This window comes from Dendropsophus ebraccatus, chromosome 1, assembly GCF_027789765.1.
Source record: "Dendropsophus ebraccatus isolate aDenEbr1 chromosome 1, aDenEbr1.pat, whole genome shotgun sequence".
Lineage (NCBI taxonomy): Eukaryota > Metazoa > Chordata > Amphibia > Anura > Hylidae > Dendropsophus > Dendropsophus ebraccatus.
The window spans coordinates 13,432,341-13,504,429 of NC_091454.1; the positions used below are offsets into that span (position 1 = coordinate 13,432,341).

General features: G+C 45.0%; 1 protein-coding gene across 1 annotated transcript; it reads left to right on the top strand.

Annotated features, from left to right (window-relative positions):
• The first annotated feature begins 39,101 nt into the window (after nt 1-39,101).
• Nucleotides 39,102-59,827, top strand: RESF1 (retroelement silencing factor 1). Its single transcript, XM_069967742.1, has 4 exons — nt 39,102-39,250; nt 52,664-57,687; nt 58,647-58,727; nt 59,201-59,827. Exons 2-4 carry the CDS (start codon nt 52,677-52,679, stop codon nt 59,347-59,349), a joined length of 5,241 nt encoding a protein of 1,746 aa, XP_069823843.1. The 5' UTR covers nt 39,102-39,250; nt 52,664-52,676; the 3' UTR covers nt 59,350-59,827.
• Nucleotides 59,828-72,089: the final 12,262 nt, after the last annotated feature.

A 72,089-nucleotide genomic window follows, 5' to 3' on the forward strand; every position in this document is an offset into this window, starting at 1 on the left:
ATCCTTTGTATATACTGTATATATACCTCTGTTATCTATATACTGACTCATACGTTGCACCGTGATCTTACTCCTGGTACCCCCACTGATCGTTTGTTTAAAAGGGTCTTGAGTGCCTGACCTGAAGAAGGGTTACTGCTGCTTGTATGTACATGGATATAGTTTAAAGGGAACCAATCAACATGATTGTGCCGATATGGTTCCCTGCTGCGCAGTATAGATCTACTGTGCAGCGCCCCGAGGCTACCAGCTTGGTTGTGGTGGTAGCTTTGCAGCGGGGAAAAAGTAGTTTTATTCTGAGTTTATTTGTGAGGGCCCTCAGGACTCCATTCCTCCCCCATCTTGGGCATGGTCATACCATTTTATTATTGCTATAGTGATTTTGTTTGACTTACATTGCACTTTGGATTGTATTGTATTGTTTTTTTTGTCCGGACAGCACCATGGTACTTTATATATTGGTATCTACCATGCTGCTATACTGACTTAAAGGGGTTGGCCACTTTATAGTAAAATTGCTCAGTGTACAGCATTAGTAAGTGTACTCACTGTATATACTGACAGCAGCTCCCTGTGTACTCACTGTATATACTGACAGCAGCTACCTGTGTACCTCATAGAGCTAATATCAGACTCCCCTCCTCTAGGCTGTGCTGACCTGCTCTGTGATAAATCTGTCCATGAGATGTCCGACATGGAGGAGCATGTAACCATGCCCCGCCCCACCAGTGTCAACCACTGAGCCTGCATATGCCTATGGAGGACTTGGGGGGGTGGGGCATGGTCACATGTTCCTCCATGTCGGCCATCTTATGGACAGACTCAGCACAGAGCACACAGCCTGAAGGAGGGGAGTCTGATTTTAGCTCTATGAGGTACACACGGAGCTGCTGTCAGTATATACTGTGAGTACACACGGAGCTGCTGTCAGTATATACAGTGAGTACACAGGGAGCTGCTGTCAGTATATACAGTGAGTACACAGGGAGCTGCTGTCAGTATATACAGTGAGTACACAGGGAGCTGCTGTCAGTATATACAGTGAGTACACACGGAGCTGCTGTCAGTATATACAGTGAGTACACACGGAGCTGCTGTCAGTATATACAGTGAGTACACAGGGAGCTGCTGTCAGTATATACAGTGATTACACAGGGAGCTGCTGTCAGTATATACAGTGAGTACACAGGAAGCTGCTGTCAGTATATACAGTGAGTACACAGGAAGCTGCTGTCAGTATATACAGTGAGTACAAAGGGAGCTGCTGTCAGTATATACAGTGAGTACACACGGAGCTGCTGTCAGTATATACAGTGAGTACACACGGAGCTGCTGTCAGTATATACAGTGAGTACACAGGGAGCTGCTGTCAGTATATACAGTGAGTACACAGGGAGCTGCTGTTAGTATATACAGTGAGTACACAGGGAGCTGCTGTCAGTATATACAGTGAGTACACAGGGAGCTGCTGTCAGTATATACAGTGAGTATACAGGGAGCTGCTGTCAGTATATACAGTGAGTACACAGGGAGCTGCTGTCAGTATATACAGTGAGTACACAGGGAGCTGCTGTCAGTATATACAGTGAGTACACAGGGAGCTGCTGTTAGTATATACAGTGAGTACATAGGGAGCTGCTGTCAGTATATACAGTGAGTACATGGGGAGCTGCTGTCAGTATATACAGTGAGTACACAGGGAGCTGCTGTCAGTATATACAGTGAGTACACAGGGAGCTGCTGTCAGTATATACAGTGAGTACACAGGGAGCTGCTGTCAGTATATACAATGAGTACACAGGGAGCTGCTGTCAGTATATACAGTGAGTACACAGGTAGCTGCTGTCAGTATATACTGTACACTGAGTACAGTTACTAATACTATACACTGAACTATTTTACTAGAAAGTGGGCAACCCCTTTAATATTTTCTTGTTCATTAAGGGGTTTTGCAGGGGTGAGTTTACATTGATGTTGTGGGTCTTAGGGTGTTATTACACGGGCCGAGCAGGGCCCGATAATACCTGTAAACGAGCGCCGATCTGCTAGATCGTTGCTCGTTTACTGGCTTTATTACACGGTCCGATAATCGTTTGACAAGAGCTGCAAGGACATCGTTACCGATGTCCTTGCAGCCCTTGCTAAACTGGCATACATTACCCATCCACGTTCCAGGGCTGCTCCTGCCGTCCGCTTCTCCCAGGGTCCCGTGCGTGCTCTAGCTTCACAGCGGCCTGTTAGCTGGTAGGCCGCTCAGCCAATCACAGGCCGGGACCGCTGCGGCCTGTGATTGGCTGAGCGGCCTATCAGCTGACAGGCCGCTGTGAAGCTAGAGCACGCACGGGACCCCGGGAGAAGCGGACGGCAGGAGAAGCCCTGGAACGTGGATGGGTAATGTATATCGTTAGTCGCCGGCCACGCACCGCTATTACACGTAGCGGTGCGCGGTCAGCGCCCGACAAAAATAGGGTCTAACCTATATCAACGATCAGCCGATGATCGCTGTCATCGGCTGATCGTTGCATTTATTACATGGAGCGATAATCGGCCGAATCGGGCCAATTCGGATGATTATCGTTCCGTGTAATAGTACCCTTAGCCCTAGGGCTGTGTATCAGCCGTATCCCTAAAATGGGAAGTTTAAAATGTTTTTAAAGGGGTTGTCCGGCGAAAAAAATTATTCACAGAATAACACACATTACAAAGTTATACAACTTTGTAATGTATGTTATGTCTGTGAATGGCCCCCTTCCCCGTGTCCCACCACCCCCACCCGTGTACCCGGAAGTGTGGTGCGCTATACATTACCTGTCACGTGCCGACCACGGTCTCCGATCCTCAGCAGTGACGTCTTCTTCGGGAGGCCAGCGGATCTTCCCGAGTGCTGGCCGCCCTCTGCAGCGTCATCCGAAGCTCAGACGCGATTGGATGAGCATAACTGTGCTCAGCCAATCGCGGCTGAGCAGCTGATGACGTGGCCGCGTCATCAGCCGCTCAGCCGCGATTGGCTGAGCACAGTTATGCTCAGCCAATCGCGGCTGAGCTTCGGATGACGCTGCAGAGGGCGGCCGGCACTCGGGAAGATCCGCCGAACTCACGAAGAAGACGTCACTGCTGACGATCGGAGACCGTGGACGACACGACATGCGGTGAGTATAATGCACCACACTTCCGGGTCTAGCGTGGGTGGGGGGAAACACGGGGAAGGGGGCCATTCACAGACATAACATACATTACAAAGTTGTATAACTTTGTAATGTGTGTTATTCTGTGAATAATTTTTTATCGCCGGACAACCCCTTTAATTGGTATGGGGATTTGTGCTCTTTTTATGTGTTTTTTCTTATGTTTAGTGCTTCTTTAGTGCTTTATAGTATCATGACATACCTCTGTTTTCTTTGTTGTGGCTGTGACTAATATTGGTATGTTATAGAGCACCCGTGTATTTACTTCTATAAAAAAAAATCTCAATCCTCCCAGCACTTATCAGCTGCTGTATGCCCTGCCGGAAGTCATTTGTTCTTTCTAGTCTGGAGAGCTGCAGAGGTTTTCTGTGGGGATTTCCTGCTGTTCTGGACAGTTCCTGACATGGACAGAGGTGGCAGCAGAGAGCACTGTCAGACGAAAGAATATACCACTTCCTGCAGGACATACAGCAGCTGATAAGTGATAGGGTTAACCTGCATAATTCTAATATGTCTTGGATATTTCTTTTAACATTGAATACATGGACACAACAAGTGTTTCCAAGTAACTGTTCCTCAGAGACTTGAGACTTCTTATCAGTGTTGTAGGTCTCTCTCAAATCAAGATAACTGTCTTGTACCGCATGTTATGAGAAATGTACAGAATGTATTTTTCTAACCTTTTGACCTATAAATGGTAAATAACGTTGTCCCAGCTTGACTGCGCAGGACAGGAAACTGATGACCATCTAAGGATTGACCTATCAGAGTGTGATATGTGTGTGTCTTGTGACTTTGAACCCCGCTTGTATTGAAAGTTTATGTATTTCATGTGAATACACTGCACATGAGTAGTACCACCCCATATTCTGTCTATAAAAGTTAACACAAAACAATAAAGGGGGCGCTTCCCAAACTTATGTTACTGATACGTACATCAGCTGTCTGTGTCTGTGATTTTAAGTTGTAAGCAGAACTGCAGCTGCTAACTCTAACCTGTCTCCATAGAGTCAGATCAACATAAAAATTTAACCTTAACATTAGTACTGGAAGACTTGAGATTTTTTAATAGAAGTAATTTACAAATCTATATAACTTTCTGGCACCAGTTGATTTGAAAGATCATTTTTTCTGAACTACCCCTTTTAATAGGGGGCCACTCTCACAAACTAGTGATTATTTCTATAGCCTCCCCCAGCCATTTTCTTCTAATTTCTAGAAAGCATATGTAACCTGAATGTGACCTGAAGAAAAGAATGCAGATGTAACCTAGATTTCACCTTCAGATAAGACACTCTTTGGAATTTATATCCTGTTCTACACATATAAAAGAAAGCAAACCTGATTCCAGAGCTCAATAGACTCAATAGAAAGTGATCCCTGGTAGAGTAGATCAGGCCGCTCTAAGGGCCCTATTACACAGAGCGTTAATAGTCCGATTTGGCCAATTATCGCTCTGTGTAATAGAAACAACGATTAGCCGATGAAACCATCATCAGCTTATCGTTGGTTTAGGTTTGGACCTAAAATCGTCAGGCGCCAGCTGCACATCGCTACGTGTAATAGCGGTGCGCGGCCGACGGCTGACGTTTGCCCAAACACCTGACACCTTAACTCACCCCTAGCAGATCGGTCCTCATTTTAAAAATGATCAGGCCATAGTCGACCCGTATGATAGGACCCTAACAAGCATAACAAAGCTAAGGTCACATTCTCACGTTCCGTAGATACTGTTTGCTATGGAGAACTCCTGACATCATCATTCAATAGGATGCCGTGAGCTCCGAAACTGCTAAATCTCTGTGCTACTGCACTGACACAGCATGCACAGACTGTATCTACGGCACGTGTGAATGTAGACTTGGGCTCAAGGGCCAATAAAAAGATATAGCGTTAACGGGTTAAAGAGAATTTTTAGGGTTGCAATATTGATGGCCTATTATAAAAGGGAAGCCGTCATCATGAAAATGCTACCTAAGCTATGGACATCATGTTATGGAGCAAAAGGAGCTGAGCGGATTGATATATATCTTTATGGGAAAAGATTCAGTGTAACTTGTAATTTATTGATTGAAATCTCTGATTGTTTCCATGCTAAAGAGTCCAGTCCATTGGGTGACTCCGCCCACTGGACTCCTTAACACAGAATGAGCAGGGATTTCAATCAGCAGGTTATATGTTATGCTTAATCTTTTCCCACAAAGATATACATCAATCCGCTCAGTTCTTCCTGCTCAATAACATGATCGTGATAGATGAGATAGCATTGTCCAAGGGAAAGGTCTCTTTAAGATAAGCCATGAATAACAGATCTGGGGAGATTTAACCCTTAGCACCCACTGGTAAACAAGGGACCATGTTGATCATGTGTTCATGGCATTCTTCATCAATTGAATAGGGCACAGCTGTGTCGAAAATTACCTTAAAGGAGAAACCCCCACAAAATAGAAAAAAAGGCAGTCAGACAGGGGGTGCGGGAAAATAATAAACAAAGTAAATGTACCCGTCCACGTGTCTCATAGCGCTGTTGCCGGGTCCTGTTGACAGCCGCTTGTGTCCTCAAGCTTTTACAGCTGTAACGCCACTTACCCAGCTGAATGATTGCCTGCTTAGCCAATCAGTGACTGGGAAGGGACACCACCCTAGTCACTGATTGGCTGAGCGGACAATTGCTCAGCTGGGTCATGACGTTGCAGCTGGAAAAGCTTCAGGACACCAGGACCCAGGAACGGTGCTACTGGGCACGAGCATGGGCTGCAGATCAGCTCTGGCTTTACCTCCATTAGATGTAATATAACCCGGAGGAATATACACACACAGACAGCTGAGATGTGAGGCCCCCTTCACACGTCCGGAAAAACCATCCGGATTTCCTATCAGGAAATTCGGACGGATTTCCGGACCCATGGACTTTAATTGGTCACGGACACCCTTCCGGATTTTTCCGGAAGGGTGTCCGTTCCGGAAAATATATCCGGAAAAAATAGGACATGTCCTATTTTTGTCCGGAATTCCGTCCCGGACGCCCCCATAGAAGGCTATGGGGGTGCCGGAATCACGGGCACTTTCCTGATGTACATCAGGAAAGTGCCCGTGATTCCGGATGATTGACAGCCCGCCGGCACCCCCGCTGCCCGAACGCCGCGCTGCCACCACCCAAGGGATCCCTGCACCCGGACATCAGCTGCCGCCGCCCGGTGACCCCGCAGCGCCGCATCGCATCACCCCGCCGCCGCCGCCCGATGACCCCGCCGCCGCATCGCATCACCCCGCCGATGACCCTGCCGCGCCGCATCGCATCACCCCGCCGCCCGCTGACCCCGCATCGCATCACCCCGCCGATGACCCCGCCGCGCCGCATCGCATCGCCCCGCCGCCGTATCGCATCACCCTGCCGCTGTATCGCATCACCCCGCCGCTGCCGCCCGATGACCCCGCCGCCACATCACATCACCCCGCCGATGACCCTGCCGCATCGCATCATCCCACCCGCCCGGGACTCCCACCAGCTGCCGCCGCTGTTCTTCTGCCGCCGACAGGTGAGATACACAGCCCTCTCCACCCCAATACTAAAACTCCCACCATGTCCTGCTGACAGGCCATGATGGGAGTTGTACTTCTGCAGCCTGTGGCCATCTAGGTTGCAGAAGTACAACTCTCATCATGCCCCTGTTGGAAACACTTTTTTTTTACTCATCAGGAAATCCTGAAGGTTTTTCCTGATGATTTCCTGATGGTAAAAACGGATTACTGTCAGGAAATCCTGATACTTTCCTGATGACTTTTGAGGTCTCCTGATCAGGATTTCCTGACAGTAAAAACTGACACGGACGTGTGAATGGGGCCTGAGACATCTCAATAAAGTGACAGCTACTTGGAAAATTATAACAGTTCAAATTATTCTTTATCCATTTACGAAAAACAAGGTAATAATTCAAATTGAATACAATTGCTAACATTTCCGCGGGTTTCCTTAGACGAGCCAAGGTCGCTGTGTTTTCCTGTGATCTTGACTGTACTATAAAGGGGAATAAAAGAGATCATAACCCTAAATATTTCATTCACAGCCGTAATACCGAGCACGGCTGCTCCTAGATATATGGGAAGGCGGTGTACTGAAAAAAAATGAAGATGAGACCAACACGACTGGAAATGAGTAAGAAATTTAGGTTTTGTTGTACTTGCTTTGTCTAGAATTTTATGAATTGGGCTGCAGGTTCATAGACGTGGTAAGATTCATATTTCCATAATATGGGGGGAATGTATCAAGACTGCCATGTTTACAAAGTGCTTCCAAGGGGAAGACAAATTTGCCTCTGTGAGATGTAGCTGATGTTTTTAATATAAACCCCATTTAATAAAGACCTCAGACACACCTCCATAATGAAATAAAGATCCCCAATTTTTATACAGACCCTCGATAAACACACCTATGTAATATAGACTTCAAACAGGCCGCCATGATGTAAAACAGACCCCCAAGATAAGAGCGACCTCAGATAGATAGATGATAGAGGCCTCAGACAAACCCCCATAGTGTAATACAGACCTCAGATATGGACCATTTATGTATTATAGACCACCATGATGTAATACAGAGCCCAGGCCAGTCCGACATAATATAATGTAGACCCCAGATAGACCACTTTAATGTAATACAGATCCTGATAATGTAACACAGACCATGAAAACCTATAATATAATACCGATGCCATAAAGACCCCCAAAATATAATATAGACCCCAAACAAACCCGTATCATGTAATGCTGTAGGATCAAACTTCTCCGTCTCCCATGGAATCAAGACAAGGTCGCTTTGTCTTTTGAAGGTTTATTGCATATTCTGTCCTCGATAGGTCAGAACTAAATTACCGCCATCACAGTATATGACAGGTACAGTATATATGCAAAATATTTACATAGTATCAGCCCTACAATATCCAATCAGTACAACACACTACAGTATTAATTACCAATCACAAGCTTAAAATGAATGTGCGTCAGAGAACTCACATCAGGCGATCAAGAGCAGTGAACTTCCATCAGGTGATCTGCGGCCTAAGCTAAGGCGGGGGTTCATGTCCTTATGGGTTAAGTTCACCTTACTCTTAGAATGTCAGCAAATAAGCAGAACAAACATATCTAGTCATATCTGGTATCTACAGTCATGGCCAAAAGTTTTGAGAATGACACAAATATATATTATATTTTGCCATGATCTGCTGCCCTCTGGTTTTTATGTGTGTTTGTCAGATGTTTTTATCACATACAGAAATATAATTGCAATCATATAATGAGTAACAAAAGCTTATATTCACAGTTAGATGAGTTAATGCAACAAGTCAATATTTGCAGTGTTGACCCTTCTTCTTCAGGACCTCTGCAATTCTCCCTGGCTGCTCTCAATCAACTTCTGGACCAAATCCTGACTGATAGCAGTCCATTCTTGCACAATCAATGCTTGCATGTTGTCAGAATTTGTTGGTTTTTGTTTGTCCACCCGTCTCTTGATGATTGACCACAAGTTCTCAATGGGATTAAGATCTGGGGAGTTTCCAGGCCATGGAGCCAAAATCTCTGTTTTGTTCCCTGAGCCATTTAGTTATCACCTTTGCTTTATGGCAAGGTGCTCCATCATGCTGGAAAAGGCATTGTTCATCGCCAAACTGCTCTTGGACGGTTGGGAGAAGTTGCTCTTGGGAGGACATTCTGGTACCATTCTTTATTCATGGCTCTTTGAGAGAGCCGATTCCCTTGGCTGAGAAGCAACCCCACACATGAATGGTTTCAGGATGCTTTACAGTTGGCATGAGACAAGACTGGTGGTAGCGCTCACCTCGTCTTCTCCGAATAAGCTGTTTTCCAGATGTCCCAAACAATCGGAAAGGGGATTCATCAGAGAAAATGACTTTCCCCCAGTCCTCAGCAGTCCACTCCCTGTACCTTTTGCAGAATATCCGTCTGTCCCTGATGTTTTTTCTGGAGAGAAGTGGCTTCTTTGCTGCCCTCCCTGAGACCAGGCCTTGCTCCAAGAGTCTCCGCCTCACAGTGCACAGTGCAGATGCACTCACACCTGCCTGCTGCCATTCCTGAGCAAGCTCTGAACTGCTGGTAGCCCGATCCCGCAGCTGAAACACTTTTAAGAGATGGTCCTGGCACTTGCTGGTCTTTCTTGGGTGCCCTGGAGCCTTTTTGGCAACAATGGAACCTCTATCCCTGAAGTTCTTGATGATGCAATAGATTGTTAACTGAGGTGCAATCTTTCTAGCTGCGATACTCTTCCCTGTTAGGCCATTTTTGTGCAGTGCAATGATGACTGCACGTGTTTCTTTAGACATAACCATGGTTAACAAAGAGAAACAATGATGCCAAGCACCAGCCTCCTTTTAAAGTGTCCAGTGGTGTCATTCTTACTTAATCATGACAGATCGATCTCCAGCCCTGTCCTCATCAACACCCACACCTGTGTTAATGGAGCAATTACTGAAACAATGTTAGCTGGTCCTTGTAAGGCAGGGCTGCAATGATGTTGAAATGTGTTTTGGGGGATAAAGTTCATTTTCTAGGCAAATATTGACTTTGCAAGTAATTGCTGTTAAGCTGATCACTCTTTATAACATTCTGGAGTATATGCAAATTGCCATTTTAAAAACGGAAGCAGTGGACTTTGTAAATATATTGCCCGTGTTCATGGATCCTAGTCTGACGTCACAGTCACTTACTCTGCTAGAGGTCCCCCCAACGTTATTTACCATATTTGGGAACCAGGGCAATGTGTAAATGGGGTGAACCAATGTATTTGATCTGTGTTTTACATCCCCAATGCAATGGCCGGTGATTGACTGAGCGGGCTATCACTTATGAGAAGAGTTAGTCTCGGAAATAGTGGGTCTGCAGTCTTCGGGGGACATCGGAGAAGTCACATCAGGACACCAGGGGCGTGCGGAGAGGTAAGAATAACATGTTTATTATGTTTACCAACAGTGCAGCAATTTAAAAAAATAATTAAATACTGTATAACCCCTTTAAGGGTATTTTGTAAGGAATGTGGCTTGTAAGGCAATTAAAACCATGGACCAGATCTCTATCAGGACAATAAAACTTTCACACTCCTTATCTAAGTTCTATTTAGGACCCCGCTGGTTAATCTTCTCAACATACTGATGTCTCTGCTTTCCATAACATTTCTATGGCTCTTACCTCTCTATAGCTCCTTCTCGTTTTGTGAATAGTTATTTTATTCTCCAGTTATTGTCTTACACAATGCCTGATGAAGAGGCCAGCGCTGTCGACCTCGAAAGCTCACATTTTATCGTCATGTTTTTCACTTGCCCAATAAAAGGATCAACTACTGTGAAATCTCTTTTTTTCACTTCTATCTACTGACTAAGGCCATGTTCACATGGCGTATTGGACCGGCCGTTCCGTGACCCGGTCTCTGAAAAGATCATCCTGGTCGGTACTGCAGTACCGTCCGGATGATCTTTATGGCCGTAGAGTTCGCGTGCCCGCATCAGAACTCCCCATAGCTCACTGTGAAGCAAGCAGACGCGGCCGCTCATTCCACAGTGTGCACTGACCTGGTTTTCTACAGCCTCAATTCAATGATTAGCGGCCGCAAAAAACTGACATGTCAGTTTTTTGCGGCGCCGCTTGGGATCCCGGACGGAGCGTATACTATGTGTATACGCTCCGGCCGGGATCCCATAGAAGAATATGCAGCGTGCCTAGGCATACAAAGTACGACCATTGTTTGCCGATGGCAACAACGGCCATACTTTTACGCCATGTGAACATAGCCTAACATTGTATGTAGTACTCAGCCAGTAGTTGAAATAGCCAGTGACGCCAATTCTGTGGTGTACGGCTAGTGATGGTAATGTCGTGACGCCAGTGCTAGAGCTAGTAGGTGTGCTGTTGTGTCTGTATAGGTGCCGATGCAGACCCGTCAGTATAAAAATATAACAGCTTTACTGTAAGGCTTTTCAGTATAACAGTACACGGTTTACAGACAGTAATCTTGACACACTGGAGTGGATTTCTACAGCCCGATCCTTTTGTTCTTGCAGGCATATCTCGGCTCTAGAGCAGTCTGGCTGTCCTACCCCTTTCCTCCCCATAGGAAAAATATGAATGTTAGGCTACTTTGAGCATTCATGTGAATGGGGAGTGCAGATGTATAGGCTCCTATACATGAAGAAGACCCCAGAAATATCTCATCTGTTATACATGTGAGGTCCTAAAGGTCTCTACGTCAATCAAATTAAAGTGTACTTGTCAATACGGACGCTGATCTGATCAATTGTGAATTCCTCTCAGCAGCCGGAAGATCGGGTATTCATGGCTACAACATGGCCGAAACCATCATGGTCTAGGTGTGTTCATAACCATAGAATTTTGGGCCACAGAGCGGAATTCACGACAAGCCGACTGTTACAATTTAACCTTAGAATTGATTAAAGGGCATACTGGCAAATAAAAATATTCTTCTTTTAAATTTACTTTCTAATGTAGGTTTATTTAATTTTTTTAAAATCTTGAGTGGCAGCAGTAAGGGGCGACACAGCCACTGCTACCACCAATGGCTGTGTCGGAAACTGCAGGGCCTGGCACATTTATATATCACAGTGTTAGCGATACTAAGCCTCCCCTGATGTGCATTCTGTTGCATATTAGCATTAAAATGGACATTACACTTAAGAAGCTGGCCGTGTCATTAGTGCTGCAGCCTCCCCTGATGTTTATATGATATATGTTAGCATTAGAATAGGCATTACACTGGGGGCTGAACTGTCTGTGCCACTAGTGCTGCAGCCTCCCCTGATGGCTATATAATACATTTTACTATTAGAATAGACATTACACTGGAGGAAGCTGTCTGTGTCACTAGTGCTGCAGCCTCCCCTGATGTCTGTCTGTCTGATGTCATCCCCTGATGGTTGTATTAGAATGGACATTAAACTGAAGAAGCTGTCCATGTCAACATGTTACATAAAAATCAGGGGTCAGTATCTACATGCAGCAGGGTTAGTGGTATGTAACTGTGTCAGGACCGCCAAAATGGCGGCTATTTTTTTGGTCAAAATAGCGGTTGTTATTTGCCATTAAACAACAGTCGTTCATTAAAAACGACAGTCATTTTGACATTGTGTGAACATAGCCTTAAAGTGATATTGTCACCCCCCCTCCCCCCTACTTTATATGCAGTTCTCCCCACCATTAACAAGCTTAGATGATGCACATTCAATACATACCTGTATATACCTGTGAAGCCCCGCCTAGATGCCACTTTCCATATAGGAGACAAGGCCCAACTGCTGTGAAGCCACGCCTAGATGCCACTGTCCATACAGGAGACAAGGCCCAACTGCTGTGAAGCCACACCTAGATGCCACTTTCCATATAGGAGACAAGGCCCAACTGCTGTGAAGCCACGCCTAGATGCCACTGTCCATACAGGAGACAAGGCCCAACTGCTGTGAAGCCACACCTAGATGCCACTTTCCATATAGGAGACAAGGCCCAACTGCTGTGAAGCCACACCTAGATGCCACTGTCCATTTAGTAAAGGGGGCTCAACTGCTGTAAAGCCCTGCCTAGATGCCACTGTCCATATAGGAGAGAGGACCCAACTGCCGTAAAGCCACGCCTAGGTGACACTGTTTATGTAGCAGAGGGGCCCAACTGTCATGAAGCCCCGCCTAAGTGACACTATCCATATAGGAGAGCGGACCCAACTGCCGTGAAGCCCCAACTAGGTGACACTCTCCATAAAGCAGAGGGGCCCAACTGCTGTAAGGCCCTGCCTAGGTGACACTGTCCATATAGGAAAGGGGGCCCAACTACCGTGAAGCCCCGCCTAGGTTACACTGGCTATATAGGAAAGGGGGCCAAACTGCTGTGAGGCCCTGCCTAGGTGACAGAGATGAAGCCCCGCCTAGGTGACACTCATGAAGCCCCGCCTAGGATTTTAGAGCAGAAAGAAGACAGACAAGTTTTATACAGGAATATATCGAATGTGCAGCATCTAAGCTTGTGGCTTCTTCCATGATTTCTTTCATGATGAAATAAAAATTTTATGTTTAGCTAAATGAGGAAGATGGTTGTACATTACTTTTGATGTGAGAACAAGAGGCTGACAACAGGAAAGAAAATGGCAGATGTCTGGCAAAAAAAAGGAACTTCGGGGTGAGGCATTGGAGCCGAGATCTAATGTGTCTAACCTTTGGTCTAGATTCTGAATTTCTTGTTTCTTGGATATAAATAATAAGCAGACCCAGCCAGCAAATCAGGAGGAGAACACATAGAAGTATGGTTTCTTAAATCAACAACCACAAACTTTGTTTCCATATTTTCCAATCTTAAATTAAAGGGGGTTTCCAATATATTATTACTTGTCTCCCAGAGCTCAGTGATTTCTGTGTTTAGTCAGTATGACACATGTCAGGAACTGTCCAGAGCATGAACAAATCCCCATAGAAAACCTCTCCTCCTCCTTACAGTTCCTAACTTGGACAGAGGTGGCAGCAGAGAGCACTGTGTCAGGCTGGAAAGAATAAACCACTTCCTGCAGGACATACAGCAGCTGATAAGTTTTTGCCAGAGTTCCTCTTTAAAAGACAAGGAGTAGAAAACGTGCAAAATTGAAAATGTTTCTTGTCCTCAAGGGGTTAAATTGACTCTGCTTTTCCTATTAACTAAGTGTCTTGTAGATTCTTGTCTATCAATGGGCCAAGAATGAATTATTGGACTGTTGTCTCGAGGGGATGCCGGCATGGTGCGATACAAGCGTAGGAATGGAGATATGTCATGGTGTTAGCTGTAGATCACATGTGCTGACGTTCTTTACAACTTTCATTTGGGAAGGAAAGAACCAGTTGTGAACCAGCAGTAAATAAGACTGGAGCCAATGTCGATATCCATTGATCGGCCCTGTGTTAAGAGGTTGTAAAACTAAAGAGGTGTGCTCCAGCTGTAAAGTAAAAATGAATATGCTGTTAGAGTGGTGGGAGGGATAGGTAGGGGGAAAAACAAACATCCGGTAAGGAGAAAAGAGGGCACTCGCCGTACTAATGTGCAAGCTTTATTTCATATGAATTTAAAAATTTCGGCCGGTCCATCTGTAGCGGGCTCAGACACCAACCACTAAGTCACACAAGCTGTTTCACGCGCATGCGCACTTCGTCAGGGAAAAGACATACTTACCTAGCCCCTAGTCCCCAACAGCCTCCATCTGACACCCAGTCTTCTCTCTTCCTTCTGCATTCGGGAAGAACACTCAGGACAGGACTCGCCACCTCTGTCGATCACCATCCAGGACTGCTGAGGTGGTAGGTTCCCCTACTGAGTGCTCGTCTCGAAAGCAGGAGAATCTGTTTCTATTTTGTGATTTCAAAAACAGACCCCAGAAATATCTCATCTGTTCCACGTAGCGCTGCGCGGTCGGTGGCTGATTATTTTAGGTTTGAACCTAAATAAACGATCAGCCGATGACACGATCATCGGCTGATCGTTGTCTCTATTCCACGGTTCAACTTAGGCTCAACCACGGTTCAACTTAGGGTCCTATTCCACGGAGCGATTATCGCTCCATGGAATAGGACCCTAGGTTGAACCGTGGTTACAGGTCCGCAATTACGGACAACTTTACGGGACGTGTGAATAAGGCCTTAAAATTATAAACCACCAATAGACTCTTCCCAATGAGTTCCCAAGTAATAAAATACTCAGCAGACAAATAAGATAAACATTAGACTAAGATAAGAAGACAACAAAGAGGACCTTGGAGATGTCTAGAAGGTAAGCTGGCGTAGTAAGGACACGGTTAACCCATCCGTAAACATTCCACCCGTGGTAACTATACCAGATAAGTTAACGGAATAAAACTATACGATTTTACTCATAGTCGAGCATGAGCTTGATTGACTATAGTGTTACATTGCATTAAGATCAGCAACGTTTCGACCAGCCTGTGGTCTTTATCAAGCTAACAGTAGCGTACAATGGCATGATATAATGTATATGAGAAGCAAACGCAATGGTTTACTTCCTGAAGTAGATGAAAGAAAAAAATCTTGGTTAAATACACACCTTAGGCAGAGGGAGATTATGATCACCTGAGACAGCAGAATATGTGATATTAGAGATGAGCAAACCTAGAGCATGCTCGAGTCCATCGAAACCCGATTGTTCGGCATTTGATTAGCGGGGGCTGCTGAAGTTGGATAAAGCCCTAAGGTTGTCTGGAAAACATGGATACAGCCAATGACTATATCCATGTTTTCCACATAGCCTTAGGGCTTTATCCAACTTCAGCAGCCACCGCTAATCAAATGCTGAACGTTCGGGTTCGGATGGACTCCAGCATGCTCCAGGTTTGCTCGTCTCTATGTGATATTATAAGTTACTGTACAGTAATGGAGATGATGGGAAACACAAGGGCTGACAGAGACTGCAGGGAGCATGATGGGATGAGCAGGGCAGATGTGGGCACAGTATAGCAGTACTCTCTGTCCGGGGAGCGAGGGGTTACAGCTATGGAGAGATTACCCCCACAGTCCTGTCCCCTGATGCAAGCCTCAGTCTGAAGTGGATCTGCTATTATTTGGAAGGTGAGGGAGACTTCCTGGGTCAGAGTACAGGGCTGTAGACCCCGCTATGCAGACCATGCCCCTCCCCCACTCCCCCTCCCACCCAGTACAGGGAGCTCTTAAACCAAAGCAATGCTCTTACACCAAGTTACAATTTTGAAAAACTGTGAGCTCTTCTGGAAAAACGCTCTTAATCCAAGTTACTCTTAAACCAAGGTACCACTATCCTAAGATAATAAGAAAGGAAGTGATATGGAGTTGGGTGGGCTTCTCTGCTTACTATCTTCTATGTTTCTATATAATGGCCCACTCATGTCTATTGTTACATGATGTCGTCCTCCCTGTCAGTGGCTCTGCACTAACATTATAGCTTTTTTCTCACAAACATGCTTCCATCCATTCATCCCTATGTGCCAGATGTGTGACGTTCCCTTCCCTGTCAGCGTTGCGGCATAATGCCTCTCTCTGTGCCAACACAATAGTGTCTGCTCCTATGGCGCCACCGTCCAATTATTCCTGTATTTGTTAGATGTGCATGATGATGATCAGCGGCATGCAGCGTCTGACAGTGTGCACACCTGCGCTGGTGATGCCTCACACACAGCTGTCACTTGCTGTCTACAAACATTGCTACGCTCAGGTACATGTAATGGATTCTCCGAAACGTATATGGAGTAGTTGTGTGAAGTATATGGTATATATTGAAAACATTGTAATCTTTAACATGGCCTCAGTCATACATTGGGGAGATTTATCAAACATGGTGTAAAGTGAAACAGGCCCAGTTGCCCCTAGCAACCAATCAGATTCCACCTTTCATTCCTCACAGACTCTTTGGAAAGTGAAAGGTGGAATCTGATTGGTTGCTAGGGGCAACTGGGCCTGTTTCACTTTACACCATATTTGATAAATCTTCCCCCGTGGAGTCTACATCCTGGGAGATAATCTGGTTACAAACTCCAGCTTTGACAGTTGCAGAATGATAACTTTACAGAACAGTTCTTTAAAGGTGCAATACGGCTTACAATTACAGTCCTTGTTCACAAGGTGCTTTTTCGCTTAAAGGGGTAGTTCAGCAAAAAAGAAAAATTATTTCTAATCAATTGGTGTCAGAAAGAGCCAAAGATTTGTAATTTACTTATATAAAAAAAACTCCAGTCTTTCAGTACTTATCAGCTGCTATATGTGCTGCAGGAAGTGGTGTATTATTACTGATAAAGGCCACAGGCTGGTCGAAACATTGCTGATCTCTATGTGCGATTTGCAATATATTGCTGTTTGGATGCTGTAGGACTTTCTCTGTATTATAAGTGCATATTGCCCACACTGGGGATTGCATCAGCTCCAGCGTGCATCCCTTACATCCGGTATACTATCGAGTGCTATTAAACTTTGTTTCATTTTATATAGTATTACACCAATCCATCAGGTTGGGACTCTCTTGCTACAGTCTAGCTATGACAGGCTGTAACTATAGATCAGTCATGGCAGCCATGGAGGCCTAATACGGGCCCTAGGCTGCCATGATGATCAGCTTCCCACAATAATGTCTCAAGGAACCTGATTCGGCCCACTATACCACCAATGAAGCACATTTATGGAAGAGACTCATATATAGGCCAAGGCTAAGGGGTCATTCATATGTTCCGTGCACAGTCCGTATATATGATGTGCTATAGTCCAGACTTCTGAATTTCCTGTATCATCATGATGCTGGGAGCTGCAAAATATTTAAAGGACAATTTTTTGTAAAAGTGCTGGAAAGGGAAAAAAAAAGTGCACTCCACTCCCCGGCTCCAGAGCTGATGCCACATACTGCCGCTTCGGTCCCCAAGGTCCTCAGCTGCTTCCTGGTTAGACGTGTCAGGGTTGATCAGCCAGTAACAGGGTCCCGGTCCCGACTGGCTCTGACACGTCACGACTAGAGATGAGCGAAGCGGGTTCGGCTTTGTGTCGATCCGAACCCGAACGTTCGGCATTTGAATAGCGGTGGCTGCTTAACTTGGATAAAGCTCTAAGGTTGTCTGGAAAACATGGATACAGCCAATGACTATATCCATGATTTCCACATAGCCTTAGGGCTTTATCCAAGTTCAGCAGCCACCGCTAATCAAATGGCGAAAGTTCGGGTTCGGATCGACTCGAGCATGCTCCAGGTTCGCTTATCTCTAGTCACGACCTGGGTCCTATCTCTAACCAGGAAGCAGCTGGGGACCTGGGGGACCGAAGTGGTGGTAGGCAGCATCAGCGCTGGTGACGGGGAGGTGAGAACACGTTATGTCTTTCAGCCTTCCCAGGACTTTTACAAAAAAATCGCCTTGCCTAGATTTGGCCTTTAAATCTTCACTCTACTGTACTGAAACAGCTGTGCGGCTTGCTCAGAGATCATAATGAATGATGAGTCCGGGAGTTGAGAAGTCTGTTCTGAAGGCGTTCTATGTATGGAATGCGGAATGACCCCTGAGTCAGCCATGTTGTCTCTTGCAGCCATATTAGCTTGAAAACAAAGTGTCTCTAAGAAAAGCATGAAGTAAATGTAATTAGATAGGAGCTAATGCACATGGGTCAGGGAGCTTTCATGATATGTTTTACGGCTTGATGTAGATTGTGACACCTATCTTAGACAACTGGACGCCTAGAAATGGCAAATCGGATTTATGACTCATAAACATGTCTACATAAAGCAATGAAGAATGTACTGTCCATTAGAAAATGTGTAGTGGACTAGCGTAATGATGTACAGTATGCATAATGGTAATGCATGAAGAAAAGTATAAAAGCTGGTCCTTAAGGACAGAGGCAATTTTCGTTTTTGCGCTGTTTGTCCTATGGAAAAACTGACATGTTATACATGTTCCTCAAGTCGGTACGATTAAAACGATATGCAACTTGCACAACTTTTATATTATTTGATGGCTTTTAAAAAAACTAAAACCTTCTACAAAAAAAAAAAAAGTTCCTTAAAATTGCTCTATTCCCAGCCTTATAACGCTTTTATTCTTTGGTCTATGGGGCAGTGTGAGATGTAAATTTTTGCGCCATGATGTGTTCTTTCTATCGGTACCTTGATTGCGTATATGCGACTTTTTGATCGCTTTTCATTACATTGTTTCTGGATTTGATATGACCAAAAATGCGCAATTTTTGCGCTTTGGCGGGTATTTGTGCTTACGCTGTTTACCATGCGAGATCAGGAATGTGATAAATTAATAGTTCACGCGATTACTCACGCGGCGATACCAAACATGTTTATTTATTTATTTTTATTAATAAAATGGGAAAAGGGGGGTGATTCAAACTTTTATTAGGGGAGGGGGCTTTTTATTAATGGAAACCCTTTTTTTTCTTTCACTTTCACTTTAATTTTTTATTCCCTCTGGGGTTAGGGTTATTCCCCCTGGGCTTAGGGTTATTCCCCCTGGGGTTAGGGTTATTCCCCCTGGGGTTAGGGTTATTCCCCCTGGGGTTAGGGTTATTCCCCCTGGGGTTAGGGTCACTCCCCCTGGGGGACTTCTAATAGAGATCAGTGTAGCTGTATAACACAGCACCGATCCATAAGATCGGTGCTTCATTTGCTGCAGGCCAATACAATAGAATATGGAGCCGGGATCAGCGTCATTACGTCGCTGAGGCCCGGCCCGGTAAGATGAAGAGATCCCCCCTCCGCGATCGCATCACGGGGGGGGGGCGGTTTCCGCCACTAAACACCAGGGATGGGCTGCATTTAACACTGTCCCTGGTGTCCTGCTCAGCCAATCAGAGCGCTGTCCCGCTGCAGACACTGGGAAGTCAAGATGCCGGGAGCCACAGAAGCAGACCAGCGCACGAATGGGTAATGTACTCACCGGGCAGCAGTAGGTTAAGGGGGATACTCGCAACGGGATGAAAATTCCTTACAAACTCGGATTGTGAAATCCACTGCGATTCCACTATGTGTGAGGGCCTGTCAACCCGTCTACATATGCTGTTACTCATGGGCATTCTCGTTCTGTTGCGCTGTCTTGAAATAAATTGTTCGAGAGAAGAACTCCAAGAGTCATCAATCTCCTTCAAACGTTATTTTTCCAAAAATTTTTAAACAAATAGGACAACACCACAAGGTACAAGTTAGTGGTACATCAAGAAATATACAATCCGTTATACATGGAAGTGCAACATCGCAGTAACTCGAGTCCAGACCCATAATAGCATTTTGGCAGGAGAAGAGTCCAGTCCTGCGATCCTAGCGTAGTAATAAAGGATGTACATACAGTATATTAGGTCATATAGCACCTTCAGGCTATGTTCACACTGCGTATGAGTCTGGCCATAGTTCGTACGCCGCCGTACATGTGCGGCTGAAACTACGGGTGTGGGAATAAGCGACATGCGGCCGGATGCGTACGAACCGCGAACATACGCCCGTAGTACAGTTCTGCTTCCCTAGCTTGTTTCGTAGCGATCTGAAACAGGTCATTTACTTGGAAATCTTCGCCCAGCCCAATAAAACTCACAGAACCTTTTTGATCGAAAAATCAAGTTCAATTTGGCTGAAATAAGTACTCCGTACGGGACCGCATGGAAATCCACGGCCGTGAGTTTCAACATTTCCGTCCTCAAACGATGGTCTTGTTCATTTTTCACGGCGCCGTATACGATCCGGCCGTAAGCTCATACGTAGTGTGCACTGTGCAGGCGTATATCGTATACTTCCCAGCGAACGCATCAACCCTTAAAACTACGTGCGTATATTCGCGGTTCACACTACGGACGGAAACATACGCAGTGTGAACGTAGCCTCAAGATTCATTAGAGGGCTGCAGAAGTCTCGGGACAATCACCATGATCATACGACTAACTACCAGATATCTTTTTCTACCATAGCAAATATAAACTAACACAAACTAAGAAAAAGAGGAACACCAGACAACGACGGACATACACAGAACAAAGAAAAGCACATGTGGGGGGCACCCATAGACCACATCCCACAGGTCCCAAATCTTTTGGAATTTCTCTTCTTCATTGTCTCTTAAAGGGGTTGTACACAAAAAAAAAAATTTCTTTCAAATCAACTGCTGCCGTTAAGTGCCAGAGATTTGTAATTTACTTCTATTAAAAAATCTCAAGCCTTCCAGTACTTATCAGATGCTGTATGCCCAGCAGGAAGTTGTATTATTTCCAGTCTGGAGAGCAGGAGAGGTTTTCTATGGGGATTTGCTGCTGCTCTGGACAGTTCCTGACATGGACAGAGGAGGCAACAGAGAGCAGTGTGTCAGACAGGAAAGAAAACACCACTTCCTGCAGGACACACAGCAGCTGATAAGTACTAGAAGACTTAAGATTTTTTAATAGAAGTGAATTACAAATCTCTGGCACTTTATGGCACCAGTTGATTTGAAAGAAAAAAAAATTGGTGTACAACCCCTTTAAGGCTGAGGAGTAATCCATCCTCCTAACATCTGCTAGCTAATTTATCATTGCATGATGGAGCTCTGCCAAGCAGCTGCAATAGGACACTTAGCCATTGTGGGAATATGTAACAGAAGTCTAGCAGCTGGTTTCCGAAAAGTTTTTGGAGGAAGATGTCCTGCACATCTATAGATGTGGGGCACAGTAGATGTCTTGAGTACGTGAGAGTGAATCTTAGCCAGGCGCGGAGGCAACCATCCAAGTCACTAGTAATCCAGAAGAGCCACGTCCGTAGGAATGAGGCCGGGAGGGAGAAGATATACGAGACTAACAAAGACAACAACAGAAAAGAAAAACATGAGTAACCATAAAAACAGTAATACCTGTGAAGACCATCACCAACAATAGGACAGTCCCTGTCAAGTACACACATTGAACATATTGAACCAAAGGCTACCCCAGGAGCGATAAGGACCTAGGCAGGATAGGATGTCTTGGGTACCAGATACCAAAATCTAACCAATCTTACCCAATTTAACACACTACTTATGATCTAAGTTCAGAAAAAATCTAGTCTAGTCTGCCCAGGTGATTGCTAGATCGTCCGGGCAGCCCATAGAAGATAGCAGTGGTCTGCTGCCCCCGTCCCCCCTGCCTCCTACCACCTCATCCTCGCTCGCTGTTTGCGCATGTAATAGCACAGGCAGCGAGCGGGGAACGAGGAGTGAGCGCTAACCTTGCAGTTTGACGCTCGCTTGCTCCCTCTCGTCGCCCCGTGTAATAGGGGCTAAAGCCTGCCGGCTTATTAAAGGGGTATTCCCCCCAAGAGCAAAAAAAATTTAATGCTCCCAAACCTAGCTGGCCTTACTCACCAAGTCCCCCTGAGTATTTTGAGCCATCTCCAATCTTTCTAGCTGCTGCCGTTCTTGAGTTACAAGTTTTTCTAAATGATGGTCTATAATCAAGATAGGAAACTACATTTCCCATCATGCAATGCTTATTCCTGATGATGACGAAGTAGCAGAGCTGAGATGGTGATGATGATGGCGTATCAGAGCTGAGATGGTGATGGCGTAGCAGAGCTGAGATGGTGAGATGGTGTAGCAGAGGTGAGATGGTGTAGCAGAGCTGAGATGGTGTAGCAGAGGTGAGATGGTGTAGCAGAGCTGAGATTGTATAGCAGAGGTGAGATGGTGTAGCAGAGGTAAGATGGTGTAGCAGAGCTGAGATTGTATAGCAGAGGTGAGATGGTGTAGCAGAGCTGAGATTGTATAGCAGAGGTGAGATGGTGTAGCAGAGGTAAGATGGTGTAGCAGAGCTGAGATGGTGAGATGGTGTAGCAGAATTGAGATGGTGTAGCAGAACTCAGATGAGCGCCATGCACGGGTGAGCTGCAGGAGTGTTGGGGGGCCGCGGGTGATAGGAAGGGGGGGTTTCGGTGGTGCTGCGGTTAAGCACAACCATAAGGGGGGGTGCTGCCGGTAAGCGCCGTCCCGGGTGACGGGAGCTTAGATGCTGGAGATGGAGTGACCTTACCGAGAGGCACAAGTGAGCCGTGGGTGACAGATGGGTGCCGCGATTGATCCCAGCAGGGGGGGGGGTGCCGCTGGTAAGCTTAGATGCTGTAGGTGGAGATGGAGTAACCCGCGGGGGTGCGGGTGAGCGGCGCGATTTGACACCTGAGGTGAGTGAGCTGCGGGTGACGGATGGGTGCCGAGATTGATCCCAGCTGGGGGGGGGGTGCCGCCGGCAAGCGAGTCAGCCGCGGGTGACAGTGTAGATGCTGTAGGTGGAGATGGTGACAGTGAGCTGCGGGTGATGGATGGTTGGCGCCATTGATCCCGGGGGGGGGGGGGTAAGCTACCGACGGGGCGTCGTCGCAGGTGACTGGAGGTGCTGCGGATGAGTCCAGGGGGGGGAGGGGGGATTGGTGCCTGCGGGTGACAGGGGCGACGGGGGTGCCGCGAGTGAGGTGGCACAGTCAGGGGGTGAGCTCTGGGGCTGGGAGGGGGGCACACGGTACAGGTGACGGGGGTGGCTGCTGCACTGATCACTGTCTCCCTCTCTAACAGCAGCCACCGCCGTCAGTGTCCTCCTTCACTTGAGTTTGGCTGGGTTAGAACCCGGCCCATTAAAGAGAAGAAGAACATATGATTCCGTCCCGGAGGGTGGGGGCCAGGAGCAGGGAGGGGAGACGGGTTGGACTGAGATTTGATGATTTTATGCGTTTGGTGGGGGTGAATGTACCTAGATAACAGCAGAATCTATAATACATTGATATTGGAAAGATGGAAAGCTGGGGGGGGGGGGCAACGTATTAATGCAAAAATAATTTGGGGGGGAATAACCCTTTAACATCTAGGCAGCCCATAGCTCTAAATATCTGCACACGGTCTCCTAAGAATCCTTTGTGCGCGCTGGTCTCTTATCATGACCCATGGTATACACCCAAGGTCGTTCACCTACATTGACTCGAATACAATAACATCAGTGCCAGACTCTATTGTTCTTGTGTTCAGGTTCAGGTTCAGATCAAAAGCCGCACCTTGTCAATGGAAACCGTGGGAAACAATGGGAAACAGTTACATACTGCGCTCATGATTCGCCATGTAGCGAGTTAATCTCAAAAGACGTGTGGGTGGACACTAAGGAGTTAATCCAAGAAGATTTTTAAAAAATAGAACACTAAAGCTGTATAGAGATAATGAAGATTGCCATTCCACCATACTGTGTGTGATACGCCGTAAGTGCTTGCAGGTGTTAGACGCTGTGGGACAAGATTTTAACTCTGCGTAGCGCCAATACTAAAGGCAAGGTGCTGCAGGATGGGTAACAGATGTGTATAGCGACTATTGTAATGGCGGCTGTCTATTGGCTAGAACAAGAATTTTGTTACTTTATCAGGGTCCCGCTACCAAAACTGAAAGAATTTTTGAGATCACCTGCAGCGACTAGAACGAGAACCTCGGGATTGGGATCCACTGTAAAGTCCTTGGTAATGTAAATGAGGGGACTGCGCATTTAAAGGGGTATTCCATGGGTGAAATACATGTTGAATCAACTTCCCTCCTGGAGACTAAGGGCCCTATTACATGGAGCAATAATCGGCAGTAATAGGAGCCTAACAATTCATTTCATACATGGCATTACTTTTTCTGTCTCCTTCCCTCGCAAACCAGATTTTTTATCGTTAACCTGATATCGTTCCCCATATTACACAGAACGATAGTCGTTAGTTACAATTGTTACTACTGTAAGGGATGGAAATGTAGTTAGTGTCCCAGTACAGTCTGATTCCACCTGGGTAAAGTGCCTCTGTCAGGTATTGCACTAGAAGGGGATGAAAGTGCCTTTTTATATTTCCCCACTAGGTGTCACTCTCTGTGTTATGTAAAGGTCTTTTGTATGAGCACAGGTGAAGGTAATGGGTTAACAGTTTGTTGTCATGTGTTGTTGTGTTGTCCAATCACGGGTGTAGGTGTCTTTCCCTCACTTTTCAAAGTATTACACCTCTTCTCTCTCCTGTCTAGTACATCCCCACCTATCACAGTAAGCCTCAGTGCCCCTTTAAAAGGGAGGTTAGTTCCTGTAGGGAGGTCTTTTGTCAGTAGAGGTGTGGAGGGACTAAGAGACACTCACAGGAGACATGCTGATACTGAGAGATCCATTCCAGTATGTAGGGCTAAACCTTTTGAAGGGGTAGCCGTCCTCTAAGGAAAGCTTTGTCCAAGCCTGGGACCTGTCTCCTGTATTCTCAGGGCAGATGCCACAGCAAGGAACTCACCCCCAGCAAGACAAATAGCATCCTGCTGAAGTATCTTGCTGACCATGCACAGTTCTTCTGGGGAGCCTTGGAAAGTCTGCTACGTACTACCCAACTTGGCACTTGGAACTGAATGTACCATCAGCTTCTTACAGCGGTCACTACTGGGCTTTATTCTGTCCCCATTGGCTTCTTACGGCGGTCACTACTTATTGGGCTTTATTCTGTCCCCATCGGCTTCCTACGGCGGTCACTACTGGGCTTTATTCTGTCCCCGTTGGCTTCTTACGGCGGTCACTACTGGGCTTTATTCTGTCCCCGTTGGCTTCTTACAGCGGTCACTACTGGGCCTTATTCTGTCCCCGTTGGCTTCTTACGGCGGTCACTACTGGGCTGTATTCTGTCCCCGTTGGCTTCTTACAGCGGTCACTACCGGGCTTTATTCTGTCCCCGTTGGCTTCTTATGGCGGTCACTACCGGGCTTTATTCTGTCCCCATCGGCTTCTTACGGCGGTCACTACTGGGCTGTATTCTGTCCCCGTTGGCTTCTTACAGCGGTCACTACTGGGCTTTATTCTGTCCCCGTTGGCTTCTTACGGCGGTCACTACTGGGCTGTATTCTGTCCCCATCGGCTTCTTACGGCGGTCACTACTGGGCTTTATTCTGTCCCCATCGGCTTCTTACGGCGGTTACTACTGGGCTTTATTCTGTCCCCATCGGCTTCTTACGGCGGTCACTACTGGGCTGTATTCTGTCCCCGTTGGCTTCTTACGGCGGTCACTACTGGGCTTTATTGTGTCCCCGTTGGCTTCTTACGGCGGTCACTACTGGGCTGTATTCTGTCCCCGTTGGCTTCTTACAGCGGTCACTACAGGGCTTTATTGTGTCCCCATCGGCTTCTTACTGTAACGCCCGGAGTAGTGGATCCACTGGACCGGCACCAGCGATGGCACAGACCTCACCAGGGAGCGGAGTCTAAGGGGCCGCTGGTTTTCACCAGAGCCCGCCGCAAGGCGGGATGGACTTGCTGCGGCAGGCGACCCCCAGGTCGCTACCCCTGGCTTGGTTGCTGGTGTCGGCAGGCGAGGCGTGGCAGGAGATGGCACAGGCAATAGTCTGCAGATGAGAGAGCACGTGACAGGCTGGACACAGGAACAGGTGGAGTGACAGGGGAACAGGAACCAGGAACAGGGACTAGGGACCAGGTAACGGACAGGACTCAGGAACAGGGACTAGGGACCAGGTAACGGACAGGACACAGGAACAACAGGGAGCTGGGCCAAACGCTATGGGAAGCATGTAGAGGCTCCAACACCTGTAGTGGGGCAGGGCTGGAATAAATAGGGAGTGATTGGTGCAACTGGCCAATTAGGTGCGGACTGGCCCTCTAAATCTGAGACAGCCGGCGCGCGCGCGCCCTAGGAGGCGGGGACGCGCGCGCCGGCCGGCACAGACGGAGGCAGGAGCGGGACCAGGTAAGGCGCCCCCCGGGGCCGAACATGTAGCAGCGCCGGGTCCCTGCACCGGGACCCCGGCAGCTGCATGAGATGGGGGGAGGTCGCGGCGGCGGCCCGGAGCATGGGACGCCGCCGCGGCTGTGACAGTACCCCCCCCCTTTGGCCTCCCCCTCTTTCTAACCTGCAGGAACCTTTTGATGAGATCTTGGTCCAGGATGTTAGCCTCGGGTTCCCAGGACCTCTCCTCAGGACCAAATCCTTTCCAGTCCACCAGGAAGAACCTTCTCCCTCTGACAGTCTTCATGGCCAGAATGTCCTTAACAGCGTAGACGTCGTCAGAGACGGCTTGAGGAGTAGAGAACGAAGATCTATCGGAGAACCGGTTCAGGACCACTGGTTTTAAGAGGGAAACATGGAAGGAGTTCGGAATCCGCATAGTGGGGGGTAGGCGGAGTTTGTAGGTGACAGGGTTGATGCGTCTTAGCACCGAGAAAGGACCGAGGAATCGAGGACCCAACTTGTAGCTGGGGATCTTGAGACGGACATATTTGGCCGAGAGCCAGACTTTGTCTCCTGGGAGAAAGTTCGTGGCAGGTCTCCTCTTCTTATCAGCCTGGTCCTTCATGCGTTCAGAGGCTTTGAGTAAGGACTGTCGAGTTTGTTCCCAGATCGATTGCAGGTCAGATAACAACTCCTCCACGGCTGGGACTTCAGAGGATGGAGAGAGAGGCAGAGGAGGACGAGGATGATGCCCGTAGACCACATAGAAAGGGGACTTGCCTGTGGAAGTCGAGTCCAAATGGTTATATGAGAATTCTGCCCATGGGAGTAGATCGGACCAGTTGTCTTGGCGGCTTGAAACAAAATGGCGTAGGTAGTTGCCCAGAATCTGATTGACTCTCTCCACTTGCCCGTTAGTTTGAGGATGATAGGCCGACGAGAAGTCCAGCTTCACTTGGAGTTGCGAGCATAGGGCACGCCAAAATTTAGAGACAAATTGGGAGCCTCGGTCGGACACAATGTGAAGAGGAAGTCCATGCAGGCGAAAGATGTGTCGGAAGAACAACTGAGCCAGACGAGGAGCAGAGGGCAGACCAGGAAGGGCCACGAAGTGAGCCATTTTAGAAAAGCGGTCCGTCACCACCCAAATAACTGTATTGCCCGCAGATGGAGGTAGGTCAGTGATGAAATCCATCCCAATGTGGTGCCAGGGATGATCCGGGACCGGCAAGGGCAATAGTAGGCCGGCAGGTCTTAGACGGGGAGATTTATTCCTGGCACAGACTGCACAGGAAGCCACAAAATCCTTGACATCCTGGAGGAGATTGGGCCACCAGTAGTGACGGGAGATCAATTGCCCGGTCTTTTGGGCTCCTGGATGCCCGGCTACCAAAGAGGAATGCCCCCACTTCAAGATGCGTTTACGGAGTGCGGGGCGCACATAAGTCTTCCCGGGAGGCAGCCTCTGCAGAGCAGAAGTGGCAACTGGTACTAGGCGGTCGGGAGGTATTATGTGACGAGGAGATTCCTCTTGCCCCATGACATCGGATGCTCGGGATAATGCATCGGCCTTTAGGTTCTTCTCGGCTGGACGGAAGTGGATGGTATAGTTGAACCGAGAGAAAAAGAGGGACCACCGAGCCTGCCTGGGATTGAGGCGTTGAGCCGATTGGAGGTAGAGGAGGTTCTTGTGGTCCGTGTAGATGTTAACCGGGTGTTTAGCCCCCTCTAATAGATGACGCCACTCCTCCAGTGCCAACTTAATGGCCAGGAGTTCACGGTCCCCAATGGTATTGTTCCTCTCGGCAGGGGAGAAAGTCTTAGAGAAGAACCCACAGGTTCTGGTCTTGCCTGATGTGTCCCTTTGCGAGAGAACGGCTCCTGCGCCCACAGAAGAAGCATCGACCTCGAGAGAAAACGGCCTGGAGACATCCGGGCGGACCAGAGCAGGAGCAGAGGCAAAGGCAGACTTGAGGCTATTGAAGGCTTGTTCGGCCTCTGGAGGCCAACGTCTGGGGTCCGCCTTCTTTTTAGTGAGAGCCACTATGGGTGCGACCAGGGTAGAGAAGTGAGGGATGAATTGCCGATAATAGTTGGCGAAGCCAAGGAAACGTTGGATGGCTCTAAGTCCCACAGGGCGTGGCCATTGAAGGACAGCTGCGAGCTTGGCTGGATCCATTTGTAGACCCTGGTCGGAAACGATATAGCCAAGAAATGGAAGACTGCGCTGATGAAAAACACACTTCTCTAGCTTGGCGTATAGATGGTTGGCCCGAAGTCTTCGTAGGACTTGACGCACTTGTGCCACATGAGTCTGCTGGTCCGGGGAGAAGACCAAAATATCGTCCAAATAGACAATGACGCAGACATAGAGGAGGTCTCGGAAGATATCGTTCACGAATTCCTGGAAGACCGCTGGGGCATTGCATAGGCCGAATGGCATGACCAGATATTTGTAGTGCCCATCTCTGGTGTTGAAAGCGGTCTTCCATTCGTCTCCTTTACGAATACGGACCAAGTTATACGCTCCCCTGAGATCCAGCTTGGAGAAGATCTTAGCTCCACGAAGACGGTCGAATAGTTCAGGAATAAGCGGAAGAGGATAGCGGTTCTTAACGGTCACCTTATTCAGGCCCCGATAGTCTATACATGGGCGGAGGGAACCGTCCTTCTTCTGAACAAAGAAAAATCCAGCGCCAGCTGGAGACGTGGATTTACGGATGAAACCCTTCTGTAAGTTCTCCTGGATGTAGGAGGACATGGCTTCAGTCTCGGGCACAGAGAGAGGGTATACTCGACCACGTGGAGGAGAAGCCCCTGGAAGAAGGTCTATAGGGCAATCATAGGCTCGATGAGGTGGTAGTGAGTCCGCCTCCTTGGCCGAGAAAACATCGACAAAGTCTTGGTAGTCCTCTGGTAGCCCGGATAGAGGCTTGACATTAGCAGGTGACCTTGTAGAGCACTTGGATTGAGGGGATCTCAGACACCGGTTATGACAGTCCTGGCCCCAGCTGAGAACCTCCCCAGTTCTCCAGTCCAGCCTAGGGGTATGGAATTGCAGCCAAGGAAGACCCAGCAGGAGGTTGGAAGAGGAATGGCGCAAGACATAGAAGGAGATCTTCTCCTGATGTAAGGCTCCCACCTGGAGGACTAGGGGTGCCGTCTGGCTGTACACCGCTTCGGTAAGAACCTCCCCCGTAACCGAAGAGATAGACCGGGGTTGGGCTAGCTGGATCACGGGTAGCCGCCATCTTTGGACCAACGAAGCAGAGATGAAACTGCCAGCAGAGCCAGAGTCGATGAGGGCAGTAGTCTGGAAAACTTGCCCAGAGGGTGTCTGGATGGAGACGGGCATAGTCAACCTTGGAGAGGTGGCATTCACACCTAGGGAGGCCTCTCCCACCGGACCTAGGTGCGGGCGTTTCCCGGACGCTGAGGGCGTTGGGGACATCTCTGTCGATAGTGATCCGCGCCACCGCAATAGAGGCAGAGATTCTGGTCCAGTCGACGGTTCCTCTCATCAGTTGTCAGGCGAACACGTTCCACCTGCATAGGAACCTCTGGAAGCGACTGGGACATAGGAGCAACAGGATTCTGGAACACGGGTGCCAGCCGAGGATGGCGACGGGGCAGACTCAGACGCCGTCCTTGCCGGACCTCCTCCTCTCTCTCGGAAAACCTGGTGTAGACTCTGGTAGCCAGTAGAATAAGATCGTTCAAGGAGGTAGGCAGATCCCGGGCAGCGAGCACATCCTTCACTTGGCTGGACAGGCCCTTTTTAAAGGTGGCAATCAGAGCGGCCTCATTCCAGTCTAGTTCCGCAGCCAGGGTGCGGAACTGGATGGCGTAATCACCAACGGAGGAAGTCCCTTGGGATAAATTGAGGAGAGCAGTCTCAGCTGAAGACGCACGGGCAGGTTCCTCAAAGACAGAGCGGAACTCGTCCAGGAAGATTCGAAAATTGGCAGCAACCGGATCATTACGGTCCCATAGTGGCGTGGCCCAGGCCAGAGCTCTTCCCTCCAATAGGCTGATAATGAAAGCCACTTTAGAGCGCTCGGTGGCAAACTGACTGCTTAAAAGTTCGATGTACATAGTACATTGGGTCAGGAACCCTCTGCACAACTTGGGGTCACCTCCATATTTACTTGGGAGAGCCAGTCGTGGTTTTGAAGAGGCTGCCGGAGGTGATGACTGCTGAGCTGTGGTATGCTGTTGAACGGCTGCAGTCAGTTGTTGAATCAGCTGTGACTGTTGCTGAATCTGTTGAGCCTGTAGGGCGACCACTCGGGCTACCTCGCGGATATCAGGCACCTCGCCGGGATCCATGGTTGGAGCCTACTGTAACGCCCGGAGTAGTGGATCCACTGGACCGGCACCAGCGATGGCACAGACCTCACCAGGGAGCGGAGTCTAAGGGGCCGCTGGTTTTCACCAGAGCCCGCCGCAAGGCGGGATGGACTTGCTGCGGCAGGCGACCCCCAGGTCGCTACCCCTGGCTTGGTTGCTGGTGTCGGCAGGCGAGGCGTGGCAGGAGATGGCACAGGCAATAGTCTGCAGATGAGAGAGCACGTGACAGGCTGGACACAGGAACAGGTGGAGTGACAGGGGAACAGGAACCAGGAACAGGGACTAGGGACCAGGTAACGGACAGGACTCAGGAACAGGGACTAGGGACCAGGTAACGGACAGGACACAGGAACAACAGGGAGCTGGGCCAAACGCTATGGGAAGCATGTAGAGGCTCCAACACCTGTAGTGGGGCAGGGCTGGAATAAATAGGGAGTGATTGGTGCAACTGGCCAATTAGGTGCGGACTGGCCCTTTAAATCTGAGACAGCCGGCGCGCGCGCGCCCTAGGCGGCGGGGACGCGCGCGCCGGCCGGCACAGACGGAGGCAGGAGCGGGACCAGGTAAGGCGCCCCCCGGGGCCGAACATGTAGCAGCGCCGGGTCCCTGCACCGGGACCCCGGCAGCTGCATGAGATGGGGGGAGGTCGCGGCGGCGGCCCGGAGCATGGGACGCCGCCGCGGCCGTGACACTTACAGCGGTCACTACTGGGCTTTATTCTGTCCCCATCGGCTTCTTACAGCGGTCACTACTGGGCTTTATTCTGTCCCCGTTGGCTTCTTACAGTGGTCACTACTGGGCTGTATTCTGTCCCCGTTGGCTTCTTACGGCGGTCACTACTGGGCTGTATTCTGTCCCCGTTGGCTTCTTACGGTGGTCATTACTGGGCTGTATTCTGTCCCCGTTGGCTTTTTACGGCGGTCACTACTGGGCTGTATTCTGTCCCCGTTGGCTTCTTACAGCGGTCACTACTGGGCTTTATTCTGTCCCCATCGGCTTCTTACGGCGGTCACTACTGGGCTTTATTGTGTCCCCATCGGCTTCTTATGGCGGTCACTACTGGGCTTTATTCTGTCCCTGTTGGCGGAATAAAAGCTACCGGCGCAGGAGTGCCGGTACTGCAGGAGACCAGTAGTAAAAATCTAGAAAAAAAAATGTCAAAATCAATAATATTAACCTCTTAAGGACATATGACGTACCCGTACGTCATATGTCCTCATTAGCACTTCAAAGCTGGGTCGCCGCGGTCTTGGGTGCCGCGTGTAGCCCGGGACCGCCGCTATTTAGCTAATCGGAGGCAGCTGTCAAAGTTGACAGCTGCCTCCGATTACCGGAGGCAACCGTTCCCTGGTGTCTAGTGGGGGAGATCGCTTCTCCAGGACGTTGTCCTGGAGGAGCGATCTCCCTGTCTGATGCCGGCCGGGGACTCGTCCAAGATGGCGCCGTCCCCGGCTCGGCACTCGTTTGTTTCCGGATGCAGCAGCCGAAAGCAAACGAGTGCCGATCTCATTGATCTTTGCTGTATATCTATACAGCAAAGATCTCAATGAGAGATCAAAGTATATATACTAGAAGTCCCCCAGGGGGAATAACCCTAACCCAAGGGGGAATAACCCTAACCCCAGAGGAAATAACCCTAACCCCAAAGGGAATAACCCTAACCCCAGGGGGGCTTCTAGTATATGTGTAAAAAAAAAAAAAAAGTGTATATAGTAAATAGTAAAAAGCCCCCTCCCCTAATAAAAGTCTGCATCACCCCCCTTTTCCCAGGTTTTAAATAAAAGTAAACAAATAAATAAATAAATAAATAAACATGTTTGCTATCGCCGCGTGCGTAATCGCCCGAACTATTAATTAATCACATTCCTGATCTCGCACGGTAAACGGCGTCAGCGCAAAAAAATCCCAAAGTGCAAAATTGCGCATTTTTGGTCGCATCAAATCCAGAAAAAATGTAATAAAAAGCGATCAAAAAGTCGTATATGCGCAATCAAGGTACCGATAGAAAGAACACATCATGGCGCAAAAACTGACACCTCACACAGCCCCATAGACCAAAGGATAAAAGCGCTATAAGCCTGGGAATGGAGCGATTTTAAGGAACCTATATTTGTTTACAATGGTTTGAATTTTTTACAGGCCATCAGATACAATATAAGTTATACATGTTATATATCGTTATAATCGTAACAACTTGAGGAACATGCATAACAAGTCAGTTTTACCCCAGGGCGAACGGCGTAAAAACACATTTCCCCCAAATAAAAGAAATGCATTTTTTTTTTCAATTTCACCACACTTTGAATTTTTCCTGGTTTCGCAGTGTACTTTATGCAAAAATTCAGCCTGTAATTGCAAAGTACAATTAGTGACGCAAAAAATAAGGGGTCATGTGGGGTTCTAGGTGGAAAAATGCAAGTGCTATGGCCTTTTAAGCACAAGGAGGAAAAAACGAAAACGCAAAAACGAAAATGGGCCCGCCCGTTAAGAAACTGGTTCTCTTCTGCGTCGCCTGCCATTCATGAATGGATAAATAAGGTTAACAAAATTAAAAAATATTAATTTGTTTAATTTTTAAAGGGGTACTCCAGTGAAAAAAAAAGTTTTTAAATCAACTGGTGTCAGAAAGTTTTATAGATTTATGAATGACTTCTTTTTTAAAAAAAATCTCCAGTCTTCCAGTACTTATCAGCTGCTGTATGTCCTGCAGGGAATTGTGTATTCTTTCCAGTCTGACACAGTGCTCTCTGCTGCCACCTCTGTCCATGTCAGGAACTGTCCAGAGTAGCAGCAAATCCTCATAGAAAACCTCTCCAGCTCTGGAAAGTTCCTGACATGGACAGAGGTGGCAGCAGAGAGCACTGTGTCAGACTGGAAAGAATACACCACTTCCTGCAGGACATACAGCAGCTGATAAGTACTAGAAGGCTTGAGATTTTAAAATAGAAGTTAATTACAAATCTATATAACTTTCTGACACCAGTTGATTTGAAAGAAAATCTTTTTTGCCAGAGTACCCCTGCTCTGGACAGTTCCTGACATGGACAGAAGTGGCAGCAGAGAGCAGAACAGAATACACTACTTCCTGCAGGATACACAGCAGCTGATAAGTACTGGAAGACTGGAGATTTTTAAATGGAAGTAAATTTTTAATCTATATAACATTCTGGCACCAGTTGATTTAAAAAAAACATTTATTTTCAACAAAGTACCCCTTTAAGTTTTCATATGGACATTTCTGCATACTGTGATACCAATTATGTTTTTTTGGTTTTTTGGTTTTTTTTTAGTTTTGTTATAGAGTTTTTTTTTTTATTTGAAAAGTGGAAAAACATTGGCAGCTTAAAGGGAACCTGTCACCCCCGTGCCGGGGTGCCAGGCTGCCGACCCCCCGCTACAGCCCCCTATACTCACCTGATCCCGCCAGGTCCCGCTTCTGGATCCGGTCGGATCACGGAGATATCACCCTCTGCAGCCCGGCGCGCGTGCTGAGAGAGGAGTCCAACGATTATAGAGAATGACGGAGCGCTGCACTCTCCGTCATTCTCTATGAGCGTTGGACTCATCTGTCAGCGAGCGCGCTGGGCTTCAGCGGCTGAGATCTCCGTGACCCGACCGGATCCAGAAGCGGGACCCGGCGGGATCAGGTGAGTATAGGGGGCTGTAGCGGGGCGGGGGGGGGGGGGGGGTCGGGAGCCTGTCACCCCGGCACGGGGGGTGACAGGTTCCCTTTAAACCTTTAATATGGGGTCATTTTTCCAAATACATTTTTTATTACATTTTCAGTCCTCCTAGGGTGCTTCACTATACTAGGACTCCTAGAACGGAGTGAGACAGAGGTGGGCCTTTGTCTTAAAGGGGTACTCTGGCAAAAAAGATTTTCTTTCAAATCAACTGGTGTCAGAAAGTTATATAGATTTGTAATTAACTTCTATTTTAAAATCTCAAGCCTTCTAGTACTTATCAGCTGCTGTATGTCCTGCAGGAAGTGGTGTATTCTTTCCAGTCTTACACAGTGCTCTCTGCTGCCACCTCTGTCCATGTCAGGAACTGTCCAGAGCAGTAGAGGTTTTCTATGAGGAGTTCCTGACATGGACAGAGGTGGCAGCAGAGAGCACTGTGTCACACTAGAAAGAATACACCACTTCCTGCAGGACATACAGCAACTGATAAGTACTGGAAGACTGGAGATTTTTAACTAGAAGTAAATTACAAATCTATACAACTTTCTGACACCAGTTGATCTGATTTTGTTTTCAGCCAGATTAACCCTTTAATCCCCAAATCTCAGCTAAAATATGCGATAACTCCATTACTGGCTATAGAATCATGGCTCCTGGCCGTCTACATTGATTCTTTGATCTAGCTTACCTGACTCAGGTGCCCCAGCAGGGGGTCCTCTGCTATCAGGCCTGGTGCCCCTTAGGCTGCTAGGGGTGGGAGATTTGACACTTTGAGGGCTGTGCAAGGCTGGACCCCTGTGGGGTTTGTTTTTTAGGCCTAATAGAGTTAATGGGTCAGACTATTTTCCATATTACCCTCAAATTCCTCGCATGCCGCATATTTACATGGCAGCGACAATGATGTCAGCAAGGACAATTAGAACAATTGTGAACAATTAGACTAAACTAAACGTTAGTATTTTGGTTTATCCATACATGTTTACTTTAGTATGAGCAGTAAAGAGCGATACTGTCCCTCTGCTGCCACCAGAGGCGGTGCTGGGAACTGCAGGGCTGCTCAAGCACAATTACATATCTCTAGAGATACTGAGCCTTGCCTGATGTCTATATACACAGGTCAGCATTAACCATTACATTTGAGGAAGCTGCCAGCTCTGCTACACTGTGTCATGCTACAGCGCTACGGACACAGACGGCTTCTACAAGTGTAATGTCTATTCTAATACCAACATGTATTATTTAGACATCAGGGGAGGCTGCAGTACTACTGACACAGACCGCTTCCCCTAGTGTAATGTCTGTTCTAATACTAACATGTGTTATATAGACATCAAGGAGGCTGCAGCACTAGTGACACAGACAGCTTCCCCCAGTGTAATGTCTATTCTAATGGTAAAATGTATTATATAGACATCAGGGGAGGCTGCCGCACTAGTGACACATACAGCTTCCCCCAGTGTAATGTCTATTCTAATGGTAACATGTAATATATAGACATCAGGGGAGGTTGCAGTAATAGTGACACAGACAGCTTCCCCAAGTGTAATATCTTTTCTAATGGTAACATGTAACATATAGACATCAGGGGAGGCTGCAGTACTACTGATACAGACAGCTTCCCCCAGTGTATTATCTTTTCTAATGGTAACATGTATTATATAGACATCAGGGGAGGCTAAAGTACTAGTGACACAGACAGCTTTCCCCAGTGTAAAGTCTATTCTAATGCTAACATGTATTATACAGATATCAGGGGAGGCTCAGTATTGCTAGTGTCAGAGAATATATTGATTATCCAATATATATTGGCTCTGGCTATTTCCTATATCCGTTAGTACGGCCAGGAGGAAGACACACACACAGACCAGTGTGATATGATACAATCTCTTCATCATGCGACGTGTTACTGTATTTTACACCACAAGGTAAACAAACCAATCAATCAGTTATAAAATCCTGACTATTGTCAGGGATGAGGGGCTTCAGTATAATTTTGGGTCACAGAGAAGATAGGGTTAATGTGAATTCTCATGGATACATGATTTATAAAATGCTGATGTTGTTTATCAGGTTGGGTCACTCTGACCCATCCTGAGGACACTTATCTGTGTTCTGGTCTGCAGAACATTGATAAAGATCTACAGAGACATAATAATTGGAGATAACTTGACTAAATAAGCAGTAATAAACTGATTAGCGGGGAATTGATCAATACCAACCTTTAACCAACCACGTTGGATGTTATTCTTATTAATTTCCCTTATTCTCCAAATAAGTTATTTAGTCATGTTGATCATATTACGCATGACCGGATACTATCACATGACTTCATCTATGGAAAATACCTAAAGATCTTGTGTTAATATTTAATAAAGTATACGCCCTGCGAGGGGTATAAAAGAAGATGATTTCATGTCAATAAACATGCTGCTACTCAGATCCATCTCGAGTTGTCTGCATCCTTCTTGGCCGAGTCGCCCCTTCAATCTGGCTACCATCCAATATACCTGAAGGTCTTACCCAAAGACCACCCTAACACTATGACTGTTCCCCTGACAAGTCCTGGTGTCCATCCCACAATCAATTATATTGGGGAAAGAAAAGGGAAATGCTAGACAATTCTATCAACCAACCTTGACATATTCTCCGTATTATATAATTTCCTGTATCTATGCCAAACATTGTAGGCCTCAGAGAGAGACACAGAAAGTCATAGATTTATTCAGCATCTTGTTCCAGGGAGAACGTCCACCTGGGTCCCTCACACGGCCATAACCTTTGTCTGACTAGGCCTGAGCCTGACTCCCACATATGTTTACATCCTTCAATCATAATGGAGGGGGAGATGATGATGTTCATGGAAGTTGAGAACAAACTTAACAATTGTCCCCAGAGAAGGTTTTGCGTTTAACCATTTCTCTCACCGTAAAATTGTCCGTGGTTGCGGATCTGCGACCACGGACAATTTTAGGACCCATTCAAGTGAATACAGCCATTCACATGATCCGTGCAGCAATCCCCACTACGAAAAAATAGGACATGTCCTAGTGCGGATTGCGGCACGGATCCCCTAGCAGTGCAAACCCCCCTGCCGCCCGGCAGCAGAGATGACAGGAGAGCAAAATGTGCACTGGCTATTTTATCTCTGCTGCCGGGCGGCGGAGGGGGCTGCACTGCTTGGGGATCGTGTCAATGAGGCCTAACTGGCGGGTTGAGAGCTTGAGCAGCCCTGCAGTTCCTAACACTGCACTGAGAGGTTGCGGCCGCTTAGCAGATCAGTGCAGAGATCAGAACAGAAAGCAGAGCTGCAGACAGTAGAAAAGTCCTCCGAGGACACTGGAGAACGTGGTAAGGTGAGTTAATATTTTATTATTTTAGGAAAGAGCTGCACAGACTTCGCTAATGACGTCCGTGTAGCCCTTGCTGCCCAATAGTCAGTCAATGTAATGGCTCAGTAAACGAGCAGCAGTCTATAATTTAATAGGACCCTAACTCCACATAGAGCGTCCCCACATCCCTTACTACTGCCACTGTATACATTTTTTTTACTTAAAGTGAATGTACCATCAGGTACATTCGCTTTAACATGACCCACGTATAGATCGGCGCCGGTGCCGCGGTCCATTTTTTCAACCGCGGCCTGTTTCCCGTGTACGGCACCATTCTTTCCTCGGATACCGGGTCTGGGCTGAAGCACTGGAGGGGGCCGGGCCGGCCCCAGTGGGAGGAATCCCCCGCCTCTCTATGACGCGGCTCCATTGATTCTAACAGAGCCGCGTCATAGAGGGGCAGGGGACTCCTGCCTTGGCCACAGATAAAAGAATGGTCCGCGGCACCGACTTCCCTGCGCCAGTGCCGATCTATCTGTGGGTCATGTTGAAGTGAATGTACCTGATGGTACATTCGCTTTAATTACAGTTATATTACAAACCTATAAAACTTTATGAATAAAATGTAAACAAAATAAATTTTATTCACTGGAGTACTCCTTTAAGAATTTTACATTACATTAAATGATGCCATTCAAATATATAGTCAAGTCAATGGATAACAATAAGTCAACAATTTTTGTGATATACAGTATCTGGAGTCCAGCCAATGCTTTTATAGCAGAGTGGTGGTCGGTAGCCTAGACAATGAGCTGTCAACGATAGGAGGAAAAGCGCAGCATATCAGGAGAAGGAGAAACGTTTGCTATATCAATGTATTTACAAAAAATATTTAACTTTAGGAGCCCCACAATTATAATTATATTATTTAAGATGGAAAAAATCCTTTAAATTCTACATTTGCAATGTACAGCACAGCTATCAACTTTTAGTCTTGCAGTTCCTCCCTTTGCCTGCAGGGGTCTCTCTTGCATCAGCATATGTAAACACATCTATGGAGCTCACGATTCATTTAATTTATCATACAATTAAATCTAAGATCCTGTCATACCGGACAGTATACATGAGCTCACCGAGTCCATTCACCGTACGGGATTATTATCGCGCTTCGTAGTTAATAAAACTCCTTTTTCCCACACTGCCAGATTTAAAGATGGCGCCCGCGACGGTTTCCTCAGCACCATAGCAACCGCGTAAGGAGCACACCCATCCGGCCTCGCCTTCTAAACCACGCCTACTCCATACGAATTATCAGCGGGGAATACTATACAGTCGCCACGCCCCTTCTGTTTCCTGATTGGCTGTTCGTTGCCTGGGCGCCGCCTTCCTCCTCCCAATGTGCAGAACTGGGGCTGAGTGCAGGGCAGTAGTGTGCATGGCGGCTCGGAGGCTGATGCTTTGCTGCGGGAGGTGGGTAGAGCGGTGACCGCCGGGCACTAGTGTAAGTTCAGCATATACTCTATGATCCTTCCGGGGAGCCGTTGGTTTGTTACTTTTTGTTTGTACAAAGTTCTATGCAGCTCCCTGGTAGTCACTTCCTGCGCTGTTCGGCGCCGCTGAGACTTTGTGGGCGTTCTTTGGGCTTCTCGTGCAGCGCAGGGGCTCCATTTTCTGGGGAGATGTTTATAGACAGACAAAGACTTGATTCTAACTTTTTTGGACCAATCTTTTATTGCATGGAACTTATATTTTAAGTCCTTGTTTTTGGTTTCTTTGTAGTTTTCCCTCCTCAGAAACTGTGGCTCACCCCTTTCTAATGCATGGATGTGTTATAATACTAGTCAAACAGTTATAATCTGCATCAGTGCTCATCCTGGTCATTCTGATTCATCTATATCTATCTATATGTAGGCATAACTCTTTAAGAAGTTTGGGAAATGAGTGCATGTACAGATTTATTTTATAGTGTCTATGGAAATCTAGAAAACTACCCTTCTATTGTAATGGTTTTATCTGGTTTGTCACTTGGCATCTGTCCATGTGCATGTAACCCATTCAGTACAATTTCTTCAACTTTTCTTGTGAAAAAACATTTTTTGGTCTAGGTTAAAAAAAAAAAAAATAATACAGAAGGTGCACAGCACTTTTTGCAGCATCCTGAGAAAGCAATTATTGGTTGGATTTATTTATGCAGCTGCTGCAGAACATCCTAATTATGGAGGTGTTGACACTTTCTAAAGTTGGCTATGTTTTTTTTTTTTTTTTTTTTTTTTGTGCTGTTGGACTGACAGCTGAAACCACAAGTGATTGACTCCAGATTTTAGCAGCAGGTTTGTCCTGCAGTGGCCGCCACTGGAGAAGTGTGGTATTGCAGGTCTCATAGGAACCCATCTAATAGATGGTCTAGCATGAGTCCTCCAGAGAGGGAGACACTCTTGAAACCTATGAAGAGTATCCTGTTATGCTGAATTTTTTTTTTTTCTTTCAATTTTCTTTTTTGCCTATGGAGATAATGTTAGATATGTGGGGTATATAAGATTACTTGAAACTGTTCAATATGCAGGGTGATGACCTAAGGAGTTTAAAGGGAGTTTTAAAATTAACACCATCTATAAAGCTAATGGGCACAGCTGCTTTCTGGAATCTGTTGATCAGTGGATCATGGCAGTGATTGGTCATTGTTCAGCTGTGTAACTGATGGACAACCCACTCTTAGCGGCTCTAACTCATAGGGATTGGATGAGTTGTGTGGGTTTTTTTTTTTTTTGGTTTTTTTTTTGTGACTCCTTACAATAGTTTGTATTGACTGACGGTGGAGTTTGCTTGGTACTTGATAACCTTGGGTCTTTGTACGTCTAGGGTATTTGAAAGTTCAGACACTTTCTTGATACTTTTAAGATCCTGGAGAAGCGACCTAGGTGAGGGAATCTGGGATCCCCAAGGCGACTCGATTGCTTTACTGTACTCACCCGATATTCTGCAATCTTGTACAATTGGATGATATGCTCTAATGTTTAATTGTTAAAGCTTCTGTGTCCCCTTTAAGAAAATTCTTTAAAAAAAAAAATTATAAATCAGTGGAATAAAAAAATAGTAAAATAAGGAAACAAATGAGAAACTAAAAAAACGACCCAAAAACTTGATTACAAATTTTAAATTTTAAATATTTATGCTTTCTATAGTTTATATTCTTTTTTTTTTTTTTTTTTTCCCTTAACTGATCCTGGATTTAAAAGGTTAAAAGGCATCAGGTTTTTACTTCTCGAAAGAAAATATTTTAGTCCACAACATCTCCCCGAGGATACCGGCTGAGGCCCGTTCCCTCTTCTCGATTTACGTAGAGGGCATTCCTTAAGAGACTGGCAACGAACAGTTCTAGCTCCATGGAGACTTTAGTTGTATAATTGTAGCCATTTTTTTTCTATTAAATATAAATTGAGAGGGTTTTGTTTTTAATTTTTTTTTTCTTTTTGAAAATTTTAAGTAAATTAACAGAATCAGGTGTGCAGTTATTATATTTTTTAATTTTTATTTTTTTTGCCCAAAGCTGATATCCCAAGGGGTTGTGATTTTTAATAAAATAATGCAGGTAATTATCTCGGTGCGGTAGAACCTGCAGGCGTGAGGACGATCATGTGCTTTGCCCCCGCCTGCGCAAAAATTAAAGCGTTCAATTGACATATTAGACAAGCTTACAACTTGGCAAACAAAATAAAACTTGTGTATAAGTCCCCATCCCCCTCTTCCTCCTAGATGAAGTAGGCACATGATTGAGACGGAGAGAGTACTTCCTTCCCCAGCTAGTTTCATATGAACAGGAACTTCTGTAGTAAAGTCATTGGATTGGATTATCTTGGGGACACTTGGTTTGACTGACACAGCCCCATGTGCTGATCGGCCCTCGTTTGCAGAGTTTTTAAAAGGCTGGCGGTCACGCGGCTGGGCCACGCACAGATTGTTTACGAGACCTAGGAACCTATTCATAGTCATTTACACAGGAAGATGTGTATTGGGATCAGCCAATAAAGAGATTTCGCTGACCCTTTTACATGGGCTGTTTATTGGCAGTGAGAATTCCCACCTGCTAATACTCTTGTACAGGGAACATTACTTTTTGAATGGTCCTCTAACTTTACACCATTATATAACCTGTGTATGGCATATCCCATAGCACTACACACAAACATACAAGAGGGTTCTGTCTCTCTAGTACAACCTTAGAAGCTTCAGCAGCATGGAGGACATTATAGAGCAGAACTACTAAGCTATGTATCCAGCACTGGGGTGAGATACAAGACTGAGTGAAGCTTTAGGTAGCATCTGTGTATATTTTTGCCTTTGTCTCACTCTGTGCTTACCTTCCCTTTACATCAACTTCTCTGGGTAGCAGGTAACCTGATCCCTCAGTGAACTGATTGTCAACCTCGTCTTTTTGCAGTTTTCCAGAGTTTATAGTTAATTACAATATATATTACAATTTGTTTTGTTCACTTATAGTATTGATTTATGCAAAGTTTTTGTTTAAAGTTTTTTTTTTTCCTAAGTTTAAATTTAGAACTTAGAACTAGAATTTAAGATGGTCACTGGAGTTCTTTCCAGAAGTTGAAAAAAATTCCCTTTTGGGTCCTTTCAATGAACTAGATTATACAACAGTTTGTTGTAATGCCTAGTCTCCCCCTGTGGTGGCGCTGCAGGGAGATGTCCCAGGTTTTCCCTGGTCAGTTTATCATTGAGGGACCCTTCACTGTGTCCAAGACGGACAAATATATTAACGTTAAAGAAATATAGCCGGGAGACTCCTGGCTCATATACAAGTTCCCAGTCTAGTAGAAGCACGTGGGAGGTCAGGTTGTTTATAAGATCATCATTACTGTCATATTGAAGCTGTTGTGTTCTTATAGCGGTTGGAGGGAAGAATCTGGCAATGGTCTTCTGCCCCTTCTTCAGGATGTCCACAAAATAAGCCCTGCAGGGTCGGTAATGTGATCTACTTTGTAAGCTGGGACTGTCACATGGGTCTAGCCAAATGTCTTGTATATAGATGGTTGTATTTCTGTCCTTAGCATTACATTAGCGTAACGACCTAAATGCCCTTTTGGGTCAACTGAGCCATATTAATACACACCGCATGTTCTCCCGGAGTAGAACATGCTAAGTGGGGGACCATAGCTATATATGTACTTAAAAAAAAAAAGTATCCGATAGCAGCTCTCGCCTCGTTTCCGAAAATGTTAAAGATAAAGTAGTGACGTGTTAGACAGAGGCCTTTTGAGCCTCGTGATCAGACTGTCCTGGAGAAGGATTTTGTCCGTAACTTTGCTACTTTTAAATAAAGAAATAAAGGGATTGTGCAAACCCGACCGAGGTAGACAAAACACCTAGAAAGCTTCATGCATGACATTTAGCATTGCGTGTTTTATTTTTTTATTTTTTATTTTTATTGGTAGAGGTCCTAGTGCCAGACCAAAAAAAATAAAATCTTGATTTGTTACCCAACTGGTTCAACCGGTTTTGGAAAACAAAACTGATTGTATACAATTGAGAGGGTTTTTTTTTGTTTTTTTTGTGACTGTAAGAAAGGAAAAATAAAACATGTGGTGACCTCATGTCCTAGAATATAAAGGAGTTATGCAACGTTTCCCTCTGGAGACCCAAAGGAGGACAAAGGTCAGGTTGGCTAAATAGGCATATCCTGAGTTTCCCAGAAGCCAGAACTTCCTCGTAATGTAAGAGTATAATCAGTTTCATCTGGCTAGTATATTACTATTATAACTTAAAGTATTTCTAAAAGTTTACTTAAAAGTTCATGTTGACTCTGATCAAAAATGGACCATCTGCCTACTAGTGGCATGGACACTGAAGCTTCGGAGAATGCGAGGACAAAAAGCTCCTTTAGAAAAGAACAAGTCAAGTGACTTCATATGTTCCTGTAAGACTACCAGCATTACATGAAGGTGGACGATATTTGAAGAATTTTTGAGGGATCTTTCGCACCCTCGGTTCTTCTTCATAGACTGAACAGGCCCTTTCCTTCATTGGTATGTTTACCTTCAGATATTGTAGTCAACACCACAGAATTAGAGTTTACAAATTAGTTTGTCTACCCAAAGCCAGCAACTCTTTTTATTAGCTTAGAGGGTAGCTTTGTTTTAGTTCTGGGCTTTATTGCTATTACAAACAGTTGTGGATGACCTCTTAGTTTTGAAATGACCATAGACCATTCTTGTGAATTGGATAGGTTTCAAATAGTCTACCATTCTCCATATACATCTACCAGATGTCGCCCTCTCCATTCCCGGGTTGTCTTTTTTTTTTTTTTTTTTTTTTTCCTGGAACTTTTTACCAGCTGCTTATTTCTTCTGCTTAGCTGGAGGAAAAAAACTGGATGTGTGGAGGTCAGCGGAATGATCTGTTATCCTTTGCGCGCTTGTCAGCCATTGCAAGAACATTGGCTTCCTGGATTCTGCAGTTCATAGCCAACACCTATGGTAGCTTTAACATGGTCATCCCGTCAAGTCAGAATGCTGAACCAAACTGATTTGAGGACTATAACAGAACTGGTCAATAACTGGTTCAGATGAAGCAGTATTCTGTGTACTTAAGCCGCTGTGGGTTTCATTCCAACTAGACATTTGGTAAAGATTCAAGAGTAGGCGATACTTCATGATTCAAAGTGAAACTTTATCGGAAACAGATGCATCTCTCTAAATGTCCTGTGGTTGTTATGGAACAAGCTTTTGTTATGGGGTTATTATAATAAACTGCCAATAAACTATTGGTGAGTGATTTGGGGCTAGTAAACTTTCTAGTTTGAGCATTGTCCTTTTAAAGGAGAACTCTACTAAAATTGGACACAGCATGCTACGTGTAGGTGTATGAATAGGTATACATCAATAAAGAAGTTGCTGTAGAACACCAATAGAAACTTCCATAGCACCAATGGTTGGGTTCATCCTTGGATAACCTTGTGTTGGTCCGAGATTTGAAGCTCACTGCCGTTGGTTCCCGAGGCAGTCATGACACAATTATTATGATCTTGGACTTATGAGCAAAGCTAGATGTGACTGATGTTAGGAAAACAGTTTCCCCATGGAAAGTGTAATGGGTAACAAAATACAAAAAGTGGAGAGCAAATTTTTTTCCAACCATCACTAATATTTAAAAGCTATACAATGCAGTTTAAATGTAATGCTAGTCAGTTGTAGTGTAGGTTGGTTGTAGGACATACCTGACTTTGATTTTGTCAATGGCGAAATGCTTAAGGGTTAAATTTTGTGTTCACATTGTATGAATATTTTACTTTTATGTGGTTAGAATTTGCTCAGACTGTGACTATCTGTGGTTAATATAAGAATGTAGGAGTAATAGTTTGGGAGCAAAGTTGGAAGAGTTGTGGTTTTTTGAGCCAACCCAGATGTGATTTCGCAACATTCACAATGTTCTGGTTTCTAAGAATTGGGGAGAATTACTAAGAAATTGTGTAGCCTTCACACCATAATTTTTGATGGGTTTTGTTTAGCCTGATATATAAATAAAGAACTGGAAGTAGTCCCAGAATTATGCACTGTACACCGTGTATGTGTGTATTGTTCCCGGACGTAGACGTGTTGGTCTACCTTGCGAAAAGAACTCCAGCTTATAATATGTGTAGAGCATAACAATAAATCAATTATGAGAGGTAAAGAATAGGTGCAAATAAGAATATTCACTGTGCTTTATAATCCAGGTAGGGAGGGTGGACTTTAGGGGAGCTTGGCTTTTATTGGTGTCTTCCTACCGTGGGGTTAAGGCTAGTGGAAAATCTCCAGAATGCTTGGAACCCACCGCACAATATAAAACTGGCTATAACCTACTATCAGGTCCTCCTTACCACTCAAATGTAAACACTACACGTGTTTAAGCCAGAGCTATTGCACAATAAGAAGAGTTTAACATTCCACTGTTGGCACAAAGCCAAAGGTTCAAGGACTACAGGCCAAATGTTCATTCAGTTGGCAGCCATTCCTTACGAATTCCCCATGCTTGGTTTGGCTTATGTAGACTAATTATGACAGGGAGGCTGGCGGCATTCGCCATGGAATACCGCCACTTTAGCTCCATGTGCACGTAGCCTTAATGTATTTTTGGTGGAAAGAAGCTGTGGCCAGACTCCTGGTGACTTTTTTTTTCTAGGGAGAACAAAATTCAACAGGCCTTATCTCTCTTCACTGATGGAATTTTTGGGGTCAGGACACAATGTCGGGGAATGGTTGGAGATTTACCTGTCATTGTGCTGAGGTTGAACCTTCTGCATGCAAACAAAGCTCACGCCGTTAGTTACAGTGGACACATCCCATGCCCTGGTGAGTTTCATGCGCCATTCTATTTATTGGGCTTGTGCACCGAACTCCCCAGTTCTCAAAGTGAGACATTTTACAGACACATTAACTTAGTCCTTGAAGAAGAAAATTTTTTTTGTATCAAACAAATATCAAAAGTTTTGATTGATCAGGATTATTCAGGCTAAAACCACTCAGAACTAGCGGGGAGAAGTACACACTAGGCGTGATCATTCCTTGCCCTGTGTCACCTGACTTGGATGGATGCTTCAATGCAAACTTAGGGAGCTGTCTCATAGACAGAGCGTGTGACAGTGGGGTTCCCTCCCCTGCTCGTTCTACTGATCACTCAGATGTGACCGATTTAAAAAAAAAAAAAAAAAGATCCTGCCCCTCTCCCTTTTAAAATGTGCCTACAAGGCTCAACTATGGACATAAAGTACTTAATATTGCTGTCCTATTCTCTATATTGGCTGTTGGCATAATAGTTGAGAAGACATTGAACATTTTTCTGGACATACATTAATCTGTCAGACTTTAAACACCCCCCCCCCCCCTTTACCCTTCCCAACTCAGGTGAGAGGTGGAGTTTAGGAACAAAGACTGCTGCCTTGTCTTGGTCTTCAAAGCAGTCTTCAAAGAACCCCTGCTGGGAGAAAGTTGGCAGAAGTAAAGCTTAACAAACAAGGGGAATAATATAGACAAGCCAGGCTTGGAAATCCTGTTTTGGGGACATTAAAGCATTTGAGCTCTGTTTGGTGACGGGGGTTACCCAATTTCTAAATCTGCTTGGGATTGGCACATCCTACCTGTAGGAGAGGTTGGTCTTTCAGGGCAAGTGAATAGGGGCAGGAATATTGTGCAACAAAAGCAATGTCTACGGAACTGCCTGATGTCTAGTACTGGCGACAAAATAACGTCAATAATTAGGTTTTCCATAGAAAACCCGAAAATCTAAAATGGTATAATCTTATTCTAGAAACATGTTTTGGGGATGTCCGCCTGTATTAGAGAAATACTGGAAGACTGGGATTAAAATGGTGGAACAGAATGGGGAAACTACTTATCACAGATATTCGACAAGGCAAAATACATACAGTGCAGAAATACAGAATGGGCTCTAGAGGATGATTTTAGTAGAATAATTACGACCTTATGTAGTTGGGCTGTTGAGTGAAATTTAGGAGAAGACATTCTTGTATACCTCCAGGAAAGATGAGCTACTTTTGGCTTTGTAAATGTTTCCCAGCACACTTTCAGGAAAGAATTAAAGATGTTTAACCCCTTAGCGACCCATGGCGTATCTGATACGTCATGGTGCCGCTCGGGGTGTTCAGAGCGGGGTCCCGCCGGGACCGCGCTCTGAACGGCGCTGATCCCGGCTGACACGTGCCGGCGCGGGTCCCGTTGCCGCGCCGGCTAATTAAGCCTCTAAGTGCAGCTGTCAAACCTGACAGCTGCACTTAGAGGCACTGCGCCGCATGTCCCTGGTGTCTAGTGGGACGGATCTCCGCCCCCCCGCGATGCGATCGCGGGGGGGAGATCCGTTCTTCTGCCCGTGCCGGGCCTCAGCGTCGGAATGACGCTGATCCCGGCTCGGCAATAGATTGCTATGGCCTGCAGCAGGCCATAGTAATCTATGACCGATCTAATCGATCTTTGCTGTGTATATACACAGCATTGATCTCTATGAGAGATCAGTGCTGTCTCTATACAAGTCCCCCAGGGGGGCTTCTAGTTAACAGTAAAAAAAAAAAGGAAAAAAGTGTTTTTATTAATAAAAAATCCCCTCCCCTAATAAAAGTCCAAATCACCCCCCTTTTCCCATTTTATAAATATAAATTAATAAATAAATAAACATTTAGTATCGCCGCGCGCGTATTCGACCAAACTATTAATCACATTCCTGATCTCGCACGGTAAATGGCGTCAGCGCAAAAAAAATCCAAAGTGCGAAATTGCGCATTTTTGGTCGCATCAAATCCAGAAAAAATGTAATAAAAAACGATCAAAAAGTCGTATATGCGCAATCAAGGTACCGATAGAAAGAACGCATCATGGCGCAAAAACTGACACCTCACACAGCGATTTTAAGGAACATATATTTGTTGACAATGGTTTGAATTTTTTACAGGCCATCAGATACAATATAAGTTATACATGTTATATATCATAGTAATCGTAACGACTTGAGGAACATGCATAACAAGTCAGTTTTACCATAGGACGGACTGCGTAAATGCAAAACTCCCCGAAATCAAAACAAATTCATTTTTTTTTCAATTTGACAGCGCAAATTATTTTTTTCCGGTTTCGCAGCATATGTTATGGAAAAATAATGCCTGTCATTGCAAAGTACAATTGGTTTCGCAAAAAATAAGCGCTCATATACGTCTCTAGGTGAAAAAATGCAAGCGCTATGGACTTTTAAACTTAAAATGGAATAAGCAAAAGCGCAAAAAACGAAAATAGGCTTTGACCTTAAGGGGTTAAACTAGAGGATAAAGAGAACCCCCTTTTTACCATACCAGTATCTATTTGGCTATACTTTAATAGGATAAGGCCCTATTACACTAAGCAATTATCGGCCGATAAATGTCTTGTGTAATAGAAGGCAACGATCAGCCGACGTGAACAATGTCGGCTGATCGTTGTGTCGTTTGTCCTTAAACGTGTTGAAAGACAAACGACCAATATAGCAACGATCTGCTGCCATCGCAGCATGGAATAGAAGCGGCAGCAGCAGACTGCTGCTATGGGCTGCCTGGACGACCTAGCGATCACCTGGGCAGCCCCTCCTCGTTTGCTCCTCTGTCGCCCTGTGTAATAGGGGCTTTAGTGGCTCGATGTGGAACAGTTTCTTGAAATTTCTACAAATATTATTCCACTGTCTTGACTTGGATACTGGAGTTACCAAATCTTTTTGAGACCCTTCAGTTGAGCACTTTGGACCCTGAAGGGCAATACTTTTTGTTTCCATGCTGTCTTCTAGGATGAGACTTCATGACAGTTTGACCAAAATACTGTTTGTGCTTTAAAGGGGGTTAAATGTGATGTTCTGATTTAAGTCCGGATCATGTCAGGACGACCTGATCAACACTAGCTTAATCAATGTTTCGACTGATGATGAAATAAATGAGGAAATTTAATTATAGACTTTGAACTATCACGCTCCAGATAACTCTACCTACAATATAGTGAAGATATTGACGAATTCCTGCAAAAATTCTTATTCATGTATGTATGCCCACTGTGATGGGTTTACTCAATAAATAATGCTTCTGGTCAGGTTCACTTAGTTTTTGTGCTGAATGCATCGGTCCATGGTCCGGGCTGCTCTATCTGATTTGAATACCATCCAGTGTACTCAATTGGTCCCATTGAAGACCACCCTAACAGGACGAAACAGATTGATCAGTCACTAATTGGTGCCTGGTGAATTGGGCCGGAAGAAATGGTCTCTATTCAGTGTGTAGAGACCGGACCTGGTTACCATTCATTTGAATAGGAGCTCAGCAGCAGTTCAACATCGCTACTGCTACACAACTGCTTCCAACCCCATTCACTGAAGTTCAGGCAGAGATCAGTGATTGATCTGGATAATTTCTTGCCCAGATAAGCCCTATAATTGTTGATAAACTCCAAGGCCTGTATTCAAAATTTAAGAATATTTTTGTTGTTCATGTGAAACTGTGTTCCGACATATTTTTTTTCCGTGAAAGATGAGTGTGCACGAATTGTAAAGCTTTTTTTTTTTTTTTTCTTCACCCCCTTCATATCTGGGGATGGCATTTTCATCTCCACCCAAAACCTTCTCATATGTTTAGCTGATAAGCACAGGAAACCTTGAGAGGTTCAGTGTGGGGGAGCTGAGCACATTCCAGAGACTTGTGTATGTGAAAGCCCTGTCATGGCCAAGAACACTGGGAGTTTCACCAGTAAAGTCTGCAGGATTGAATTATAGCATGGCCCCGAGCTATGAGATTTTGCATAACACTATTTAGACCCGTCCTTTTTGGCTACATAATAAACACAGATTAACATTTCCGGAGGTTTTGCACTCGTCCTAACCACAACACCCAGGAGATGTTGGTTTGTGTGTTCAATGTGCAATGACTTTTTTTATATAAGAATCTGCTAGTAACCTCCTTTCTGAGCCAGTTTTACTCCATTGAGCCTCGGACATGCACTAGCTTAGGTACAAAAGGCTCACTCCATTTGCTTTTCCATTTTTCGGCCACTAGAGTGTAGTGAAACCTAAACATAAGATAAATATCTTTTGCTTAAAGGGTTTGTACATTTTACAACATTTAACATAGGAACATGTGAAAATTGGTTGCAAGAGTTAACATGTGGCATCTAAATTTGGAAGGAAGGAAAAGCCTGACTGACATATATAGACAGCTGACTACACACAACTTATATATATTCTTCCTCCCCTTCAAGTGATCTACAAGAACAGATGTTTTCTCATTTTAAAGGGGTTAGACCAGTATGGTGTTTTTCCAAGAAGTCATCTATCGTAATGTTTTTATGAATGTATATAGTGTTGTATTTGTATATATCACAGCCAAGGCAAGCTTAATCTTCTGCTTTTTTGAGATGGCTTGGCTTTATCTTGTGAGACATTGACCCCCAACTTGTCACCTTATTGCATTGACATTCAGAAGTTGTATTCCCAGGATAATCGTGAATAGCCATTTCTGGAAAAAGCTTTCGTTATTTATCAGTTCTATAGTCCAGCCTAGTCCCATTGTCGTGTTATCAACAGAGAGACCAATGCTGATTTAGATGGTATAAAGTGAAGGCATTGATAAGAATTGCTTATGTAATATAAGTCACGCATTAAAGCTATTATTTAGTAACTAACCAATAATAGGATAATGCATAGAGATCTCTATGAAATACACTATAGACACTAGTTGGTGAGTCTGTCCTGTGTACTAAAGAAAGTTGCATGCTCAAGACCATCCCATGAGATATGGGTTGTGTAAGTCAGCTGAATAACATTGGTGTATTGCCATTATTACCTAAACTTCTGTTGCTGTTACTTTTTAGTATTGTTTTTGTTGGTTTACTTTTGTTTAGAGATGAACAAACTTTTAAGTTTAAGTCCGGGTTTGGCAACTTCTCTGAACCCAAAACTCTGCATTAAATTCCCCGCGTTTGGAAAAGTTGGTTGTCTTCCTCGGGAGTCCTGGAAAACATGGATATACTCGAAATTCGCTCATCTCTACTTGTGTTCAGTACTGCTTCCATTTTTGTTTTGCGTGTTGTTGTAGTGTAATTATTGAGATCATAAAGAACGTTCAGGAGTGAAGTTCTACGTATTTTGGACTGGATTACCAAAGAGCATATAAACCACAAGCACTGTGCACCTGGAGTTCGTAGCTACTTAGGAATCTTATTTAGACCGTCCCTTTTAATAAACCTTTATTATGGTGTATTGAAATCCCCATGGATTGGATTTTTTTCTTTGTAATCCAATACGTTCTATCCATCAAAACCTGACCTATCCTCGTAGTTTGGCGCTAATGATAGGTGCCGATGTTTTGCCTGACTGAAGGGAATGCTCAGGAGGCGAAACAAAGGTTGATATGGATGAAAAACAAATTATATCCCATCTCCCCTGATGGTTTAGGCAGCGTTCATGTAACCTGATACTGTAAGGATTGGTGTTTCCCAAATGCTGCTTGTATTTACGATTCTGAAGCTACCAAATTGTTAGGGGAATAATGGGACTTATAGAACTATATAGTGGCTTCAAAAAGGGGACTAGCGTTTTGGAGGACCCGGCTTGTCCTTGCATTAGACTATTAGCGGCTATTCCATACAAAGAACACCTGTGACAATACCTGATGCATTGACTATAATTATCTCCGATTAAATACTAAGGGAATCCTCAAAACATCACCTGTCCTTAAGGAATAGAGATAAGAAACTCTGCATTAGATGAGCCAGACCATTCAAGTCAATAGTAATTTTTTTTTTTTTTTAAAGCAGTTTTTTGAGATACTACTTATACTGCAAGATGTGCTAATGGTATACCCTAACCAACCTGGGAGTATGGGGTATATTAACTAGTTATCTAGAATTATTGAGAAGTGCTGCAACTTTTTGCATAGAAACCATATAGTGCTTGGACTAACTAGAATGACCGCAGGTGCTTGGCCATCCCTCAGAACCGTAAGGGTACATTTACATACACAGATTTATCTGACAGATTTGTTTTTATAAGCCAAAGCCAGGAATGGATTTGAAACTAGGAGAGATCTCAGTCTCTCCTTTATGACCTGTTCTCTGTTTATAGGCTGTTCCTGGCTTTGGCATCAACAATTTGTCAGATAAATCTGTGTAAAGGCACCCTATCTGGAGGTCCAGACATAGTTTCACACAGGTGTATTAGGGATGTGGTTTTGCATCTGTATTACACCCGTGAGTGCATGGATCTCATGACCCAAAGTCAGTATAATAATGCGACATATGTGTTGGTTGTATCACATGTAAAGTTCTGATGGCTCAAATGAAGAGCAGAAAGTTAGAGCTTGATGATTTATATAAAAAGCATGTAATTTTTTTTTAATTTTTTTTTTTAGGTTACAAGAGCAGATGAGCATCAGCAAAATGGATTGGAGTAGAAGGAATGCAAATGGGGCTGTTGCCTATCCAAACAACCAGCAGTATTTACCACAGTCTACCTCATCCACAGTTCCCAGCATGACAAACCAAAAGGCATTTGTACCACCAAACTCCTGCAGCCCGGCCCAGACGTGTGTTACCATGAGTGGCAATAATCGTCTGCTGAAGAGTCTACTGGGTGCTAGCTCTCTAGAAGAGATTGCAAATATTCAGCTGTCTGCTTTATCAAAACAACCAGTCCAGGAGGCCGCACAAGTTTCACCAGGGCAGTATAAACACTCATTCAGTCCACTGCAAAAGACAACCACTGCCACAAACCAGCAGAGTAATCGTAATATTCAGAACCCTGCAGTATCAAATTATCAAATGCAAATTTTTCAAAACTCTGTTTTACATAACTTTCAGCAGCCTCGGCTGGTGTCTATTGCCCAGCAGCAGGTTCAGTCAGTGAAGCAGCCTCAGCAATTGACCATCGTCCAGCAGCAGCCTCAACAAATGACCATCGTCCAACAGCATGTGCAGCCAATGACAATTGTCCAGCCGATACAACAGCTGCAGTCAATGCAAATTGTTCACCAACAGACTCAACCCATGCAGCAGCCTCAGCCAATGTCCATTGTCCAACAGCAGGCTCAACCCATGCAGCAGCCACAGCCAATGTCCATTGTCCAACAGCAGGCTCAACCTATGCAGCAGCCACAGCCAATGTCCATTGTCCAACAGCAGGCTCAACACCTTCAGCAACCTCAGCCAATGCCAATTGTCCAACAGCAGGCTCAGCCTACGCAGCAATCTCAGCAAGTGTCCATTGCTCAGCCAGTCCAGTGCTATGGTGCAGTTGGATACAATAACATTGATGTTCAGCAGGTGCCGCCAGCCACACAAAGTAGTGGATATTCGCACAGAAAGGCATATCAACAGATGGCGAAATCTTCCAGAAGATACAGTCAAAATGCTCAGCAAAGTTACCAGCCAATGCCACAACCAAACGCTCAAACTGCATATTCCGTCCCAAATGGAAACTCTGGTCCGTATGCCACATCCTACAAAGCTTTAAATGACAAAAATGTTCCGGTTTCATCCTCCAATCATCAAAATGGACAAAATATTCAAACTCAGATAGGGGCCAACTTCCAGGCAAATACACTACAACCACAACGGGACATAAATAACTACATTCAAAGTCCTCAAAAACAAATGATGCCAAATTTACATAGTGGATTTGCCAACAATTCTTCAAACGTTTTGCCTTCAGCTACTGGACAACCACCGCCATATCCTCAGCGCAACAAAAATGCATCTAATGTTTACAATGTTCCCATAAACCAGAGACTTGCGCATCCACCCGAAAACTTAAGTGCACAGAATGTTCAACAGCCGGTACAGTCCTATACATCTCCTCAGGATCAGCCTTCTGTGACTGCGCCACCCCCAGCTAATATACAACAGGACCAAAGAGCTAACGTCCTTCAATTGTTAAAAGTGTATCGAAATGTCAAATTAAAATATTTATTGCTCAATCGGGAGAATAACCTTTTGAGGCAGAAATTGCTCAGCTCCCCCCAGGATAATTCTAGTACTTTAAAACCTCCACTAATTTCTAGCCTCCCGGATAATTTAACTTCCTTAAGTGGCCTTATAAATGGTAATGAAGCTTCAACAAACTCTTCTGTCCAAAGCAGACCTCCGTCAAATACACATGGAGCACAGACCCCCACTTTGTATAATAATTCTTTAAATGTCCAGAACGTGTCACAATCGAGCAGTCATGTATACCAAACTAATAATGGTGACTTACTAAATCAGAGAAATTATGCTAGTCAGATGAGTCTTGGAAGTAATGCAAATTCTTCTGGTCAGGCTGTAGGTTCTGTGACCTTAAGAGACCAGAATCCTCAAACCTCATTGGGATCTATGCAGGCCAGTAACGCTTACCTTTCCGGTGACACATTCGGCAACTTGAATCTGTCACAAGATGGACTTGGTATAACTTCTGTCCAAAGCCTTTCCCAAACACCCCCAACATCTGAAAGTTGTAATCCTGTTCATGCAACAAACACTAACTTTTATAGTAACAAACCCTTAACATTTAGTTCAAGAGAAGCCATCAAAGCTTCTTTGCCTCTCTGGAAATCTGTTCCTCAGTGCTCCGCTTCGACCGAACATTTGGAACCAAAGCAACCAATGGTTGATAATAGTCTTAATACTATTAATATATTAGAGGACATGGTCTCCAAATCTATAAATGAGGCCACTGCTGTCACAATGACACAAAAATCTGAGCATTCTGGCTCCATTGCACCAAAGGGTGTTGAGCCTCAGATTGCAATAGTCTCTCCACTGGTACAGATTAAGGCTTTTGTAAATGAGATAAGCCAGCATCCTAAAGGTGAAGACTTGGCAAACGGTGGTATGAATGGATTTAAAGACAATGACTGCTTTGATAAATTACCGCCTGTAGATGCCACTGCCATGATGGAAAGCACAGAAAACTTAGACGCTAGAACGCCATATAATGTTGAGGTGTCGTCTAATTGTAATATGGACCAGACCACTACTGATAATTTTGGGGATGATGGCTTCCAAATCTCTGGGATATGTACTTTAGTGGAAGGCAACTCTAACTATGACTCCTCTATAGCAATGATGTTTGATGGAACTTCACCACTGCCAAAAACTGATCTGAATGAAGAGCATACGCTGCAGCTTTCTCAGGGGGAAATCAATACGTGCGATGCCTCGCAGACAAGTAGTTTCTCACCTACTATCCAGTTGACAGCTGTAAAATCAGAACCTGAAGAAGAGATTGAACCTCATGTTAACATTGAAGATGGAGCAAATGTTTGCCTTCAAACTCTCCCCGAAAGTACGTTGCCGCCTTCTGATGTATTTGATTTAGAACCTAACACTGTGTCCGATCAGCTGTCTGAGCTTCTAACAGAGTTTCCCTTTGGAATAAAAAATTACATATCTGAAAAAAGTACTGAAGCCTCTGTAGGGAATTTTAGAGAAACAACTGAAGTGCCAAAAACAGCATTGCCCTTTTCATGTGACGCTGAGAGTGAGCCTGTTCAGGGTATGAAGCTCGAGTATGCAATGGACACATCAACCATGGAAATAGAGTCTTCGAGGATCGAGAACTCCCAACAATGTGTGGCTGAGAGGGTGCGTACCCCTGAACTGCCTACGGATGAGGAGACACAACTTGAGGAGGATTGTTTTGACATTTGTGATAGTCCAGATGGTAATATACATATTACATTACTGGATTCGGATCAAATGAACAAGCTTTTTCCCGAGGATTCCACTAAGCCCATGGTCCAAAACGAAGAACCTTTGGTTGAGTGTTTTGGGAAAGAGTCTGAAGCACCTGTTGTGGATGACTCAGTAAGTGCCATAAATGAGACTTCTGACAGTAAGGAGACTAAATTAGTCCCAGATAAGGAACTGTTCTGTTGCTTGTTCAGCTGGTTAACCCACACAAATGGAAATGCACCAAAATGCAATTGCAAGTTGACAGACTTGAGCGAAGCTAAGGATTTGGCTAACAGCTTTTCCCAACCTGCTGCAATGATTACGACTGAACCTCCAGCAGATGTCCATAGTCCTTTAAGAGCGAGCCTCGAACCCTTGACGGATTACTTCAAACCTCTTATTCCAGATCCTTGTAAAGTCAAATTAGAGGAGAAAACAAATACTGAAATCCTACCACCTGTCCTTAAACGTCCAAAGCTTGAACCGATAGAGGATCCTTTAGAAAGTGAAAGTGAAATTAATCAGCATATCGAGAATTACAGTCAACAAGAAGTTGTCCAAGCAAAGATGGATTTACCAGACCAGATGGAATTACCAGAAAAGTATATCGAAGATCAGTCTCAGAAAGAATTGATAACCTATTACACCGTGACCAATGAAAAGGCTCACCGGTCAAAAAGTCACTTGGGCGATTCCAATGGTAAGAAAAGTAAAGATCCTTTTTCAGGTTCTAAGCCAAAAGATGATGATCCCCCAAAGTTGGATAAACTCATTGTCAAAACTGACTTTCTGAAAAACAAGCATTTGTTAAAAATGAAGAGGAAATATAAAGAAAAGAAGATGTCACATGCTGAAGAAGGTGGTGCCAAAAATGTCCAAAAAATTTACAAAAATGCAGAAAAGGGTGAATCGCCAAAGACCCATAACATGGAACGTATAGTTGAAAGTAAAGTCAATGAGAAACGTAAACCCTCTGCTAGTACAGCTCAGCACCCCGAAAGGGGTACAAACAAACTAAAGGCCTCCAGTAGCTCAGACAGGTCACAGTTGCAGAGCCAGGCTCCTCCTCAGGAGAAGCGCAGAGGAAGGGGTAAAAGTCGGCCTGAGAGCCATTTTGACAAGGTAAGGAAAGTTCCCACTGTGCAAGAATACCTGGAGAGAAAGAGAGAGCTTTGCAACAAAAGATCGTCGCCCAAGGTGGATCAAAGAGATGAGCCAACTGATGTAAGACCTAAAATTGCTGATAAACATAGTTTATTGACTAAACTGATATTAAATAATCAAACCCAAAAGGGCCAGCCAAAAAGCGGTGGAGCATATGACACTGTGCACAAAAAACACAGAGGTTCATCAAGTAGTCACGGAAAAGGATTTTTGGCCAATAAAGGCTCTGATCAAAAAAGCACTTCTGGTAAAGATAAAATTTACCTGTCACTTGTTACTGATAGTGCAAGAAGGGCATCATGCGAAGGCATAAATTTAACCAAACTTCAAATTAGATGCTCTCCTGAAAAGCCTGGATATTACGAAAGGAGGAAGTCACTTGATAGATCTGTGCATAGTAAGCAGTCAAAGCATGAGACCAAGAACAAGGAGACCCCCAAAATGCTGGAGTTCAAGCTATATCCACAATTTGATCCCCGAAGCCCAACAACGCAAGAAAGAAGAGGAGAGTCGAAGGTTGTTAAAGAAAAGCATTTAGTAAAAGAAAAGCATTTAGTAGAAGGTAAGTGGTTTTGGACTATAAGGGCCCTTGGACACTAAGGAAATCACGTGGATTCCGTCTCTTGACTCCGCTCCTCTTGAAGTTCCGCCTGTCCCATAGGCTCCATTCTATGGTCAGGTGGATTCTATTGTTTGCCCTAAGAAGTGACATGTCAGTTCTTTGGACGGACGACTGAATCCACCTGAGCATAGACTGGAGTCCATGGGACGGGCGGAGAGTCAAACGGGAGTGCACACTAACTCCGCTGCAAGTTATCTGCACGATTTTCCTTGGTGTGCAAGGGCCCATAATCAAAAATTCATAGGTTTAAAGGGTATCTGTAAAACCCACAAAGTTTTACCTGTACTGAGAACCCCTAATGATTGCTAAATTGAATGGGTGGTAGCAGGTGAACTCTGTGCCTGATCTTCTCTTGCTTGACTAGCTTTGAAAGCAGTGTACAAGTTGTATGGATACTTAGAGGAAGTTAATGAAAACTTTTCCAGGCATACTGTGACCTTTTGAAGAGGGTTTAGCCGGCAATTTAAACTAGGGATGGGAACCTTTGGTCCTCCAGTTGTTGCAAAACTACAATTTCCATCATGATTGGAATTGTAGTATCGCAAAAGCTGGAGGGCCGAAGGTTTCTCACCCATTAAAGTATATGGAGGTGTTTTGAGACAGTTGTCGGTGGAGAAAGGGGTTGGGCATGCTGAAATTTCCCTCTGTTCTCAGAGAGAAGCCATCCCCTGCGCTGTCTGGCTGTGGCCTACTACTTCCATCTACAGAGAACATAGGAACATTCAGGTGTGCTAATCGTAGAATGGCAGAGGACATTTTGCTGACAATTATTGAAAGTGTATGGCCACCGTTTATTTTTAGGATTAGTGCTAGGGGTGGAGACAGATTTCAGAATTGTTTTAAAATATACATGTATTGAAGATCCCAAAATAAATTGTAATTTTTTTTTTCCACTCTAGGTATTAAAAGCAAAAAAGAAGCATGGTGCAGTGGTGGTCCTGGTAAGAAGATCTGGATGGATAGTAACTCTGAAGATCAAGGTGAGGTGCAAATCATGTAAATCAACCAATGTTCATGACAAACTAGCATGCACGCACACACACAATTTCCACTGGTGTCTTGTAGGATAGCTGATAATTCTGTGGTGGTCCACTCCCACATGTAGATATCATCCATAGGACATTTGTCCAGTAGTCTTCATGCATAGTGGTTGGCATATAACTTTCTACTACAGTAGTGAGGATTGGCGACTTGTAGACTCTTGTAGCAGTTTCGGGTTTTGAAAAAGCATAAGTAATTTATAGTTGGCTTTGTCTTTGGGCTTTTATGCGGGTTTTTACAAAATTTTTAACTTTGAAAAATTTTGTTAAGGTGACAACGAATACACATCCACAACTAAAAATCTTCTGATGTGATAGCCTTAATCACAGCGTGTGACATAATAATACCTAATGTGGTAATGTAGTCATCAATATTTTAGTTTTCTTAATCTTTCTTGCCTTTTTTTACACAGGCCGTCACAGTCCATCTCAATCGGCCCCTTCTTCAAAGTCATCTCAGAAAAGTTCTTCAAGGCCAGTTCAAGACTCTCAAGCAACATTCAATGCTTTTAAAAAGATGTATCATGAGCAGAGAAGTAAAAGCTTGGATGGCAGCCTCTAAAGCCTTCGCGCCTTCCTGCAATATCGGTTGGACGTTTGGAAGGATTAAAATTGTGGACTGCAAATAGATTGGCACGGTCTTTCCAGTATTACATTTTGGTGGATGCTAAATTAAATTTTTTTGTTCTCAGTGAAATGGGATTTTTTTTTTTGTTTGTGTTTTATACCCTCTGTCAAACTTTTTTTTTTTTTTTTTGTACATGGGCTTCACAACAGTTGTGACTTGCAAAATTGTTGTTTCTGAGCATTGACCAGTGGTGCTGATTTTGTTGCTGCTATTACTGTAAAGATTGTAAAGTGTTTGTTTTTTCAATATACAGTGGAACAAGATTTTCTACTAGTGATTTGTTATGTTTTCTTTTTTTTGTACAGTTCCTTGCAACTTTGCACTATGGGTTTTTGTTACATGTCCCAAGGACAGTTTTTGTAGTTTTATTTTTGTTTTTTCAGTACTTTGATTAAATATTATTTTTTTTTAAGATTTGCATTGAGCAGTTTTTTACTATATCGTGTTGAGATAGAAGGATCTTAATAATCCTGTGCAGTCTGAGTCCATTTGAAAAAGTGAGCTCTGTTCACAAAGATTAAGGGAAAAAAATGTTTTTTACAAAAAAAGATAACACTTCAAAAGCATAATTAATTTACTGTAAAACCAGGACCAGATGGCGCCCTGTGCGAAAACATCTTCTGGCGTGCCACCCGTGATTTTATAGAGCTAGAGATAGAGAGAGAGATGCTGCTGTCCCGCGGCTGTGCTGTTTCTGCAACAAAGTAGCTGTTCTTTTCCAATTTTAGCTAACCCTATTAAAGGAGTTATCCGAAATTCATAAAGACATGGCTACTTTCTTTCATAAACAGCTCCATCCTAGTCCTCAGGTTGTGTGTGTGTGTGTGGTATTACAACCCAGTTCCATTGATGTGAATAGAGACAAACTGTAATACCACATATAACAAAAAAAAATAATACATTAACCTAAGACGATACTTAACACAAGATGCACAGGGGGTGTCTTCTCTGCATGAATTGCAGGTTATGTTTTTTGCAGGAATTTTTTCCTTTTCTTCTGGTTTAGACCATCATGGAGACTTCTGGTGACTCCTCGGCTCTGCAGAATCTGCCAGACAGACATATTAGGCTCCTCTGTGCTGCGGCATCATCCTCATCTCTATACAAACACAGTAACAGAGACCCCTCTGTGCCCCCATATAAGCAGCATGCCCAATACATGCCTCCAAATAGTAGTCAGCGGTAGGTAGTTGGCTGTAGTTTGGTAGTTGTACGTGGTTAGCTGTAGTCCTTCACCACCCCCCCCCCCCCCACACACACACACACACACACACACACACACACACACACACACACACACACACACACACACACACACACACACACTCGCCTGGATCCAGTCCGCGTGTCTCCGATTGGTGAGCGGCACTGGAGTGACGTCACTATGCCGTTGGAGAGAGCTGCCTCTTGTGACCGCAGGCAAAACTCTGTCAGTGAGGGGATGCCACATCATTTAACTGTGAGTGCTCATTATGAGCCTCACAGTTAAAGTGCCAAAGCAGATCTCGAGGCGTCAGGCACCGGCCCTCTCTGGTGGCTAAGTAAATAGTTGGGCGGCTGTCCACACTGTTCACCCCACTGCAGGGGGTCAGGTGCCCCCTAACCTGCCAGGAGTGATGCGCCCTGTGTAAAACACATACAGATTGGCTACACAGCACTTGGCCACTGGGTTTAAACCCAACCTTAGTAATACCTAATGGCTCTCTCGACATTTTTATAGGCTTTTAGACATCACTACCCCTAAATCCTTCTATTCTGAAGTCTTCACTAACACAGAACTGCCTGTATTCTATTCAGATTGAGGATTACTCAATTTTATCCATGAAACAAATCTTTCATCCTAAATCTTGTACCTTCACCTGTGAGTGGTTTTATCAAGAAGTGGAAGCACAGCAAACTGGGAGTGGAAATATATCAAGACTGGTGTATTTATACTCTGTTCACAAATAAAGCCCCATAGCCATTCATCCTGCCAGATCTATTGATAAATCTCCCTTGGTGCGCTAATGCAAATAGTGCATAAAATTGTGGATCCTAAACCTTATCTGGTATCAATACTCAATCAAAACTGTGCCTTACTGAAAGCTTCATGTCCTGGGTTAACCTGTCCTTACAACTGTAGGAAAGTGTTTCATTACCAAGCATAATTCTATGCTTCAAATGGAGTGGCATAAAGCCATCACTACTGGAGCCAAGGATACCAGTTCTGTGGAGTCATGGATCATACTTCTCCATCTGATGGACCAGTCTGGGTTTGTTGAATACCAGGAGAACGTCACCTGACTGCATTGTGCAAGCTTTAAAGTTTGGTAGAGGATGTAAAAAATAAAGGGAACACTCAAATAACACACCCTAGATCTAAATGAATGAGATCTTCTCATTGAATACTTTGTTCTGTACAAAGTTGAATGTGCTGACAACAAAATCACACAAACATCAATAGAAATCAAATGTATTGACTAATGGAGGCCTGGATTTGGAGTCACACAAAACACCCTCCAGGCTGATCCAACTTTGATGTTATGTCCTTCAAACAAGTTAAATTGAGTCTGAGTATTGTTTGTGGCCTCCACGTGCCTGTATGACCTCTCTACAAAACCTGGGCATGCTGATGAGGTGGGGGATGATCTCCTCCCAGACCTGGACTAAAGCATCCCACAAATCCTGGACACTCAGCGGTGCAGCGTGACGTTGGTGGATGGAGCGAGACATGATGTCCCAGATGTGCTCAATCGGATTCAGGTCTGGGGAACGGGCGGCCCGTCCATAGCTTCAATGCCTTCATCTTGAAGAAACTGCTGACACACTCGAGCCACATGAGGTCTAGCATTGTCTTGCATTAGGAGGAACCCAGGGCCAACCGCACCAGCATATGGTCTCACAAGGGGTCTGAGGATCTCGGTACCTAATGGCAGCCAGACTACCTCTGGCTGTGCAGCCCTCCAAAGAAGTGCAGCCCTCCAAAGAAATGCCACCCCACACCATTACTGACCCACTGCCAAACCGCTCATGCTGAAGGATGTTGCAGGCAGCAGATCGCTCTTAATGGTGTCTTCAGACTCTCACGTCTGTCACATGTGCTCAGTGAGAACATGCTTTCATCTGTGAAGAGCACTGGGCGCCAGTGGCGAATTTGCCAATCCTGGTGTTTTCTGGCAAATGCCAAGCATCTTACACAGTGTTGGGCTGTGAGCACAACCCCTATCTATGGACGTCGGGCCCTCGTGGAGTTGGTTTCTAACCATTTGTGCAGACACATGCACATTTGTGGCTGCTGGAGGTAATTTTGCAGGGCTCTGGCAGTGCTGCTCCTGTTCATCCTTGCACAAAGGCAGAGGTAGCGGTCCTGCTGCCAGATTGTTGCCCTCCTACAGCCTCCTCCATGTCTCCTGGTGTACTGGCCAGTCTCCTGGTAGCACCTCCAGCCTTTGGACACTATGCTGATAGACACAGCAAACCTTCTTGCCACAGCTCGCATTGATGTGTCATCCTGGATGAGCTGCACTACCTGAGCCACTTGTGTGGGTTGTAGAGTCCGTCTCATGCTACCACCATTGTAAAAGTACCACCAATATTCAAAAGTGACCAAAGCATCAGCCAGAAAGCAATAGGTACTGAGAAGTGATCAGCCTGGAGTGTGTTTTTCCTCTTGAATTTTGGGTGTGACTCCAAATCTAGATCTCCATTGGTTAATAAATTTGATTTCCATTGATGATTTTTGTGTGATTTTGTTGTCAACACATTTGTAAAGAACAAAGTATTCAATGAGAATATTTCATTCATTCACATCTAGGATGTATTATTTGAGTGTAAAAAACTTTGGCTGTTCTTTAGGGGTCGGCCTAGGCCTCTTAGCCCCAGGGAATGGAAGTCATAATACTTAAGCATCAAAACATTGTGGACTAGTGTGGCTTCCATCTTTGTAGGAACAGTTTGGGTTTGACCTTCTTCTGTTCCCCTATGACTGGACAGCAAGGTTCATAAGGAGATGGAGGGGGAGTCTGGTGTGAAAGAACATGAGAGCCCTGCCCTTTACATGAACTAAACCAGAGATTTCAAGCCAGGTCACTCTCTTTCTGACCTCACACATGAATGGGTAAAAATTCTCACAGACGCCTCCAAAATCTTCTAGAATTTCCAGCAGAGAGGAAGATGTTATTACTGTAATGTGGGGAATGACTCCATATTTATGCCTATGGATACAGAATTGAATATCCAAATAGTTCCTGTAGGTGACCAAATACTTTAGTCCATTTAGTGTACATGCTTCAGCAACATGTTCTACAATCCAGATTTTTTTAATGTTTGGATAGTGCTACCTGTGTCCTGGAGATGGAACTCCAAGTCTAGTACATTGTGTACTCCTCAACTATCTGACCCTTGTGGCATGGAGCGTTATTCAGCCGATAGGAAAATAGACGCCATGATGGAATAGGTATCCGAGGTCCGAGGGCATGCCTAGAAAACAATCTTTGCAACATTACACCTCCACCAGCTTAAACTCTTGTCAAAATGGTTAATCGATTCATGCTTCACGTGCTGGTCAGTGTGTTATTTCCATCCACATAGGGCCATATATGTCCTGAGGCAAGATGAGTATCTCACCTTAAGTGGGCTGATAGCCGAGTGCCTGATGGACAGTATTTTCCATGGAATAGCCATACCTTATACTGTCTATACACGCTGTTGCATCAGAAAACACCACAAGGTTGGCAGTGAAATCCTAGCTCCCAGGTACTCCACCATTGACAACCAACCAGGTCTTGCATCAAGTCACTTTGATCACTGGATTTGCTTATCTATTGTTCATTTTCTCTGAAACTCAGTGTAAATGATTCAGGTATCCTTAGCATGAGTTAGTTAGTAGAGATGAGCGAACCGGGTTTGGGTTCGAGTCGATCCGAACCTGAACGATCTGCATTTGATTAGCGGTGGCTGCTGAACTTGCATAAAGCTCTAAGGTTGTCTGGAAAACATGGATACAGCCAATGACTATATCTATGTTTTCCACATAGCCTTAGGGCTTTATCCAAGTTCAGCAGCCACCGCTAATCAAATGCCGAAAGTTCGGGTTCGGATCGACTCGAGCATGCTCCAGGTTCGCTCACCTCTATTTATTAGAAGGAAATGTTTTCCAGGAGACTTGCCGGGAATGTGCACTCAACGTGCTGTTTGGTATATTTCTATTAGAGATGAGCGAATTGCAGATTTAAACTAAGTGAAGCGCTCCGCTCATCAAGCCGCCCGACTGTCAGCGCTGCTCCGCTCCCTGCTGCTTCAACCTGAAAGCCAGGGAAAAGCTGGATCCAATCCTGGGAAAGTAGGCGTTTTCCAGGATTGGATCCAGCTTTTCCCGGCATCCTGGGAGGAGTGGCATTAAGCGGAGCAGTGCTGACAGCCTGGCAGCTTCATGAGCGGAGCGCAGATCAAGCAAAGCGTTTAATTTAAATTTGTGATTCGCTCATCTCTAGTTTCTATGTAAATCTGCAAAGTAAACTATACAAAACGATCATGCTAGCCAAAGAGTAAGTTGAGAACATTTATTCTATACGCTCAGTATAAGGGAAGCAAGGCTGCTGTTTAAAATCACACACGCTGCCCCCTTTTATTGCCTTCTTCATCCGTGGGTAGGATCAGCTGATCCATTATCTGCCTGCTGATGGCCAAGGTTACTTGAAGAAAGTCATGTTGATGGAGTTGTTTGAGAGCTTGAAGTGCACAAGTACCTTAAGAGTGGTGACCCTGGGGTGTCTGAAGCCAATGGGGATTCCACTTGGCACATTGCACACACCCCTCTTTCACACTGTCGAGTAACTCATCTCTATTCTATCTCTGCGATATGATAAATTTTTATAATTTTTGATGGCTGTCTGAGCTTTATTTACAGTGCACGACTTTGACTATTACTTTTTTATGTCTTTGTGTTATCACTGTCCAATGTGACACTTGAAGGGAAGTCCATCCTGGAGGTCTTGGAGATGTGTGTGGCCAGCAGGTTCTCCTGTAACCCAGTCTCTGGGCAAGACTACCTTGATTTTTGACTCCTTGGTGGACAATGGGGTGACTAGCCAGGCACAAGATAACTGGATATTCCCAATGAACAGGGCCGATTCTAGCTTTTCTGCTGCCTGAGGCGAAAATTTAAATGGCGCCCCCCCCCCCCCCAAGAACAACAAGTCTTTCTTGTGTCATTGTTGACCGTAGATATGACGTAATAAGCGGAGCTCTTACACCAAAACACTCTTAAAACCAAGTTACTCTTAAACCAAGGTACCACTGTGTATATATATATATCAGCAGTAAATATACCAAATGCATAACCACACCACAGCAGTGAATATAACCATGTGGTACATGGTTATATTCACCAAGTGCAAATTCGTTGCGCTGGCTACAGGGCACAGCTCTATGAGGTTTGCTGTACTTCTGCTGAATGCCTCAAGCAAAGAGCAAAAGGTGGCACCAGATTTTGACACACAGCCTGGATTGTCTGGCAAAATCTACTGGTGTTGCAAATCGTCACATTTGTCCATTTACACAGAAAGATTATCTGACAGATTATCTGCCAAAGATTTGAAGCCAAAGCCAGGAATGGATTTAAAAAGAGGAAAAATTTCAGGTTTTCCTATATGACCTGACTTCTACTTATAGTCTGTTTCTGGCTTTGGCTTCAAATCTTTGGCAGATAGTCTTTCTGTGTAAATGACCCCTTAGGGTCCATTTACACAGAAAGATTATCTGACAAAGATTTGAAGCCAAAGCCAGAAACAGACTATAAACAGGGAACAGGTAATAAAGGAAAGCTTGCGATTTTTTTCCTCTTTTCAAATCCATTCCTGGCTTTGGCTTCAAATCTTTGGCAGATAATCTGTCAGATAATCTTTCTGTGTAAATGGACCCTTAGGGACTGATAAAGGTGGACCAAGGGCAGGTAAGTATCATTTTATTTTGTTTACATTTTTTAATACTTTCATTCTGCACTACTTCAGATAGAAGATTCTTACTTTTAATGAAAAAGGGTCAACAAGGGTTCTTGGGGGTATTTTATTTCAATAAAGAGCTTTGCTAAATTGTTTTTCTTCTTACTTATGTTTGGCTTAGTAGTGGAAGCCGCCTAATAGATGGCATCCATTAGTAAGCTAGGGCTTTGTGTTGGCTATTATAAGCGCTGACACTAACCCCCATGCTTATTACCTTTAGTACCTACTGTCACCAGGGGTACTTGGAAGAACCAGATACTGTCTGGCCTGGAACGCCAGAAAATGATGATCCAGGACTAGGCAGCAACAGGCTGGCGTTATTAGGCTGGCAATAACTAAAATAAATGGCGCTTGCCTCTGATAGTCAGGCTGCTGCTGCTTGGTTTTGTATCTGTCTGGTTATGGAAAATAGGGGAGACCCTATCCATTAGTTTATTAAATAAATAAAATGTGTGGGGTCCCCCTCATTTTCCATAACCAACCAAGCTGCAGCAGCCTGACACTATCAGGAAGGCAGGGGCCATTTATGTTTGGACACTGCTACCCTGATAGTGTCAGGATGCTGTTGGCTGGTTCTGTATCTGACTGGTTATGGAAACTGAAGGGGCGAAAGCATGCATTAGTTTATCAAATAAGTAAATAAAAATACATAGGGTCCCCTTCATTTTCCATAACCAGCCAGATACAAAATCAAGCAGCAGCAACCTGACGCTATCAGTGTGGCAGGGGCCATTTATTTTGGCCATTGTCACCATGATAGTGTCAGGCTACTGTTGCTTGGTTCTGTATCTGACTGGTTATAGAAAATAAGGGGGCCCATGAATGTTTTATTAAATAAATAAATAAATCGGAAAAAAAATGCGTGGGGTCCCCCTCATTTTCCATAACCAGCCAGATACAAAACCAAGCAACAGCAGCCGGACGCTATCAGGGTGGCAGGGGCCATTTATTTTGGCCACTGCCAACCTAATAACACCAGCCTGCTGCCGCCCAGTCCAGGAGCGCCATTTTCTGGTGCTCCAGGCCTGACGGTATCTGGCTCTTCCCGGTACCCCTGGTGGTGGTGGGTACCGAGGTAATAAGCGTGGGGGGTTAGTGTTAGCCCTTTTACTGGCTAACGCTAAGCCTGGCTTAGTAATGGACGCCATCTATTAGATGGCTTCCACTACCAAGCCAAAAATAAGTAAAAAAAAAAAAAAAAAAAAAACAATTTCAAAAAGCTCTTTATTGAAATAAAACTCCCCAGAGACACCTCGTTGACCCTTTTATTAAATAAAAAATGTAAAAATCTTCTTTCGAAGTAGTCCAGTCTGTACCTGTTAAAAAAAAAAAAAAAAAAAAAAAAAGAAGTGAAAAAGCAGCAAACAAAGGCCCTGGCAGCATTAAGTCTATTGTCATTATGAGGAGGTCTCTGCAGAGGCCCTGACCACCTCAATGCAGAGACCTCCTCATAATGACAATAGACTGCCAACATGGGAAAAAACTAACAGGTCCCCCCACAACCCACCCCCGCACCTCCGCACCTCTGCAAGCCGCCCGCCACCCATCCAAACCCCTTCCCACCCCAGGAACTTACCAAGTCGCACGGCAACCTCTCCTCCGCAGACGAAGACCCGAACTGCACTTCTTCTTCCTGGACACGTCTCGTGACCTCAGCTGCGTAGCGCCGCGGCGGACGTCCGTGGCGCAGGCACTTAACCAATCAGAAGAAGGAAGCCGGGTCACGTGATGGGTGACAACCAATCAGAAGAAGGAAGCCGGGTCACGTGACGGGTGACGTCGGAATGGCCGGCCCGACGGTACGACGAGGAGACGCCGGTGGTGACCGTGAGCAGCGCGACTCGCGAGGTCTGGTGAGCCTGTGCTGTGGCTGTCATTTTAGCTAAGTTAAACTTAGCTAAAATGACAGCGGCGGGGAAAATCTTGCCGCCCCCTGCAGGGGCGCAAAATCTGCCGCCTGAGGCGGAATACTCATTCCGCCTCATGGCAGAAGCGGGCCTGCCAATGAAATTAGTTTTCATAAAAATTCATACCCAAGGTCTTGTAAAATTAGAATGAGCATGCTCGGATGTTGCTCGAATAACTTACTGATCGATTGGCCGTCAGTTATAGCTCCCTACAGACCTATTTAATTTTTTTTGTTCAAGATTTTGTACATTTCTTTCCTACATGGGATATTTAAATGAAATATACAAGAATTACAAAAAAACTTTGATACTTAACTCCGATCGTTCGTCATGAGTTAAATTCTCTATGTTAACCAGGCTTGCTTAAGTCTTCCATTAATTTCAATGGGGCTTGTTACTCGAGTCGAGCATTGAAAAATTTTGAACTTTACTTACAACCCTTAGGGCCCTATTACAAGGAACGATAATCGGCCGAATCGGCCCTATATGGCCTATTATCGCTTTGTGTAATAAACACATTGTTGATCTTTGTCATTGGCTGATTGTTGATATAGGTTTGGACCTATAACTGTCTGGCACCGACTGCGCTTCGCTACGTGCAACAGCGGTGTGCGGCCGGCAGCTGACGATTTGCCAACTGTATACATTATCTATCCATGCTGCAGGGCTCCTCTTGCGCTCTGCTTCTCCCTGGGTCCTGCTTGCTCCAGCTTCAGAGCTGACAGGCCGCTCAGCCAATCACTGGCCAGGACCGCTAAGACAGGCCGCTCTGGAGCTGCAGCGCTTGGGCCCGGTAAGAAGCAGACCGCAAGAGGAGCCCTGCAGCATGGACAGGTAATTATACAGTTTAAGCAAGGGCTGCAAGGACATCAGGAACGATGTCCACGCAGCCCTTGTTAAATGATTATTGGGCTGTGTAATAGGCCCAGTAAACGAGCGACGATCTAGCAGATCGGCGCTCGTTTACAGTTATTATCGGGCCCCCATCGGCCCGTGTAATAGGACCCTTACTCCTCCAACTTAACGGTCCTGGAGGATGAGGACCTGACTGTTTGATCAGTGGACGCAGCACTGACCCGCCTCAGCTACTGATTGGCTGGGCAGACAACACAAGGAAAAAACTGTGTTTTTGTTGGACTGACCAAGTTGAAAACCCTATCTTGGGCACCAAGAAAATTTGTCCCTCTCTGAATAGACTAAACATTTCTGTGAAGCCTGGGTGACTACATGATGCATAGCAGCTAATAGCTGTTGGGCATCCCAGGACCCTTCCACTTAGCCTAGCATAACATGGCTTGGTAAAAGGATAAGAAGAGCTTTCGACGTAACTCTGTGTAAAGTTGTAAAGATTCTGTAACACCGATGTAAAATAAACTGCAGCTTTGAATCAACTCACGCAGATTTGATTCGTAGCTCAGGAACAAAACCTTATGATCCTCCTACGACATGTAAAGCAGCTAGACATCCGTTGCTGATGTTTTCTTATGGTAATGACATCATCTGCATAATTTAAACAGGGATGAACCTCAAGCTCCCCCTGGGAAGGCAAATTCACCTGCGCCCCACCATTGTTGTCCTGTGTTGCTAGGAAACATTTCTTTCCTATTTTCATCCTTGTTTTACCAAGCACTGACGATCCACCGGCAGCAAGATGCGTCTATATTGGATCATTTAAAGGGACAGTACCACCATTTAGCGTACAGCTGAATGTGCTCTATTGTTCTCTGCTATAAGCCACTTTGGACTAGTGAGGGAAATGTCTTTGTGTGCTGCCCCCGAGGATAAGTTCTGTTTAGGCACTTTCACAAAAATAAACACATCAAAAATTGATTGGTTGGGGTGTGAGTGTTCAGACCAATTGGGAAAATAAGTTAGGAAAAGCACTAACACAGAGCAGGGAAAAGGCAGAGTGACTATGTCAGTACAGTACTGCAAAGATTTAACAGATAAATTTTCGCGGCAATTAAAACACATTATAAAGTTATATAAATTTGTAATGTCTCTTAATTACTGGCCTGGCCCCCTTTCCTATGTCCCCCCCCCCCCCCTCGGCCCCCCATCTGAAAGCATGAGAACATATACTTACCTGATCTCTATTGGCCGCGGAACATTCGGACGCCACCATCTTGTGTTGACGGCGTGGGCGGGAGATTCAAACAGCCGAACCAGGAAGTGTTGAAGAGCTGAAGATGGTGATCGGTGCGCGGCGGGGTCCCAGGACAGACGAATTTCAGGCAGCAACAGGCTTTCCAGTGATGGTAAGTATAAAAAAGACTTAGCTTAGGAGGGCTATTTTTTTTGCTGCCGGAGTCGTCCTTTTCCATAATGATACAAGATGTCGGGAGTTCCGATAGTCCATTCCGCTGCACACCATTTGTGTATACAGAGTGTGTACGGAAAGTGGGAATGCTACCTAACACCTTTGGGTGTGTTAACGGGGCTATAGAGGTAAATAGGTCCGTTATCTGTCTACAATTGTGCTTCACCTCCCTATCGTCAAACATCTCCATTCAGTAATTTTTGTTGTATTCTGTGAAACAGGGAGGAGAAGCAAATGTTCTGATCATCGACAGACATCTGTGATTTGGACGTAAGATGTTGTGAACGTGTCCTGCTTATCTTATTGTCAACAGAGCAGACATCTTCCTTCTCTTATAGTAGCAGACCATGACTCCTATCTGGCATAAAGCCATCATGTGTGCTGTGTTATAGGAGAGGGTTCACACTATGATTGTGTATTCCGAGGCCGGGACATCAGCACATTGTCAAAATCAGCTTCCAACATCTGTGGGCACACTGACACGGACCACTCGTTTACTGGGCCTATTCTACGACCCGTTAATCGTTTAGCGAGGGCTGCAGGGACATGATTACCGATATCCTTGCAGCCCTTGTTTTAAAACACCATACATTACCTAGCATGTTGCAGGGCTTCTCCTGCGCTCCTTCTTCCTGCCGGTCCTGCGCTCAGCAGAAGCTTCGGTTAGGCCTGTCTTAGCTGACAGACCACTCAGCCAATCACTGGCCATGATGGTCCTGGTCAGTGATTGGCTGAGCGGTCTGTCAGCTCAGACAGGCCGCACTGAAGCTGCTTGTGCGCACGGAAACGGGAGGAAGAAGGATCGCAGGAGAAGCCCTGCAACATGCTAGGTAATGTATGGTGCTTCTGAAATTGTTGGTCGCTATTCCACATAGCGATACGCGGTCGGTGCCTGATGATTTTAGGTTGGAACCTTATTAAACTATCAGCTGATGACACGATCATCAGTCTCTATTTCATGGAGCGATAATCTGACGAATCGTGACGATTATCGCTCTGTGGAATAGGCCCCTAACACTTTTGCTAATGCTTCAATAAACTGCAGTCATTCAATAATACTGCACCATATGTGTCTGATTCCCCGAGCTCAGAACAGGTCCATATTGTTAGATAGATAATAGATAGAAAGAAAGGAGATAGATAGATAGATAGATAGATATGAGATAGATAGATAGATAGATAGATAGATAGATAGATAGATAGATAGATAGATAGGAGATAGATAGGAGATAGATAGAAAGGAGATAGATAGATAGTTAGATAGATAGATAGATAGATAGATAGATAGATAGGAGATAGATAGATAGATAGATAGAAATAAAGGAGATAGATAGATAGATAGATAGATAGATAGATAATAGATAGATAGATAGATAGATAGGAGATAGATAGATAGATAATAGATAGAAATAAAGGAGATAGATAGATAGATAGATAGATAGATAGATAGATAGATAGATAGATGAT

Coding starts and splice junctions, on each gene's coding strand:
- RESF1 (XM_069967742.1), top strand. CDS start 52,677: ATGAGCATCAGCAAAATGGATTGGAGTAGAAGGAATGCAAATGGGGCT. Junction 57,688..58,646: donor AGAAAAGCATTTAGTAGAAG/GTAAGTGGTTTT, acceptor TTTCCACTCTAG/GTATTAAAAGCAAAAAAGAA. Junction 58,728..59,200: donor TAGTAACTCTGAAGATCAAG/GTGAGGTGCAAA, acceptor TTTTTTACACAG/GCCGTCACAGTCCATCTCAA.